The 65320-nt window shown below is 37.0% G+C and overlaps 1 protein-coding gene across 1 annotated transcript; it reads left to right on the top strand.

Annotated features, from left to right (window-relative positions):
- The first annotated feature begins 5718 nt into the window (after positions 1-5718).
- FGF20 (fibroblast growth factor 20) lies at positions 5719-10158 on the top strand. The gene is given in 5 exon segments (XM_074865071.1): positions 5719-5744; positions 5746-5797; positions 5800-6235; positions 8494-8597; positions 9913-10158. Coding segments are annotated over 5 exon segments (864 nt in total).
- The last annotated feature ends 55162 nt before the right edge of the window (positions 10159-65320 follow it).

Here is a 65320-nt window from a genome sequence, read left to right as displayed (position 1 = left end):
TACTGCCAAGGCTTTGTTAAACGTGATCCTAGTTATCCTTATTAGAATGAAGATTGCTGCGACTTCATTGACCCTGTCAAGCCTAGTAATGTCCCAACCTGTTTCCAAAGCCTTGAAAACTCTTGGCGCATACCCTATATACAGCTGAAACTTAAATCATAGAATCATAGAATGGTTTGGGTTAGAAAGGACTTTAAAGATCATCTAGTTCCAACCCCTCTGCCGTGGGTAGGGACACCTTCCACTAGATTGATGAAGGTTGTTTCTGATAAACTGAAATTAAACGTGTTGTCTCTGATACTAACATTTGGCATATTAAATTTTTGATTTTAAAATTTATTGAAAGCTGACAGCCTGGGGGACTATTCCATAATTTTTTGAACTGTGCAGTAAAGTGTCCATAGGTCGCACTTAGTCCCATGAGGAAGAGTTTTTAGAAATGAAATGTGAAATGGAGCTAAATAACTTACCAACAGAGAATAATGCTGTCCTTTACTGTTCTTAGACTGATCTAGGTAACCTTCATTCTGTTTGGTTGCCTACTGCATTGTTGCATTGGGACCCAGTTTAAATACTTCATTCCCTAAATACCGTAGGCTGGCAACTTGTGCCTTCCCCAGGTCCATCTGACCTCTCCCTCCAATACCTCTCTCTACACCTCAGGTCCCCAGAACTATTTCAAGCATATTTGCTGTTCCTTTCAGAATGACCCCAGACTACAGTATCTCTTACCCTTTTATACTCTTGTGTTATGAAGCCTTGTCATGAGGAAACCACAGACACTTGCCACATCAGCAGCCTCTCCTCTGATAAATATTCTTGGCTGCAGGCAGCCTCCTCAGCATAACCAAGCACTAGTTTAATACCAGTTGCTAAAGATGAGCATGTTCTTTTGTCCTTACCTGGTGCTGAGGGGGCATAGGCCATGTCAGGGATTTCATGTTAGGGCATTCTCCATGGTACAACTCACGTTGCCACCTACGTTACCTTGAAACTTCATAAACTGCACACAAACGTTTCAAGTCACAGCAGACCTTATGGCATTTTTTGCAATGGTCAGGTGCAGCCTCAGTCTTTTTCTTTGTATATAGGTTCTTCCCAATTTTCGGTCAGTTTGGGTTTTTTTTTCCTAAATCTTTGATGGCTTTGTATATTATTATGAAACAAGATTTCAGAAAATACAGAGACTGTAACTCATTTTAATAGGTTTAAGACACTCTCATGCATTTTCAATGTCTAAGAAACATTTCAGTGGTTATGATATTGTGTCAAGGGAGGACTGTGGCCATGTTTATCAACCATCAATCTGACAGATCATACTAGTGTATGAGTTACCTCAGAGCTATGCCTGGAAAGGCAGGTGTCTGGAATGAATGATAGAGTTACTGCATTTCTTTCAATATTTTAGAATACCATAAGCCAATTCATCCTTCAAGTAATTCCCTTGACTTCATTATTCCCATCTGTTAAAAACCGTCATTTTTGTTCATTTTTTTTTGATGTCTACTGCTTTATGTGTAACTATATGTATATGTAAGTATGTGTAAGTATGTTATATGTACATTTCCCAAGCGAAAGTCTTGTCTCCAAATCTGAGGTACACCTCTGTACTAAATGCCAATATAAAGGCCAATATTTAGATGTCAGATGCTTAGCATGACTGAAACTCAAGTATTTCTCCTGCATTACATGACTGAGCATCCAGTCTGGAAAATTTTGTAAAACATGGCTCTTGGATCTTTTCAGTTCCAGCTGCCTCATTAGGAGACATCATTCACCAACACAATTACCTTTTTAAAATAGTCTAGTTTTTCCATTTGATTGGAAAAGAAACCGCTTTTGGTCAATGTACTGTCCCAAAGTAAACCTGTTTGCTGGATGACTCATCAGTCACCTATACTGTAGACATGAAGCATGAGTTATCTCCCTGTTCACATTGTTTCCCTGAAATTGGTTAGCCACATTTTAATGACTTTTCAATAACACCTTTAGGCTAATCTTTTTTTTTACTTCAAAAAATCCAATTGACACCTGTAACTACTTACACCTGGGTATGTTAGTCAGAACTTCCCTGATGAGGTGTTTGCTTAGGAACAAGAGCGCAATTTATTTGTGCAGCAAGTCAAAAACCGTAAGCTGTCTGCACATTGTGTGTGTGCAGATTTGGAAACCATATAATTAAGTAAATCAAGGTGTTTTTTATCCAATGATCCACTTACAGAACTAATATAAAACCTGCTAAATGAGACATTTGAATGTTGATATATGTGGAAGAGGTCCATTCTCACTGTATGTAACTGGATGTGAATGTGTGCTCACTACTTAGCTTCTCTGTCTCATTCTGTTTATACAGGAGTTATTCACGTGTATCCACAAAAAGATGGACAATAAAATCATGAATCTTAAAAAGCCCTATGAATTTCTGTCTTCATTTAAAGAAATAAAAGAAACATAGAACTTCCTTTCCATAGGAAAATAATTTTTTCAGCATTACTTTTCCCTCATCTGAGTTTTTGTAAACAGGTAGATATATTTATATATACATGTATATATACATGCATACATACCTGTATCAATTCAGAAGAAAAAGTTCTGAATGCTTTTAAAGTCTGCATGTATTGGATTTAAAAGGCTTTAGATCATCAGATTGTGATCTGATTTGTACATGCAGCCTTGAAAATGATTCTGTTCTCTTCTTCCTAGTAAATCCTGCACAAGAATACATCGTATTTTACTCAGACATGCAGTGCTCTGAATGGCTGTCGCTGTAACTTCTGTATGTTCTGCTTGTCTTGCTGAAAGCAGCCAACCATGTGTTCTTGTCCAAATCTAGGAAGAATCTGGAACTGACTATGATACACAGGTATCCCCAGCTGGACATATTCCTTTATGTTCTACTCAGTAGTTTTTGTTCCACCCTGTGTTTGCTTTCTCATGTATTCATGAACACCCCCCTTCATTCTCCTAGCCAATATTTTATTATATCATTAAAATTTTATAGCTGGCACAGCACTGTTGTAAGGGAGTTCTAAAATTAGTAAAGGTGCAATAAATTTCAGGACCTAAAGTTTTACATCTAAAAGCTTTATTTTAACCAACCTGATAGATAGATAGATAGATAGATAGATAGATAGATAGATAGATAGATCGGTCTCTGTATGTATATATATATATAGAGAGAGAGAGACTATCTATGAGATATTTCGGTCCATTGCTTTCTCTCCTGCCTTGGTAGTCACTGGGTTTTGCCTATGACAATGTGCTATTAGGAAATATACAGAAATTATATTGTCTATAGAAGCCTTAACTGCTTGCTATGGAAATAAAAACTTGACCACATATGTATTTGTTCAATGACACCGAAAGTGCGGTCTCTAGGAAGTATACGTCGAGTTGATTAGATTGTACTGTATACTTTAAGTTGAATTATGTACTCTTGTAAAAACACTCTTCAAAATTATTTAACTTCCCATGGTATAGTCTCAGAAGGTGCAAAAAAAAACCTTTAGTGTTATCTTTTCCTGTCACATGACTAGTGCAAACACCAAAAAAATTCTTATCTTTTTGTTTCTTTTCTGGTACTTTATAAAACAGCATAACCGGTTTAGTGCCCAGACATTAAAGACTCCACTCGGAAAAGATCGACGTTATATATTCCACTCTACTTTAAATGTTTCCATTATATACCAGGAAAGATTTAGCCATAAGGGTCTTCCAGTGTGCGATGGCTGAGGATTTTTTTTTTTTAAAAAAAGACTTCCTTACTGGGGACAGTAGTGCCATCTAACCAGAAGAAGCCTCTGCTGTTTGTAGGACTCAGAGAGCACTGCTTGGGCCTGGCAACATTATCTGTACTGAAGCATGTTTAGGCTTAGAAGAATATGCCTCCTCCATTTAGCTGTACCATCCTAGTGCATGCCCTGCAACTTAGCAGCTGTGATGAACAGTTTGATCTTAACCTGCCAGTCATGTCAATAAAAATACTTGATGAGTGTTTCAAACGTTTTAGGTATATTTGAGTAATCAGTGTACAGGCTACTTGAGAAATAGGTGCCATATAGATTATTCAACTTTGATCTATTTCTTTGATTTAGCACTGCAATTAAGTAGATTTGGTTCAAAGAGAAAGCTCATTGGTTGATGTTTTACACTGATGTGATAATGTTTACACAGATGTGCTTTGAAATCTCAATTATGGTGGATTTTTGGGTCCCACCACATGACAGGCTCCTGTTATCTGAAAGGTAAAATAATATAACATCTATCTGTAACTGCCTTCAGAGCAGGTCTGCCTGTACTCTCTTCTGAGGTGATTTATCTGATCATTGTATTTAGCATTAGTTTTTTCAGTTTTAAATCCCTCCACAGTAAATCACTTGCTTTAAAGCAGCCTTTTTATAATTCAGGTGCATACAGGGGCAGTACTTAGGACTGCAATGATGAAAAGGTATAGCATTACCTGCTTTAAAGCACCTGCCAATTAATTAGCCCTATACTCTCCATAGCAAATAAAGCTAAGCAGTCAAATCCATTTGATCTCTCAGATTTAGACTGTGACTGAAAAGACCACGGAGCAAGACGGGGGAACTAATCTTTCACGATTCTCTGCAACTTTTTTGTTTAAATGAAACCTTAAACCACCAAGCGATTCTCTCGAACTTTTGAAAGAACTGACTATGAAAGATCTTTGCGTTTAATACCGTGTTTTAACATCGGCAAGGAACTGCATTGCGTATCTTGAACTCTAAGATGGGTCATGTAGTTTGAGCCCTAAAATTCTTTAGATGTTACAGAAAAAGCAGCAAAAAAGACAAAAGCCAAGCTCTTAGTTTTAATATACCGCTGTTTTACCATCGCTAATAATGAACGTGTGTTCCACCACTACGTTTGCATGCATGAACCATTCTACTCTGGGCATGAAAAAAAGGCCTATGCTCATCTGGAACAGGACAGTGAAGTCCTAAATTGATTCAAAACACTGTAGAAAGATGGGAGAGGTCTTTCAGTAGATGGTATTGTTGCTAATTTGTGATGCTTACAGACTTTGGTTACGGGCCCAATGCAAAACTCCAAAGAAGATGGATTAGATGAGGCACCTCTCAATCTTTCTTTCTTCTTCTCTGCAGGTTTTGAAAATATTTATCCCAAACCACGGGCCTGCCCATTTATGTTTTCAAGGTGGTGTGTCGATACCCAAATGCTATAGATCAGTTTCATGTCACATTAATGATAAATTAAATGTGAGGGAGAATTTGCAGAGGGGAAAACACCTCCCTGACTATGCCAATTTCTTTAGAAATTCCCCTCCTTGTAGCTGAAGTGATAAAAGGAAAGGGTAATGCATGTACATTTTATTAGCGTTTTAGAAACAGGGAGTAAAACTGTCAGATCTTTGGTTTTTCTCTTTCATGTGTGTCTGGGCAGGTCTAACCCTCAGGTAACGCCCTTTCTCCTTCTTGCCTCCTGCCTCCCCTTGCACCTGTCCACCTAGTGCCCCGGCAGCTCCCGCCCGGCCCCGCTGCCCGCTGCCCGCTGCCCGCCGCCCGCTGCCCGCTCCGGGGCTGCCCCCCCCGCGCGGCCGTGGGTGCGTGTCTGCGCGCGGGAGGTGCGCCAGAGCTCCCTCCCCGCCGTCAGCTCAGATCAGAGGAAGGTGCGAGGAGAGGGGGAGCCGGTTTACAATTTCAAACGCAGCCTCCCCGCGGAGGGCTTCATTAGCATATGTCAGGGGGACCGCCGTATATATATATACACACGCGGGGCGTATAAACACCACCCCGCCGCCTGGCTCTCACCGGCTCGGCTCGGCTCGGCTCAGCACGTCTCGGCCCTGCCGGCTCCCCATGCTTGGGGCCCCGCCGCGCCCCGCCACATGCCCGCCGGCAGAGGCCGGCAGCCGCTCTCCGCCGCCGCGCCCTAGCCCGCTCGCCCCGCGCCCCCATGGCTCCGCTGGCCGAGGTGGGGGGCTTCCTGGGCGGCCTGGACGGCCTGGGGCAGCCGGTGGGCGCCCACTTCCTGCTGCCGCCCGCCGGGGAGCGCCCGGCGCTGCTCGGGGACCGCCGGGAGCGGGCGGCCCGCGGCGGCGGCGCGGCGGCGGCAGCGGCGGCGGCAGCGGCGGACCTGGCGCACTTGCAGGGCATCCTGCGGCGACGGCAGCTGTACTGCCGCACCGGCTTCCACCTGCAGATCCTGCCCGACGGCAGCGTGCGCGGCACCCGCCAGGACCACAGCCTCTTCGGTAGGCGGCTGCGGCACGGCCCCCGGCCGCGCTCTGCGCTCCCACGCGTGGGTGCGTGCGCGTGTAACGGGCACGGGTGTAGCTCGGCGCACGCGTGTGTACCGGGCCGTGAGCGGCCGGGCGGCGGGAGGGAGGTGGGGTGCCGGTGCTGCTGGGGCAGGCGGGTGAGCTCGGTCCTGGCCTCACCCGTCGCCGTTAAACCGCGGGGGCCGCTGCGGGGCGAGGTAGCGAGCGAGGGCGGTGCAGCCGGTGGGAGCCGGGAGGTCACGCGTGTGCGCCTCGCTCAGCTGGGCGGGAGGTCTGCGGGCTGGCCCGCAGGCTTCGCGGGAAGGGCCGAAAGTCAGACCGCTCCTTTTTGTCTTCACTGTCTGTGTGGGAACTTCTCGGGTCCTCGTAGAACAGTACAGCTCCCGGACTCGGGCAGGCTGACCCGTGGGCTGCGTTAGGCTGCTTTGTTTTACAGGGCAGAAAGTTGAAGCGGGGGGGGGCCTAAAATGCCTCTTTGCTCAAATACTTAAAATGCTTCCCGGTCAACTTTTTCTGTCAATAAACCAAAAGGAGGTGAAGACAATCCCCAAATGTAAACGTTTCCTGTGATATAAGAGTAAATCCGAAATAGTAGTTGTAGGAACTGGACATCTGAACAAACCTGCCATTGTCAACTACATGTGAGTTTTTGTGTGCGTTGATTTAGCAGTCGTAAAAAGGTGATTAAAGAGTTTCCTATCATCCTCCCCATAGCCAAAACAATCTGCTGGAATGGCTCTTAATTGCTTTTATAACACATGGATGCTTTCAGAAGTAAAAGAGCAGTAGTCAGTTCTCAGAAGGAAGATTTCCTACAGCATGTAAACATGAAATAAATCTTTGCTTTAAAAGAAAAAAAAGTTAGCCCCACATCAAACATTTACTGGGCTTTTTAGAAATGTTCTTCCTTTACCACTACTCTCGGCAGGTTTGTCTGATGTGGTTGCTTTGTGGGTTGAATCACCTGCTTATTATAGTTTTGAAAAAGGGTGGCTTTGAAAATGATACCAGAAAGACAAAATACCTCCACCTCTTTCTATGGGACTTTGTGCTTTAGGAACTGGAAAACTAGGATGATTTACATGCAACAGAGTTTTTAATGCTCACTCTTTGTGAAGGATTTATTTTCTTTGCTGCTTGGTAATATAAATAAGAAACCTGCCAAAGCTCAATTAAAATTCAAAACATTTTAAATTATTGTATAGTCCAGACAGTCCATCTGTCTGAGAGTGAAAAATGGTCCTGAATGAAAAAGAGTAATCATAAATACAGCAAGTAGGCAAAAAGTCACAATCAAAATCAAATGCACTATTTAAAACCACTTATCTTAGATTCAGTTTTTTAATGTTTTGTGGTTTTGCTGCTGCACAGCAAAATCTTAACGTATGATTCTAGAACAACTTCTTTTTGAGGCTTTGTTTACATTGTTAACAACTTCCAAAAAGCCAGTTCACACATTCCCTTTCTTTCATGTTTTGTATGTACTGTAATCTGTGCATATCAATTGGTTAAACATGTTGGCATACCCTTGCCAAATTCGGGCTTCAAATAGTGCCTCATGTCCCGAATACTTTATATTATTAATATATATTACATTTTGGGGCAAATGTAATATAAATAATGCTATAATCCAAACATTAGCAAATAAGCAGCATATTTCATGCACATAAAAAGCCAGCACTGAAGTCAGCAAGTTGTGTCAAGAGGTGTGGGCCCATATGCTAGATAAGATGTCTGGCAAATACTTTCTATTTTCCCATGGGTAGATTCTGTTATATAAAATTCCCATCTGTACTTTGATTTCCATTCAAATAATCTAATAATGGATGTGGTTTTTTGAGATAATGCTACAGAGAAAGTAAAGTATATTTTCAGATAATTCAAACCTATCTTCCAATGTTTGAGTAGGCAGTTTAGCAAATAGTGTATAATCATTCTAGATTCCAACTGCAGAGTACCGAAGGCTTTAGACTCAGTGCTGAATAAAATCCTTTCATACTCAACATTAAAAAAAAGTTTCTTAAATGGTATAGGATTCTTCTTTCTAGATGAGGCTTCTCAGACTGCTTTCCTATGAATGTGGTATATATTTCCATATAGTATTCGAAATTTCAGAGAAACTAGGCCACATGTATTATAATATGTACATTTTCTACTTGCTTTCAGCCGCATTGTGGATGCTATGTATTGTATACTTACAAGTTGAATTAAAGCAATCTCTTTTTTTCCAGGTATCCTTGAATTCATCAGTGTGGCAGTGGGACTGGTCAGTATTAGAGGCGTGGACAGTGGCCTTTACCTAGGAATGAATGAGAAGGGAGAACTCTATGGCTCTGTAAGTACCACTTTCATATCAGCTCATACATGCTGAGGTTTTGATTCACTTCTTAGCACTATGCAAGCCCCTTGAGTAGCTAGCTGACGTCATCTTAGCTTTCAAAACACTAACATCTTTTCCTGTTGAAATGTGTAATATATTTGTAAAGCATACAGTATAGCCTTGGATACTAAAGATTTGATGGGAAAAGTTTCTCTGTCCTAGATGAAGAGAACAGAAAAGAAATATTCCTCTTAAATTATAAACTGAAATCATTGTAAATAAATAGCTGAATTAAACCAGCTATTCAAGCATTTAAGTTGCCTGCTATCTAATTTTCTTTTTATCAATACTGCAAATTTATCATAGTGTGTACTCTATCATCAAAAACATTGAATGCAACTGGAAAAAAGTTAAAAGGATAGTTATGGAACAAATAAACAACAATTAATATAGTACCCTGACTTACTTTATGTGTAGCGTAATGCTCCTTTACAAATCAACAGGTGGTACTTCCAGGTACCACCTTTTTAACATAAAAGCATTCTTTTAAATGATGGGAAAAAGGATAATACCGTATGTCACAGATAGGTATCACTGTTACTTGAAAAATCTGAATGGTGCAAGAGTACTGGCAGTAGTTGTAGATCCTGACTGGAATATTTGTGTTTAAGAATGAAAATAAGCTTGTACTCATTACACTTGATTTGTATCTATTGAATAACTTCAGCATATGACCGTAAAAATAGAATCTTTGTTTTTTCCAATACTGTCAGGGTAATAACAGTCTTAGACTCTTCTCCTTTCAAATCTTAAGACATCTTCAGATAAAATATTCTGTCCCTCAGTTCTTTTGGTCATTGTTAGTCCTGTTTAAAATGTGAGAAGTGATGCACACCACAAAGAACACATGAAAATATATTCCTGATGTGTTACATTGCACCTGAGTCTCTCCACTAAATCTCATTTCTGGAACTGTAGATACCCCAAGACAGAGATCTATATAATATAGTTCCTGTAGGTCAGGTGAATTTTAGTTAAATCATAAATAAGTAATGCCTTCTTAGAGAGAGAGAGTTATCAATTTCATGTTTAAATCCAAAATTGTACATGTACAGGTCCATTTTTCAGAAGAATAAAGATTAAAGTAGGCTCCCAAACTCAGTGTCAGCTCCACATACTCTTCCTGGGTTTGATTTGTTGACAGTTATATGAACAGTAAGCCTGCACAAAGCCTAAAACATTTCATTTATTTTTATCATATTTTTTTTCACGTGTGTTCAGATATATAGCAACAACTTGACTTATTTTTCTTCACTGTTTCTTTCTGTAGGAGAAACTAACTTCTGAATGCATCTTCAGGGAACAGTTTGAGGAAAACTGGTACAACACTTACTCATCCAACGTGTACAAACATGGAGATTCGGGGCGGCGATACTTCGTAGCACTTAACAAAGATGGTACTCCCAGAGATGGGGCAAGGTCCAAAAGACACCAGAAATTCACACATTTCTTGCCCCGGCCTGTGGATCCTGAAAGAGTTCCAGAACTGTACAAAGATGTGTTAGGATACAGCTGAGGAAGGAGATGACTTTGGAAAAGCCCCATACTGGAGCTGTTGCCACTGCTTTCATGGCAATACCAGCATGAGGAACCCGCAGAGGTCTAGGATGCTGGATTGGAAGAATCTACGTTGTGATAGGCAGGCCTCTGTTTTCTAACCTTTGGATTTAGGAGACAAAGCCTTAAAGCTGAGAGTCGGCCAGCCTCCTTCAAACTCGTTGAACTGTTTGGTAGCCAGTAACCAGAGGGAAGTTGGAGTGTGACTTTTTCAAAAATAACAAACTCTTGGCAATTTTGTCTGGATTACCTATGGTACATAAATTAGCAAAGAACTACCTACATCATGTGGATGAGACAAGAGCTAGAAGAAATATAAATAAATGGACTGTAAAACAGTAATAAATCCTGAGAACTGTATGTGAAGTTTTAGTGGCTCAACTTTAGTGATGGACCTTAGATGTCGATGCATCATAGTCAGAGCTGGAACTTTTCTTCAGGATGGACCTATTTATACATCTCCAGATAGCATATATTTATTTTATATATTTATTTATTAAAGAGTTTATTTTTTACTGGGATATGAAGAGAATACAAGCCCCTAACCCCAATGAGAAAACATTTCCAGTGCCAATATTTACTCTGAGTAGTGTCATGATACAGAAATGACATTACATTGCAATGCATCCAAAACCTGAACATTCATATTTCATTGCTTATCAGTTACAGATAAGGTTATATTTTATGCACATACCATTGCCTTGTAACTATCCTTATTTTGGAGAGAATGTTTATTTTTTTTTTTTTGCCTATGAGAGTGCCTTACAGATCTGTATTGAATTCAAATGCACATTTAAAAAGGGAATTAAAAATAATTTCACTTTATTTGGTTTACTGTCATTTTTAAATTGAGAGCCTCTTAGCACACTGTGTGTAACGTTTCAAACCTGCAACAATTGTGAAGAGTATATTGCAGTTACCTTGAAAGAAAAAGTACTATTAGCTCTTGAAATCTTGATTCAAATCACAACATGCTTGATGCTTTTTTTGTCAAATAGTTCCTATTGTCTTTGCTAACACACAAATAACTATTCTCTGTATTATTTAAAATTTTCATGTAGGATTCTCATCTCTATATAAGATATTTTAATTATATTCAATATGTTTAAGGGGAAATAGTACCAGAGTAAGAAGTTTCTGACAACTCTGAATGAAAATCTTCAGCAAGAGAAGGTTGTTTCTCCACTGAGTAGAGAGGAGCCTAAGGAGACTACTTTATTATCTTAAAATTTCTCCTTTAGGGAACAATTTTAATGTCACGTCCTGCTCAGATGAGTCACTTGTCTCCCTCATCTGAGCGGAACGTGACACTCAGTATAAGTTTTTGTGTGAAGACTGTCAGGACAAAGATGACCTTGTCTCTATGCTAGTTACAGCTTTAGAATAGGTAGATTGCACTAATTTACACTAATTTAATTCAGGACTGTCAGTTATGAAGCACAAACTCATCTGCATATTGACTAATGTGGAAGTCTCTGCCCTCTGTAAGAGTACTAAGTGTTAATGGCAGACTCTATATGATCTAGACTTAAACCTGCTGAATCTTGCTGTCAGATGGTTGCCACCTCCACGGGAAAGGTCAGTCCAGGAAAAGGAGTGCAGGAAAGGCAGTCCAGGAGAGGGCAGCAATATGTATACTGTACCAGAGATGGTCTCGTGTTTCAGGTGCCAGTGCTCCCAGTGGGCTCCAGGTCAAGATAACTCATTTGAGTTTAGTTTTGTGGAAGCATATACGGTTCAAGTACTGCACGTGCATCATTTATATCAAATCAAGGTATTAACGAAAAGCATTTTCCAGTATATAACACACTTGCTAGAGTCATTACTGTACCAGAACTTCTTCCAATCTATAATGAGAAGTGGATGAGCATAGGTTACTGATGGATTGTGGACAAAATAATTTTACTTTCTGCCAAATAGGAATTGAATTTAGATACACAAAAAGGTGTTTCAGCACTTTGTGGCTAGCAATATGTAACTTACTAAGGTTAAAGGCTCCATTAAACTTTTCTGAAAAACAGGCAGTGGAAGATCTACACTGCACTGAATACAGTTTAGTAAAATAATGTTGCAATGCACTTTAACATAGCATAAAATAATGATTTTATGGGTGATACTGAGTCCTATTAGTAATAGATCAATAACTGAAGACAGAAGTATATGCTTTAAAAGGAAAAATTTTATGCATGTTAAAAAGTAATTTATTCCATGTAAGTTGTGTACAAAACAGTTTCTGCTGCTCAGGACATTATTCACATGCAGTTCTGGCAACCATGCTCAGTGTTTAAATCATACCATTCAAAGGGTTATCTCTCTTTGGATTAGCAGTTCACTGTTAATCCAACTACTCAAAAGAACTTTGAAGATGGCAAGGGCTGTAATAATCCTTGTTATTATTGTTATGCATCCTTTTTCACAGATACAATACAGTCCAGAACAGTAACTGAGAATAGCTTTAAGTTGTGAATAATCAGCTGAAACTTCTGGATCCAAACGCCTAGCCAACATATAGATGAAGAAGAAGAGTGATATATGCTCGTCATTTTCTTGCCCCATTCCCATTTTAGATATATGACAATAATCCTTGAACAGAATGTAATGGAGCAGGTATGGTGGTGATGAATGACTACAACACCTCCAGAGCACTGGAAAGCTGTCATAGCCTCCTTGTTTAGTTCTGATGTATTGTTGTTGAAGAAAGATACTGCATTTTCCCATTTCATTTTGCTTGCTTTGCTTGTTAATTTGCTCTCTGTTACATTCTGTTCAGTATGATCTTCAGATGCAGTTAATGTTTTTCTAGTTTGAAAATGGCTGATGCAAAAGCAGCACCTTGGAACAGCTATTTTCATATGTCATTAGACCGATAACTTTAGTTGTCAGGTTTTGGTCTTTTTGTGTGGTTTTTACTCCCACTTCAGAAAGCCCAACTGGATAGAGAGGGAGAGGTTGATTCTGATTAACCAGAAGAATTAATGATCTAGTTTACCAGTCATTACATTTTGCATAACCCTATCAGTCTGAAATCTGTGGTCTGCACTAATATAATGAAGAGGGTAATCTGAATGAGTTGACATTGTTCAAGGTTCAGAGAAAATCTCTGAATATGGAGGAAATGTAACATCTTGAAATAAATCCCTGCATGATTGGCTGCCCTATTTCTGCCTTTCCTTTTTTCCAGGGAAGGAGAATGATTCAAGGTAGTTATGCAGTGTGTATAGCAGGTGCAGCTTCACTGTTTGCTTCCTACTGGTTCTCCTAGTAGCTGTAAAACTTGGCCCTTTGATCTCAGAGCTGGCTGAAGTTTGAGTGCTCCATGCCAGTTCTGTATTTCTTCACATATTTTGTTTTCTGCTGCTCCCTTTTCCAAGTTGTGTCGGAAATAATATACTTGCCATACTGGAGATTTTCTGAAATCCAGGAGTAACCTTGACTTCTGAGCGTAGTTGAAGTGAAATTGTTGCTTTTGTTAATCCTTGTGCTCTTGGTCAGAATGCAGAAGTAGAATTTTTAAGTCTTCTGTGGAAGTCTTCTAGCTGTAATAGTTACAGGATATAGGACAACCCAAGTGCCTCTGGAAATGGGATTTTTTATTAGATTAGCTGATATAATCAGAAAAAGCGGACAGCTAGTCTAAAAGGCACACAGTCCTTTCATTGGTATGAACCATTCATGTTTGCATGGAGCAGTTTGGTCCTGTCTGTATGTTCCTGTTTTCTGTCGTAAGCTTATCGATGTTATCTTTCATGCTCCGATGTGACATCCAGCTTCACTGATTCCATCTGAAAGTTCAAATCACTGATATGGCCATGCACTCTGGTAGCATGCCAGGGTTATGCAGAATTTACTTTCTGACATGTGAGAGTCATTTAAGAAGTACATTTTCATAATGACGTTAATTTCCAGCTATTTTCATTTCTTGATGTGGGTTTTTAACTCTTTTTTTTTTTTTTTCATAGCCATCCAATCTTGCTTCAGTAACTTTGTGAAGTTTTACTTAAACATAGGTCTTTACCACCAGCTATATAAACTATGGGTGTGATTTTTTTTTTTTCCAGTTTATGTAATCATGCTAGTACCACCATACCATGGCTCTAGTTATACCATTACAAACCATTAAGTTTGCCTTACTCCTTTTTCTGTACAGCAAAGAACTAAATAGAGGTAAGGCAGTTTTATATGCCATAAATGCATCTTCACTATTGCCTTAATGTACTGGACTGAACCTGTGTCATGAATACTGAGATCACTGTGGTAAGATGCTTAAGTTTTGCTCATCTTGCTCCTCTATACTGCATGGAGATACTGTTAGTAAGGAGGCCTTTTGGAAATCTCCGCATTTGCTCCTTTTGCTTTTCGTGTGAGAAAAACTATGACTTCACTGCTGTTAAATTCTCTGTAATTATTTTTTGGGGTTTTTTAGTAGTGCAGCCATTTGAAGACTGAAGTTATATGAACATAACAATGGCTGCATGAGATCAGACAGTACCGCATCCCCACTGCATGGGGAAGAGAGTAAGAATAAGATAGGCATATATTCTGGACATTCATGTAGAACCCTGACTAGGATTAGGACCTGAAGTCAGTTCTCCTCTGGGTCATTTCCTTTTATGAGGCAGAAAAGTGAAGTAAACATTTCACAACATTGAAGAACACAATGGTGGAATTCTGCACTTCCCAGCTGTCTGCAGCAATCTACATTCTATCAGACATTTCTCTTAAAGCAGTTTCCTTTGCAGTAGTACATTCTGCTGTTGTGATGAAATCCTTGCTGTTAGTGTACTTGGTGTCAGTGTACATCTGTATGTATATGTGCTTGTCTCAGTACAAGGTAATAAATATATTGCTAGAAAGAGAACATTCTGAAGTTGTTATATACCATCAAAATGTTAATCAGGGAAGTTTTGTTTATGGCATTAGTTTTAACTAAGATTTTGATACAAAGTTTTGCAGCACATTTGACAATGCTGTATGGGTTCTTAACAGTCAGAGATTCATGGGCAGAAAATCAGAAAGGTGTAAAAGCTGCTCAGGTGGAACATACTTAACCATGACATCTTTATGAATAAGTTGTGTTCAAATAGGAAGAGAAAAAAACAAACAGGGAAGAGGTCAAACAGTTACTTCTATTGCCAGTTGGAGAGATATTAAGTTTCAAACAGAAATTGGTTGGCAGCTTGCCAAAATAACTATTTCATCTGCAACATGATCAGACACTAGAACCATTCTGGAAGGTCAGGAAAAAGAGAAAATACTGAATTAAAGCAGCAGTGACAGTAGCTCTCTGTATTTCAAACATACCCAAAATGTTATTGGTATTGTTCTCTTATTATAGCAAATCTCTAGTAAGTGCAATTCATAGGGAAAGGAGTAAGAGTGTTAGAAAGGCAGTCTTTTGAAAGTGAGCTTAATAAAAATCTTTCTGTGATGAAGTCTTGGTTTATCAATTTTGTCTAATTGTAGGAAAATTGAATCATGCTTTGTTCACACTTAAAGTATCACAAACCACATAATATTACTTTCATGGATATCTTCAAGTCATGCGTGTTACCTGATTTATGAATAGAGCCCAAGTTAAGTCACATTTGTCTTCCAAATGTGTTCTTTTATATATACATATCTCCACTAGCATATATTTATGAAAGATGCTTTTCAAATTAGTTACTAGTGTTTCGTTTGTTCCTGGCAATAACAGTCTCAGTGGATGACTGTTTCAGGGAACATATTTGTCTATTATTCATGCAACTATGCTTACACCTAAGAGTTTTTAGCGGTTGATCCCTATTGTGCTGAAGCTTCTGGGTAGGAGCATGAAGTTATATTAGCTACCAAGTCATCAATATCCTGATAATGCTAATTCTGTGTCTCCTATTTTGCTGGAGTCAGAAAATATAATTTCCTTTTCTAGTAGAGGTATGGATGGAAGCCAGCTGGCTGGATCTTGGCATGAACATGATGGAGGTAAAATGATAGGAAGGGGAATATTCTCAGGATGTTTTGCAAACTCCGAGATGATTTTCACAATTAGTAAATCTTCCTCACTAGAGAGCCTGCTGATCAGGTTTTGAACTCCAGCCAGAAACTATTTTTCTTTTAAGCTGGGCAAAAAATGTGTCTTCATCTCTTAGATTTAGCACCACCTTGGCCATCTACTCTTTCTGAAAAGAAGCATAAACCAATGACAGCATGGAAAGTGAAAGCTGCATTCTGTTTTTTGTTCTGCCTTTTACTCTATCTATTCAACCTTGGGACTATCTATTAAAGTCTTTCTATTTCAATTCCACTACCTATAAGGGGACAATATCTCTAATTAATCATGAAGCTAAACAAAAGCAGAAAAACCTTATAAAACATATAACTGTGTAAATTTGTCAAGAAATTTAACCTGCTGCAGAATGGGCCTATTAAAATGGTCTATACCTCTGGTAACTTTTAACATGAAAATAGGAATGCATACTTGTAGCCTACTATATTCCAGATATGATTTAGAGTGGGGTTTGATTTTTAAAATGTCAGATGGTAGCTTTTCCTGTTCAGGAAATCCCTTGTGATGGTTCTACAAAGCTATGCTGTGTTGCTGGCCCTCCAGTCAAACTTTCAGAACCGTAGTTCTTAACAGATAGATCAGAGGCTTTCTTTTTTTTTTTTTTTTTTTTTTACAAAAAACACTTTAGCTACCCTCTATGATTTAGTTAGGGATATGGATACCTGTTTTTTTCTTACTGATCTTTTTCCAGCTAACCCAAAAAATTGGATATTTTTGCTACAGTCTTATTCTTCTTTGAATAAACAGTCAGTAGATTTTTGCTGTGAGAAGATTGCTTTGTCCAAACATTCCTTAGTGAGCTACAATCCAGTACTTAACAGTCACCAAATGCTCTTAATTCTATGCTATTATCTTTATGTATAAACAAGAAATTGCTGAACACTAAACCCTAAACCTTGTGTGGCATAGTACCTAGTCACTCACACTTTCTCTTTTAGGTCATGGTGCCATGGTTATCTATTCCAAAATCATAAAGTCTCCTGAGGTGAGTTTTGTGCTTTGTGATTGCTGAACGCTGTAAGGTGCAGTATGAAATTGTCTCATGAGACTAGAAATGTCTCATGGCTGCATTCAAGTACCATTGCAAGTACCACATTGCATTTGATTTATTACTAAAAATTGGGTCCAAGATACCTGCATTTGTGTAGTGGTTGTGGTTTTGTGGCTTATAACCTCAGATAACTCCTCAAGTTTACCATAATGAGGAGGTAAATTCTTTTATCTAGGAATGTGTCTGCTAATCTTAACAACGTAAAGGGTTCTCCATTCTGATGATGGTGCTCGGCAAACAACTGAGGTAAAGAATGTATGTATGTTTCTGTAGGTTTTCTTCATGGCATATACACCTTGAAAAGCTCAGTTAATCTAATTCTAGGTTATTGGCCAAGTTTGCTTTAAGCCATTCTATCTGCTCTGTTGACAGTGTTTCATATGGTGAGTCTGTATTTTCTTGATGCTTTTACCCCCTCTCACCTTCTTTAGGGCAGCTCTTCAATGCTCCTTCAAGCACTGTTGCGAGAGAGCAAAAATAAGGTACCTCTCATAACCAGATATTGCGTATATTTTCTTTTGATATATTGTTCTTATTGCTTTGGGGAATTAGGCAGTGTGTTCAGGGTCAAAACCCAAGCCTATCTTGGCTGTGCAGTGTGCTAGTCCTTTTTACTTTTACATATTTAGGCAGGCCCTTGACAGTGTTTAAATGAAAAGGTGACAGATGATAAATGACACATAGCTCTCTCATATGTTTTTGTATTAAAAAAAGAGGTACTATTGTTTCAAAACAGCAAAACTTTTATCTCGTGAAGAAACTTCAATAGTTCTATGAAAGATTTGGTTGCTTAAAAAGTTGGTGAGTGTGCCCATAGGTTTTCATATGATTCTTTTATGATGCTGGCCAGCAATGATGAAATTAGCATGTTTTGATCTATATACAAGTTGTTCATAAAGAACTTGAAAGGAGTCGTTAGGAAAATCCAAGTGCTGAAACATTTAAGATATACTTTCTGGTCTCACTTTTGTGTGATTGTCAGCCAGGGACTATCATGATCAAGGTAGCTTGCCAATTGCCTGCCATAGATACAATATTTATTGCTGCAGTGGGGATTTCCTATCAGAGATCTGAAGACAGACTTTTATACATTGTTTCTCCTAGGTAACCTATTCAAATCAGCAGAAGAGATCTGATAGTAAAGGAAAAATAATCAAAAGATATATATTTTTGATCTTTGGGCTTATTTGAACTTCATTTTTTTGTTCAGGTTTTCCTTCACATAGCTGAAAAAAAGAGAAGAAAATTGGCTGGTGTTCTGATTTTCTATATAAGATTCATAACTGTGTAATGATATTAAAATTAATGTATTTTGCTACTGTCTTATGAAGTATAACATTTACTTTTCATGCTACCAGAAAGTAGATATATACAGTTTAGCAGGAAATTAATCTCTTTTAAGTCTGTTGAATAAATATGGTAATATAACTGGCTAACATTTCTGCTTCTCTTTTCCTAAGACAGAATTAGACAGCAGTCCAAAGCACTGAGAATAGGATGATGGGGTTAACATATTATGATCAATTCCCAGTCCCATGTCCCTGACTATTTGCACAAACTATGGTCTCCCTGCGGTTGATTGCTGCCAAAACTTTGTCAGTCATCAATTCTTGTTTTATATACCTAGCCTCCTATTTTCCCTTCACAAGGCACATTCAGATTCATGAGGAAATCTTCCTAATTATCCTCACATTTTTAGAAACTACAGCCTGAACTCCTTGATCAACTGGTATCTCCTATTTCATTGGAGAGAGCTGGACTTTTCTGATGAAGGCTATGCCATAGATGCTTGTATTGTTTAGTGTTTATGGTCAGAGGCAACTCTGGATTTTGAACAGCTGCCCCTGCTCCCATGGAAAGCATTGCCTTGCCTTCCGAGACATGCCAAGTCCGTCACCCAGCGTGGCTACCTTAGCCTGCAGCACTAACACCGGTGTGTTTCTGTGCAAAGAGATGCAGCTGAGACTGATGAAGGAGCAAGGCTAGGAAGTGCAGATGAGTGCCTGAGTACCAGCAGTGCACTGAGGGACGTGAGTAGCAGCAAAGGTGTGGGTGCAGGGAGGGGAGGCAACGGCAGTCTGAGATCAAACTGCTTTGCTAGCATTTAGCCCTTGGTTATATAGCTGGGAAGTAGGATCAGAAACTCTCTGGTCTGACACAAATCTCATTGGCTGTCTATCCTTAAAAGGCAGATGAGCCTTTTTCTTTTAAAAACATTCAGTAGAATTACACACCACTTTCTATTTTCTCTGAACTATGGCACCTGAGGCTTCTTGTGGTACCGGTTTTCATATCCCTAAGCATTCTGTATTTTATTTGCCAGCTAAATAGTCAAACAAGAGTGATTACTGGCGAACATAGTGTTTTTCTCATGCTTCACAAACTGTATGGGGAGCATTAATTTATTTGATAAGGAATGCTGATCAAACTATAATTTTATAGTAACATTTTTTTTGTCACCAATGACTGATGATACAAAAATCTAAAGGCTTTGAACTATCTATTTTGTCCTGGTCTGACACATTCACTTATAGATAAAATGTACTATTAGTTACATGCTCATATTCACCTCTGTAGATTTTCATGTCTACAAACTTAAAATTTCCTAAATCCCTTTGATGGCTCTGTAGCACAATAATGTTTTTCTAGTATTTGAAAAAAAGATTATGTTCCAAGAAATTATTTTTAAAATTTGAAACATTGATATATTAGAAAACATGAATGTGAGACTATTATGTTTCAAATCTGAGTTAATATCTGATTGTGTCCAATGAGAAGACAAATTTTGCCAGAATGTATTTCAACATGAAGGTGTGATAGGACATATACTGCAGAGGCATTAGTGAGTGCTTCAGCTTCACTAGGAACTCTTAACCTATGATGCATAATAACAAACTCATAAAAAGTGATCTGCAATATCTTTTTACTATAATCATCATCATCATCCTGGATTTCATTTTTAAAGACCTCAGTTTAGAAGTTACATTTCTGCTTGCTAGATTAAAGCTATCATGGAAAAAACCCCCAATTCCTAGCCATGTAGATGGGGAAAAAACAGGAAAAGATTGGAAAACAATATTTTTCTCATATATTATCATTGCTAAGATAAGTATTTTCTTCTTTTGCCTGTGTTCTTTCCTTCTGTTTTTAGTAGACCTATGTAATCTCATCACATTATGTGTAGTCTTCCTGCTCCCAAGGGCCCAATGATAATGTCAATTTGCTGCTTTCCAATTTCCTGGAACTGAGTAACTTGCTGATAAAAAGTGAAGCAGAAAAATAAATTAAGAGAATCCTATATTCTTAATGAATTTTGAAAAGAAAAGGAGGGGGCAAATAATCAGGCACTTTAAAATATAGCAAAACCCAAGACAGGGCACCAAAGAGACATTTCTATCAGAGACACAAACTTGTGGCCAAATCTGTGATATACTTATGCTGGTGTACAACACTGGGAATTAAAAAAAAAAAGGAAAAGATGCTAATTTCACACAGATGGGAAAATCCGTTCAGCTCTGATAGGGTGCAAAAATAATAACTAGCCTAAAGTGGGGCTTTGCAACACATCCGCTGTAACACCCTCAGAACTCCACCTTTCATACAAATGCTTTCCTAGCCTTCAGGGTAAATGCCAGTAAAGGACATGGCATTTTGATAGCATGCCTTTCCAGAAGAATAGGTGGAATTTTAAAGAACCAGAGATTCTTGAAAGGCTTGTCACATCAGACATTATTTGAAAAATAGAAATCCCTCAAGGAATATTGTGAGACAAAACCAGTCCATTTTAGCACACTGCCCGAGACTTCCGTACATTGAAGGACAGGACAACAATAAGGAGGGTGCTGTCTCTTATCAGGCACCTGCAGTACTAGTTCTGTAACCTTGAAAAGTACAATCAAAAGAACAGTCCATCAGTAACCTTGTTGGCAGCATGTATATTGTAAAGAGGGAGAAATGTAAAACCCATTTTTTAACTGGGAATTATTTTTTCCCAGTAAAAGTTCTGCTGTTATCAGAACAGCTGATGATAAAGAAATGCTGAAGAAGAACTAGTGTAGTTCTTTACTAGAATTTTCCTCCAGCAAGACTGAAACCCTATCAATTTATAAAAAAGTATAAAAGTATAGATCTGCATGGATGGAATGACTCAAAATGCTGAAAACAGTTTGTAGGTGGAAATTGGGTTTGTATGTTTCAGTGGCAGAATTCATTCCCAGAAAAAAAAACCCCAACAAAACAAATGTCATGTGGAGCATGTGGCACTTGAGAACAAAGAGAAGCATATACATAGCATGAATAATTTTGATTAGTTAATTTCCCTGTGAACAGTTAGTACCAGGTCAGACCAGAGAGTCTGTCAGTCAATCTCAGTGTCCTATCTAAAGGCCAATGCCAGGTGTGAAGGGCAGAAGATAGGACCAGGACAAGCACATAGGGATATTTCCCCAGCACAATTCTTTCAGCCTGCAACTCCTTGCAGCTCAGGGATTTCCTGAATCAGAGGTAATGCCTTTGTGTTTAAATGTTTGTGTTTACATGCTTTGTCTCCCACAAATTTGTCTAAACTTCTCTGAGCTCATGTAGACTTTTAACACCTAAAACTACCTGTGCCAATGAGTTCCACAATGTAATTACCCATTCAGTGAGGAAATCTTTCTTCCCTTCTCTCTTTCTTTCTCTCTTCTTTTGTCTCTCTTTTTCCCTCTCTATTTGACTCATACCTCATATGGATGCCTTTGAACATCCTTACTGCCAGTTTCTAATTTCTTGTTCTTTTTGTCATTGATGATGGAACTGCCTACTAAATTCAAGATACATGTATATCATGGGTATGCAGTAGTATTGGGGTGTTTTATGTTTTGTGTGCTAAGAAGGAATTAATGTAAAATAGGCCCTATCATTTTCCTTGGCTGTTTTTTCTGGACTGCTCCTGAGAACTGAGCTGAAATCCATTTTCATAGAGCCATCTATTCTAACATTAGTATCTTTTTTTCTGAGCCTTAATAGCTTGTTCAGAGTCCAGTACTGTGTAAGATAGTTTTTTCCATGTGTTATTTTTAGACTGAATTTCATATGTCATTTCAATTACCTGGTCACTAGGTAAAAAAACCCACCCTTCTGCACCTCTTTGCAAATTGCTTTTATATTTAATAATTTTTTTCCATACAAAACAATGTTACTCAGTTGACTATAATGGAGGTCTGGCTTTCATCGTATCAGGATAATACCTTTTTCATGAATTCAAAATAAAACAATGTGTTTAAGAGAGGCTTTTTGGGTCTTCTTCAGTACTATGAATTGTCATGTATGAAGCTTTCAAGGTCTAAGGAATGCATCATAGCATGCTGGGAATAAGTTATAAATTATAAGTGGTAGTCTAGGGCAGAGGTCTTGTGCTTTTTATTAGTGCAAGATCTATTCACTGAATTTCAAGACAAGATTCTTCTTCAGAACCAAGTTACCATTGGACAGTTCTGCAAGCTCATTCCAGGACTGACTGCATTTGTAAACTTAAAATTGTAAATATAGAAGACTATACAGCTTAACTAGATATTTTGAACATATTTGATTTACTTTACTACCAGTCATACCAAATACTTTAATGTAATCTTCCTTAGATTTGGTGTCCCTTAATGCAGAAGTTCTTTTTTCTATTTTAATATTTCTTCTTCCTCCTCGATAAATATATCAAAGGAGGAAAGGATCATAAAGGAATTAGGAAAGAAAAAAAGTCCTCAGATATGCTTTCAGTTCTAGAAAAATAAGATTTTCAGAAAAGTAAGATAGCAAATCTTTCTACTATGGAGCATCACAAATCAGATTTTACTGTAGGAAATGAGCAACATAGGTATCTATGATACAAAAGGAATAATCCTCTAATGATTCTTGGCATGGTAAGAGCTCTTTCTATGGGGGACAACATATTAAAGTAGTTCCAAACTTTTATCTGGAACTGACTTGATTCTCAGCTGGCCTAAGGATCAAAAGGATATAAAGATTGTTTAAAACTATCATTTCTCTCAACACATTGATTTCTGCAACACAAATTTCTTGTCTAGATCCCAGGAGTTAAAGGTGACAGTAAATAATATCTTATTTATTAAAAGTTGTAACTTTTTGGCAAGAAGAATATCTTGATTCAGTTATCAACACTTAACATTTAATTTTAAGATACACTTCCAGATGTTAGATTCGAACATTCCAAAATGTAAAAGTAAATTTGTCTCTAGAAAAGTTTATCACCTAACATAAAATCAACTGCTTTTCCTGGTGAATATGAAATACTTATGCCTAAAAGAATAAAACATTTGTTTTGAATGTTACAGTGCCATCTAATGAGATAACTGTAAATTACATGAAAACATTTATTGGTTTTGTCATCTGTTTTTGGAAGTAGATGGTATAATACAGGATACAACTTCAATATTAAAAGCATTTATAATAATGGGAAAATAGGACCTTTATTAATGAATATAATTATAATTAACTGGTGATATGGCAAGCAGCTGGAAAAAAGCTCATCTTGCACATCATATTTAAGTAGAACTGTGAACTAAATGAGTACAGTGAATAAGGTTTTCTCTGAAGACATGAAGAAAAAAATAAATTAATTACCTTTCATTTCACACATCATAAGACATTTCTTTTCTGGACGTCAGACAATCCTAAACACAGTGTTTACAATGCCAGAAGTTGTTTTCACCAACCAGTGCACATAAGGACCTAAATGAGTTTTGGGAACGAAGGTACAGGGAGTATAAGCACCTGGGCTCTGTTCACAGATATGCAGTGTAGTTCTTGAATGAACTTGATAAGTCACTAAGGGAAAATCCTGCCCTACATCTGTCTGCATAAAAGTATTCAGACACAGCAGTGCTTCTATATGGATGCTGAGGCAGGATGAGGGGATCCCCTGAGGGCTCATAGTGCTTCATTTTCTGGGACTGTTGGCGGCCAGCTGGGATTCAGCCCTGTTTGGATTTCCCCTGTACTGGTGATTCTGGGGGTCTTACAGAGCTCTGAAGTAGCTTGGTGACAGTTCTGGGTGTAGGGCTGAGTGTCTCAGCAAGAAAAGATGGTGCACGAGTCTGCTCTGCACTGTGCTGTGGACTTACTGTGGATGTGTGCTTGGCATGAAGAGAGCCTGTGCCTCTGGGCTACTTTTCAGGTCTATCAGGAGTAGCTGAAGGTCTGAGCACAGGTATTTTGTGTAACCACACAAGTGGCAAATGGGCTTTCAGTCTGAGTTTTATTTCTAATTATGCACTCAGGTGAAAAAACCCTACTCTCAGTCCACTTCCTACTATGGCAATGCTAATCTGAAGTAACCCTATTAGTTGTCATGCTTGTGTAACAAACTCCATCATGAAGAACACCTATAGATGTTAAAACACTTCACTAAAGACAAACAAACAACATTGCTGATATGTCTATTAATTCACTACAGTGTATTTTAGTGGAGAGTGTAGCGATTTATATTTATTTTACAGTCTCTGTTGATATTATGCTAACATGGCCAAATGCTAGTTGGCTATGTTGTAATAATAAAGACTTTGATTTTTCACCAGTGTTGTTGGAGTCATCCTGCAACCAAAACTTGACATGAACAAAAGGGGAAAAGGCACATACACTAACAAGTAGTATAGTCTCACCAATCACCAAGTCAGAGATCTGGCTTTTCAGTGAATGAGAGCATCTTGTTGATTTTATGGAACACAAGGATCTTCACACAGGGAAGATCAAAGGGCTGTGTTACGTTTCAGTACATAACTTTATGGGACAGATGGAATCCACTCAGAAAGACCCATGACACGCAGGGCCAGATTATCAAAAGTTTCAGACACTAAAACCTATTAGTGTGTTCAAACTTTTATTCCAGCACTGTCATCACTTTTTAGCTCTGTTTAAAGCATCAATCTACAATTTAACTACTGCAAAAGTTCAAATGGAGGTTAAAAGGATGGGCTAAAGGAGGTGGCAAGTCAAAAGAAAATTTATTTTGCCTTTTCTTTGTTTCCACACAGATATTGTTGAACTTTTGGATGCGATTTTGTTTTCCAAGGGAGAAATGAATATTCTTCTGAAGCATACCAAAACACGAAACATCTTTGGTCAGGTAATAAACATTAAAACTGCACATGTCCTTGTCCCTGAGATCTTGGAGCATGATAAACACTTTTTGCTTTATCACTGTTGAAAACATTTCAGGAGTTTCTATCAAATAAGCCAAATACACTCAGGAAGAAAGTAGCGGTGAACTCACAGTCTCAATAGCAGTCTCCCCAGATTTCTTAAACTCCCACATTTGCCCATGTTTTGCTTGATAGTAGTTTGTCTTCTAGTGCCCTGGTAAACTCATTCCTTTTGGGGGGAATCTAACTAGGATTCCTGCTTTGAATCCCAGTGTGCCAGGCTCTCCGCTCTGGAGTTATTCTTGAGTGGGTTTTAACTCTGAATGTTTAGTTCCTTGACCACACTGGCAGGTCTTATAAGTAGATGATTTTGCTTTGATACCCTTTCAAAGGAGTAAGATCTTGTATTGTAGCTCCTTTAGGTAATATAACCTAAGGGGACCCTTTTCCAGATTCCCCAACATTGTGCACACTCTGATTTTATGGAGAAGAGGCACAAGGTTGAAGTTGGCTAAGAATGATTTTGCAAAGTGTCTAAAAATCCTCCCCATTTTATTGTAACTAGCACAAGAATATACAAATCTAGATTATGTAATAACAACACATGGGTGTCCAGATGCAGTTTCCTTATCAGTTTTGAAAACTCTTAAAGTCCTATTTAGAGATCCTAATGAATCCCATCATCCTTTACCCTTCATTCATATGGCTTCTTTTCTGGAACAGTCAGCCTTTCTCAAATTGCTATTAAGAAACTCTCTGTATTTAAAACTTTGTGTGAATTGCTTCCTGAGCCATATCAAGTGATGACAATTGATCGTCAGGCTATTCATTGCTTAATTTATTCCCCTCTGGGGTTCAGGCTTGAAAAAGACCTTAAATGATAGCCAGCTCTTCAGCTAACTGAAGTGTCATATGAATGAATAAAAGTTTAAGAGCTCTTGCTGAATAGTTATGTAGATTTTTTTTTCCTCATATGGAGGCAAAGATGAAAAAAAATGCAAATAAGCCTCACATTCAAACCAAGTGGAGTTCCTGGTATTAGATGGGATCACCTATTCTGCTAATCTTTCCAACAAAATCACAACTCCTGCTGCTGCTTCATTGGTGTGATCATATCCTGGTATAGGTGAGATGTGGGGAAAATGCGTAGTTTGCACAGCTATAGCTGTACTGAATTGAGTCCACCCTTTCTACCTTGACCCTGCTTTCTGTTGTAAGAAGCAGAACTATCTCCCATATGTAATATCTCATGTTATTCCGGTATACAATTATGGGTTTTGAATGTATTTAGCACTTTCCAAGCAATAGTGGAAGACACTAGAAGATATTTTCTATGTGGAATGGTGAAGGAAGTAGAAAGCAACATCAACTTAAAATTACATATTAGTTGCCAGTTGCACAAGTTTTCACAGGCAAACTGCTTTTATCTGCAATGGCAATTAGCCTGTGTAGATTATGCTAAAAGTGACTGAGGACCTAATAATGTAACCCTCATTTTTAGTACTAATTATGAAAGAAGAAAAACTGTCAAATATTCTTCTTTTTGAAGGACTGAAGAATGATAGAGTGTAAGAACTGCTGCAACATGGGCCCCTGTTCATGTGATTGTGACATTACACATAAACCCTCTGCACTTCACCATGAAGACTCAGTGATATGGACTGCAAAAGCAGACCCAGTAGATACCTGGGCTCAGCTTTGGCTCGATGGCGTTTAATCACATCATTGCAGCCTCTGAAAAGCAGGGAGAAAGATTAGATCACTCGTTTTTTAGCAGCGTATGCCTGGTCAGATATAACAATGTGATGGCACAAACATTTTGGTAGGCGCAGAAAACAGTTCCACACAGCCTGTATAATTTTTTCTCATAATTTTGTAGTCATAAATAATCATTCCAGTATTATTAAAAATCAGTCAGGCTAAATAGCCTTTTAATACAAATAAAATAGTAATTTGATACATTTTGACAAGAAGGCAGAATGTAGTCTATTTTAAAACTGTTCTTTAGCATCTCTTTTCTCTTTTGATTGCATCATTCTGTTAAGATCCTCTCCTACTTTAAGTAAGGAATTTCAGAAGGAAAAGGAAAGGGTTAAAAACTGCACTATCAAGCAGGTGTGTCGGTTAGCAAAGGCTTTAGCTTACTTCTTGGCCCTCACGCAGTGCAGGTGTTGAACATCAGCATTTTCATCCTGTTTGATATCTAGGCTTTTGTGTTTGTCATCTGGGGACTTTTACACTAAATCTGTAGGAAAAAACCCCTTGCTTTGTTGTTTTGGCTGAATAGGATAAAACAGGATTTATTTCATACTGGTCTTAAGTTTAAAAAGACTAGCACAGCTATGTCTGTCAATCTACGAGGTGGAGGGTTTTTTTAACTTGATAGTTTATATTACTGTAGATCTTCCCCTACAAAACAACAGCCACTAAGAAGTAAAGAACAGCAAGCTGACAATTAATGAAATCTGAAATTGCTGATAAATAATCAGAAAACCAAACAAAATGTATGCATTTAATGCCTACAATACATGCCTGAACTGAAAAATTATGTGTAAAATTGGCTGAAAAATCTGATAGATGTGCTGGCAAAATGGAGAATACTTCTGCTTTATGATATTGATTTTTAATTGAATTGTGTATGTGGTATTAAAGAATAAACAGTGCAAGATATAAAAAGCTCATGTAACTTTAAACTCCTCTACATATGCAAAAGACATTTTAGATATAATTATGCAGATTTAAATAATCTTGTTTCTTTGGAACAGCAGAGGTTATATGCCTTCAGTGTCAACAGAATATGCACAGTAATTTCTTTGTCCCATCTAAGTAACTCTTAAGACATACAAAAGCCTACGACTGCCTCTTTCTGCTCTGTCTTCTATAAAGCAATGAACAAAGTATAATGAAGGCCTTCTGAAGAATTATAAAACTTATGTAGACACTGGTTTAGTCCCTTTCTATTGAGAGTGTGAAACTAATTTTGAACAGCTGGTCTTTCATATGATTGTTGTTCATGACTTTATTTTTCCTGGAGATCATGCAGGGTAGAAACTTAAAGACATATTTACTTTCCCTCAGGGTCTCGCCTGAAATTGCTTGAACTAGTCTGATAATTAGAATTGTTGAAAAGAAAATACAATCCCTTCCATTTGTTCCCAAACCCATTTCTGCAAAAATTTTCTTATTTGTATTGCAATTGTTGGCTTGGTGGTGGAAAGGGTTTTCAGGAGAGCATCCTGGTATTCCTGGGTGACACAGCAGTATGAAAAGCGAGGAACTGGTTCACTTTGTCTCACTTTTGAGTAAAGATGTCATTCTGCCTCTGATAACTAGGGAATCCTCTTTTTCAGAGTGATTTCCAGATAGCTGATTAACTTGGAGCTTAGACATACACCAACAGTTTTTCAAAGTGTTAAATAGTAATTACGCTATCCTATATTTTATCAGCAAGAAGAGAATAGTGATATTTTGCTGCCAGGTATTCTGTTCTTAAGCATGCAAGTACATTCCCCTTCTTGAATACTCAAGTAATGCTTGTAATAATATAGTACAAGGTTTAGGACCTATTCCACACAACTGGTTTTGACTTCTTTTTAACTCATCAAATGGTGTTTCAAATGAATTCAAAGATAACATTCCAAAAGTACTGCTGTGTTTGACAATAATAGACCAGAAATTCGTGGCATCGGTGTGTTTTTAAGCTGCTACTGCAAAACATGGGAAGATACTCTTATGGAAGGTCATGTTCTATAATTCCCCCTCTGTGTCACTGAGCTGAATTGAAAACACTGTCATATATCTTACCGGAAATCTATAAAGTAATACATTTACTACTTGAAAACTATGGTCTTGACAAATTATCACACCAAAAGTTACTGTGTATATGGAAGATTTTATCAGCTGTGTCATAAGCTCAAAGCACTTAGATGGGTTAAACTTGACTTTCTGTCATTTTATTGTGATGTTTATTACATTATCTTATCGTGCCAATACTTGACTTGGATGTGGAAAGAGAGGGAATTTTATTTATGATTCATTTTGCCGTTTAAATCTTTTTAGCAGTTACTGTAATTCTGTTTTAATGACACACTTCACAGCTTAAGTGAAGATGCATTTTATCATCAAGTCAATGACACTGAAGGGATCACTCTTTAAAACAGAGAAGTTACCTTGATACATCAGAGCCTGCCTAGAACCCATCCAGATGTCACTGATACTTCATTATTCATTCTGGTAATGCTAACCAGCTGCTAGTTTAATGTCTGCCATTGGAGTCCATTTGAGAGTCCTCCTGCTCCTCAGATAATCAGGCAAGTTTAACAATTGTTCTATATTAGCAAACTGTTTTATTGCCCTCTGAAACCTAAACTGAAAGTTGCAAATATTGTGCTTTGAATCACTTTCATGTCAGAACATGACTGACACAGAATGACTTAATTAACTTTCAGTAAAGTGCATTAGAAAAAATTTAAGACTGAGCTCGGGTGCCAAAAGGGGAATACTGTTTTACCTTATTGTTAGTGGCCCTTGTTTCTGTGCTGATAGACATCAATATTTTAATTTCTATCAGACTATTAATTATTTTCAAGAGTATTTTGGTCAAAAATGTTCTAAAAATGTTCTGTTTAAATGCTTTTGGTCATGAACATTTAGGAATATTTTCTGAACTGATGAAGTTGAGAAACAACTAAGAAGAAAGATATTCCAGATTTAAAGACTGGAGAAAATTCAGTATTTGAAAATAATAGAAAACTCAGTATTGGAAATTAGCAGAAAGTAAAACTCGTGTCATTTCTAAAGTGGTCTGAGGGCTACTAATGCAACCCACAGCTTATCCATGTAGGAAAGCAATAAATAGATGTATTAAAGTACAACAATAATAATTTTTAAACATTATTTCTTCAAACAGAAATATTATGCATCATTTTAATAAAAAACAAATCTCAAAGAATGGGAAATGTTCCATCTAGGAAGGTCTCAGAGGTATTCAAATGCATGGTTATCATACCCTAATCCTCAGATTCTACTTTCTTCCTTCCTACTTCCCCCAGCAACATGCTGAAATCAGTCAGAAGCTCTAAAACTACTTTATTCACAATCCATACAAATTTATATCATTAGTGATGAGGAAAAAAAAAAGGCAAATTAATTTTTTTAGTTACTGTGCTTAAAAATTAAAGTGGCTGCTGCAGTTTGTTCTCAGAATGTCAGCAAAACATATATCTTTTCAAAAACAGGGAATATAACACTGTTTGTACAGGTACTCAGGATGATGTATAAACCAGTTGTGAATATCTGCAGATGAGACCCTCTCACCCTCTACCCATCCCTCCTGCCATAAAAACCTTTGCATATACATTTTGTACATCCCCACATCTTCAGTTTTTTGTGTTATCTGGTAGATAGTAATCTAGCATGAGGTTTTTGATATGAAATCTGAGGTGGATTAATCTGTTTTTGATAAGTATTGTATTGCAGCTAAGCTAATAAAGGTACACTTGATGTGACCAAGTGTTTTTCCACATTATAGATTGCCTAGAAGTAAGATCAACTCAGAACATGAAATTCAAGCAAAAAGTTTCTGTTTAACAGAGCTAATAGTGAAAACATACTGTGAAAAGTGTTTGCCTTTATATGGGTGTAGCTTTGCTTCAGACTGCATTTCTCTAAATGGGAAACCTCAGTTTTCTGGCTTGGCAAAAGACACTATTCTTTTTCTGACAGCTGCCATGATGCTATACAAATCAATGAGATATTATTTACGACTACAGGTCATACAAGAGGAGTTAATTAATTAAAAGAAGGAAAGAAATGGAGAAGTAGAGGAAAGCTACAGAGTAACTAAAGGACTAATGAAAACAACAAATGGGTTTTGTTTAAAAATCCCCCCCCCAACAAATTATTTTGATCCAGCTTGCTAAAGGAAGAATGTAATCTGGTGTTCCCAAAACCAATGATGAGAAACTGGGATGGAGAATGAATATTCTGCCTTCCTGACAAAATACTGGTTTCATGGTCATTGATATAAAATCTGTAACCTACTAGATTATCTGACTAAACCAAGTTTTACTTGGTTCAGGTGCAGAAATATAATTCAATTTTGTCAAATTAGCCAGAGCATACAATACTTTATGGCTTTAAGTACTTAACATTAAGGCTTTATGTACTTACATTGCAGCAACATAGCAAATACCTGACTTGGCTTACAGTCAGAAGCACACAGGCATGTGATACCTGGTCCATCATAAAGTCTCTCAGGAGAAATACACCCATCACACTGTTGAAGGAATCAGCCTGAGAGAACAAACTTAAATGCTTCAGCCTTCTGTGTCACTAGGTAGCAACATTTCTGATACAGTTGAGGGAGTCCTAAACCTGGATTCACGTTTGCATTGAACTCCAGGGTTAAAACAGCTGCTGGGTTGTCTGAATCAATAGGTGCCTCAGCAAGAAGGGAAGCTAACTGGTTTATTTTTAGGATGGAGAGTTAATCCCCTATGTACAGAAGTAGTAGTGTGTCAGTCATGCTACTGAAACAAGAAAGCTAGCAAAGGTGATGAGAATTATGTCTAGTTTTAGACTTCATTCGAGAATACTTGTCTCTTCTGATTTTCAACATGAATAAAGCTTAACCTTATATTCAGAAGGAAACCAGTTTTGGTTGATTATGAAGAATGTAGTGAAATAATGTTTTAATTAAATTTTTGCAGAGTGAGGTGCAACATGAATGTTTTCTTGACATCAGTCAAATAACTGTGGTTGGATTTTCAGCATGTGTTTATATTGTATCTTGGCCCAAGAGCTACTTCAGTGCCAGTAATCAAGTAATGCAGATGGATTGAAAAAAAGTTTGCCTCGGAATTCCCTGTGTATATTCTGATATTCATGATAAAGATGACACTGGCAAAGTATTTCAAAGCCAAGAGAAAGCTCAGAAACTCTCTCTGGTTTCCATTGGACTGAGAAGATCAAAGTGAAAATGGTAAGAAAACATGGAATCTAATGAGGATCTGATAGAATTTCAGCTATCTAAGAATTCTGGTGAGTAGCAGGTTTCCCAGAGACTTATGGTCTGCTGTGTTTTCCAATTCCTTCATCAAATATCATGGAGAAGAGAAGCACATACAGCATGTGATTACAGTATGAATGAAGCAGTGATAGGTGACTTCAGCTATACATGAGTGTTCTGAACCTATTTTTTTATGGAATGATGTTTTTTTGTCTTTTTAACCGCAGAACTAAGCAGGTTTTGCTTATAATGCTAACATTAATTTTAATAATTTAAAAAAATGATTTTCATTTGCTATCCCTATGAAAAACTCATAAGTGCTTCTTTATTCTAACATGACATAGGAGGCCTGAAATTTTAAAAGGCAGAAAAAAAGGACAGACAAGAATGAACATTTCCCGCTCAAGCTTATTTCATCCTCTTGTGCATATGTATTATGATATAACCTTTAATTACACAATCACATACAGTTTCCCTCCCAGGAGACCTCTGGCTTATAGTGTGAATAACAGTTATCCAAAATTTCTTTTTATCCTGTTCACTATGTAGTTTAGCCTCAGGCCTTATTTATGTTACATCATCCAGAATCTTGACTGACTGCAGAATTATTCATTTCTTTTCCTGGGAATTTCTCTGGTTCTCTTATCACACCAGCTAATTGCTTCATGGTTGCTCCTAAACCTATCTTTATTATCCCTTTGAAAGTGTGTTATTAGTGCCCCGTTTTTGCAGCTATGGAACTCAGGTGCAAAGAGATTAAGGCCAAATTTACTGTGTCCTTTTTTGGGTGCCAAAGCTGAGATCTGAAGAATGATTTTTTTAAAGAATACCTCATTTTTGAAAGCAATTTGTACACAATTGCAGTGCTCACTAACTTTATTTGCAATCTCTCACAAATATTAGATTTCTCCATTGAGTGTGTAGCTGCGTTATAAAACTTGAGTGGATTCAACTTCATCAATGCTTTCTTTTGCTGAAATCTCACCTCTTTTAGTTCACACTTTCTAATAATGTCTAAAAGAAATTTGTTTTTCCTCAGGTTCCTCCTCTGTATGTGTCTTTCCCAGCACATTGGCTCCTCTGCCTCTTTCTGAACACCAGATCTTTGTGTTTTCTATAGCCCCTTCTATAGCCCCTGTATTTTTCTAACTCTGCAACTCCTTCCTTGATTTTCTCTTTCTGTAAATACTCTGAAACTTGCAACCTGCCTCCCCACACTTGTCACTCTTCTACATTCAAGATAGTTTCCTCTTTTGCACTGTGTGGGAGCCAGCTGAAAGGTACTCGAGGATAGGAGAAACCAACATTTTGCTTTCAGCTCCAGGGTCCTGTGTCATGTAATTTACCAATTAGCTGGAGCAATCATAAAGATGTCCTGTTTCATCCTTGCATCTCTGGGCAACAGTATGATCAGTACAGGTGGAATCATGGAACCTTGACTGAACATGTGCAAACAGAAGTCTTTGAAAGGCTTATAATTCAGCTGCTGTAAAGTGGATTTTTCAGAGACAGAAAATAATTCATCTTGCATCAGGGATACTGCCTAAACAATTTTTAGATTTCTGCTCTTGAAGATACAAGCATGGAGCTTCTCAGTGCAAGAATTTTTAAGACTAAGTGTCAAAATCTCATTCTCAGAAAGGGCTGTGCTTTTGTAGCTGAAATCTTCTTCAGTTAATCTTGAGAAAGACAAATGAAAGACTGACAAGAGATATAAAGTAGCTTCAAATCCAACCCTAACAGTGAGCAATACTTCAGATGACAGTTTTATGACACTAGTAGACTATAAAAATAATTCTTGTTTTTTTCTATTACATATGCTCAGTCCTGATCACAGCAACCAGTACATTTTAACCAGTCATGGAGCTTTGCAAAGATTTCAAGAATCTTTTTTAGTATAAAGTGAAAAATGTTTCTAAGGATAGCTTTCACGGAAATAATTTCTTAGATCCATAGTACAATAATCTCAAACAAGTAATAATTTCATTATTATTATCATTGCAATGAACTTCTCATTTTCTCATCCCATTGTTCTGATCATTATAAATTTGTCTCTTCTGTGTGGCTTTGGCATTCAAAATCAAATTTGGCATCAGAATGGGTTTTTCCCCTCTGTGCTATTGTTTTTGTCTCTGGTGTTCTTGTCTTTTTCTTTCCCTCCCCTCCTGTCTCTAGATCTTGGAAAGATGCTTAGTACTTTCCCACTAAAAGTAAATTATATTTTAATTAATATTTACGATTAGGTGAGGTGATAAGTAGAAGAATGAGTCAGAAACTGAACTTCCAGAAATCTGTCCATTAACAGACATATAGATGTCCTGATGAGCAGAAGCCAAATAAAATCAAAGGATTTGCATAATCATTTTCCTAGTAATATCAAGTAGCTTTAAAAATGTTCATTTCTGGTGTTTGGCCACTTTTGACCTTCCTTCAATATACAGTAGTGTTATTATATGCTTATCATATGGTTATAAGAAATGGCTAAATAATAGTTCACCAATCAGACTTTCTCTGAAAGTATTTATTCACACTGATTTAATGGTGCTAATAATGTAATGCATTATATTTTGGAGTAATAAGTATACATTTGCAAGGTACTTTCTACTACTCTTCCTGGTTTTGGTTGCACAAAAGGAGGTCATATTCAACACAAATCAAAAATAATATTTAGGTGAAGATAATCTTCCAGCAAGAAATGAACTAGCTAAAAATGCAGCAAAATATAAATACTTGGAAAGAAATTGAGAACAACATGATAACAAATCCATTGTTTTGAGACAGATGATAAAATTTTTTTATATTACCGGGGAATGAAAAAAACAAATTGTATTAGATGGAGAAATTAAGCAATGCTCATTAATAGGCATTGTTTGAAGCATTTTGGTATCATCAGTTAACTTTTGACACAGGTGGAGAAGTATGCTTAGATGAGGGTGGAAGTAACACTTCCAAACAAGTAGAGGCACAAAGGAATTTGAGATGATATCCCTAATGAAAGACAGAGCTGCAGCACTGTGAGAAAATTAAAGCTTGGGCCAAGAATCAAAGAGAAGCTCAAAATGCTTCAGAAGGCTTTTTATAGTCTAGGATCAAGGAGGTTTCAGCTTTTAGTGTGCAAAGGGCTAATAATGATCTGCTAATCTATGTGCAGCATTTATATTGTTTTCCTTGTCATTTCCAACAGTCTATCAAAGCCTCCAAGTAAGGGTTTGCATGTTGGAAATCAGATGTGGCTATGGGTCCAGTGTATATAACACCAAATTGGCTTATGTGATGTTCAGGAGGATGTGGAATGCTTTTAGGACTGTCTAAAGGTTAAAGACCTTAAATGCTGCTACTCCAGTCGCATTCTGGGAACAGAGAGTAGACAGAGAGCAGAACAGAAGCACCTGGAGCGTATTTGCCCTACAATGAGACTCCAGAAAGCAGCTAAATAGACCCCAGATAGAATTTGCTTTTGACTTTGTCCTAAACTTTTAAATAAACTTCCAAAATAGCGAAGATGGCAGAATTCAGGGAACTTTGAAATGTACTTTGAAATAAAATGTTTTTACTTGTGCATATCTGAATAATGTGTTATAATAAAAGTTTCTGGTTCTTATATCTTTTAAATCTTTTTATATATTTCAATCCCATAGATAGTCTTTATGTCCTTAAATACGCAAATTTCTCTAAAGCAGGTTGAAGTTTTGACCCAAATGAAACTGTTATTTTCCTGTTTATTTCTGTGGCACAGGACTCTGCCTCTAGTTTTAAGTTTTTATAGTAATCCTCAAAGGTAAGCAAACAACTTTCAATCAATAATCAGTTTCTGCTTATAAATTTCCTACAGCTAGATACTAAAAGTAGTCAATGTACTTGCAATTATGTTGATTTGCATAGCTTGTTGATTTCTTTACCAAATATTTTGAAAGTGCATAACATCTAATATCTCAAAACAATCAGATATTTAACTTATACTGTAACACACACATATGCACACACACACATACAGTATCTGTGAGATATCTGATATGTATATATGGGAAGTAATTTGTGTAGGTATAATTTATGCTACTAATATCAGCCCCAGTTCTGCAATTCAGTAACGTACTTTTGCTTCCTCACAGAGGTATGACAGTTTTCAAGAGTGGAAACCATCCATCTGCAATCCTTGTAAAAAAGCGGAATTGTGTATTTAACTTTTAATTATAATATTTGCTATGTATGCACAGTTAAAAGCATCTGGTGAACAAGCACAGAGAAGTCTCACATTACTATAAACACAGAATTGGTTGTGAATTTCAAAGCTCATAATCATACTTTCAAACTTGTTTTTCAAGGATGAACTGTGCAGTTCTGAGTTCAAGTAAAGCTAAATGCCTAAATATCACCTTCTGTTATTGTTATCACCTTAATTTACATCATCGGTGTTATTACGAAGCTCAGTGAATTTCTAAAAAATCTGCTGGTAGAGTGTAAGCACTCAAATATCTGAAGGAAAATATAGAGGAAAAACTATGAGAAGGGGGAAACAGTAATTTGGATTATGAGTCTGTGGGATACATGTAGCACCCAATACAGTATGTTTTCAGTGTTAGTTTTTCAGTCCACATAGAGTAAGCATCCATGTTCTTGTATTGTCAATTCTGAAGGCAGAGGCCTAAGTTATTTAACTTCACATTGTTAATTTCTAACTAATGGTTTTTGTGGTTGATCACTTCAGATTATTCTTGGCAGTCATTTTGCTATACATGCAAAAAAACCCTTAGGATTTATTTGTGGCACTTCAATGAATTTTACATATCCACATAAAATGATAACATCAAAAAATTAAAATACCATCCAATTTGTTCATCAGCCTGCTTTTCTATGTAAATGACTGCAAATATAATATAGGTATGCATTTGTGGGTAAATACAATTGAGTGTATTGAAAGACTAAAATCTCTCAAACAGAAAAATAAATTCACAGAACAAATTTGACACTGGAATAGAGGTGTAAAAGACCCATGAATTTTCATGAAAACATGTTACCAGGCAGAAGAGGGAGAGTTTACATTAATTCCCCACCTATAGAAAAAAAGAAAGTGTGATCTATATTGTTCATAGACATTAAAGAAATCATATTGGAGGGGGGGAGGAGAGACAGAGTTGGGGAGGGTGGGACAGAGGTAGGAAGAGAATGAGAAAGTGAGAGAGGCTGCGAAGATCTTGCTTTCTTAAGAATTTATGAGTTATGATATATTAACTTAGACTTCAAAAAATCTGTTTGGGAGGGAGTAAGGACTGGATTCTCTACTGTTTAAAAGGGCATGAATTTTTTTTTGACCATGAAATGATATATGTTCTCTCCATGTGGCTTCTCTGCTTTCATATTAATGGTTGTGCTCACATTTATTTCAATTCAGTTTAAATGTCAATCAATCATGAAACACAAATTCACTGGAAACATTCAAACAGATATATGAATTTCTAATGCCTTTCACACTTGTCAAGTCATTCCATGTTAACCTGGCTTATCAATTATTTACTTTCAGATTTTACAGCCATATTTAGAGACAGACTCATCAGGTAGAACTCATCAGGTGAAATGTAGCCTCTGCTTAGGTCTGTTGGAGATTACAACTGACTTCAAAGCAGGAATTTACCCATATAGTTCACATTCACATTCTGGAATGTCACGTTTACTGGATGAAATACCATGTGTATTGTCATTGATTTTCTATTCAAATCACAAATGGTATGGTATGTTCTCTTAGCCAAAGAATTCTTATCCAAGTAAGATCACATAAGCTGCTTCTGCTGCTGCACCATTAGAAGAGAGATTAAGCCCAAAATTTTTATATTAGAAAAAATTAATATACTATGGTATTTTTTGTAATCAAAGTAATAATTTGTTTTACTAGCCAAGCTACTTTCTAAATTTTGTTTCTGTAGACCACACATGTAACAAGGCACCTAAACAATTTCACATGTTTTGTGATACATCAGTTGGCACAGTGAAAGCCCCCATCTTCAATTCATTAATTAAACTGTTATCTAAGAATTTTATGAATATTGATATTTGGGCAGTGTGATACAGAGACTCTAGTGTGATAATAAACTGGGACCAATTTCTTGTTAGCTTGATGGAGCAATGTGATAGTAGACAACCACCTCTTACAAAACAGAACCTGTTAAAGTGTGGACTATGCTTAGGTCCCAGCTGGACACAGGACCAGAAGCATAGATACCAAAGGAATAAAATTTCCAAAAGACTCTCTGGAGAGAGAAGAAAAGCATGCTGTCATTGCTGACGAGAACAAATGAACATAAAATGATATTGCCTAAAGAGTACTTGAAATTGCTGAGGATCTCCCATTTCCTAGGGTCTGCAAAAATTTGGGGAAAGACAGACAGATTTAAAGATCTGATTGTCCTAAAATGTGTTTTCTATTAAATGCTTTCCAAAGATTGTTTATTACACGTATTGCTTAAGGCATTAAAAAAAAGTTAATGCCACATAGTGAGAAATATGGGAAATTTCATCACATAAATAATGAGTCAAGGTAAGGGCAAGGCAGACATGAGTCATGGTCACTTTAGTGATTGTTTACTCCTTTTGAAGCAATAAAAAGGGTCCCCTAAGTCCCTTTGAATCCTAGAAAAGGAGAAAAACAGAATTTCAGACTTGATTTATAACTAAAAGTTAAACCTGCTGTATTCATGTGCAAAGCATCTCCTGTATTAAGATAATCAATTATCCTAATAATCACAGTGCTGAAGAAATCAAGAGAAGAAAGTGCTACCATGTTATGTTCTATTAATAAAAGCAAGAATATGTGCTCAGTTTGCTAAAGAAAAGACAAGTGGTTCATTCAGCACTGTGCTAGCACTTTACTTCTGGGGTAAGGAAGAGGTCAACTAATTGTCCTACTTTTTGTCACCCAGCATGTTTTTGGTGCAAAACAAAGTTAGGTAATAGTCTTGCATACAGCAATCTTTTGTAGAACTAGGCATATAAAGGAATGAGAAGTCTTCTTCACATGCTAAAAGTGTGTGCTACATGAGCAGGGAATGCCAATTTTTAATTGATAGTAAATGAAGTATTTAGTTTGAAGGAAGTGGTATACGGGGCCTTGAAGCAAAAAAGCACATGCGGCTTGGACTTGGTACTGAAACTCATCAGGGTCCAAGGGTATTCTAAAATGCAACTGTTGTGGCAGAGGCACAGAACTGCTGCAAGAAACCTTAACCTTGATATGCAGAATATGCCCCTCATTATAAAATAACTTAAATACTATAAAACACAGTATTGTATACATTTATTTAATGTTCAGGAAAAAAAACAGAAAAAATTTGCACTTTACTCTTTGATTGAGTTGGATAAGCACAGATAGCTTCCCCAATTATTTCTTCTTATACCCGTATAATAATTTCCAATTTGCATCTGGTACTTATTTCCCATCTCTCCATGCAGCAACATTATTGACAGTCAGCATTCATGCAGGAGAAAGAGACTCTGACCTTAAAATATTTTTTTTTTTAATCCCTTGAGCTATGTTCCCTGTTTAATGTCTCTTTCTTTAAACACATTCAATAGCCCAGTAATCAAAACTATATATCAATTCCTTCCATAATAACAGAGTTAATTTAGAACTACTAATAGGACTAGGTTCTGATGTTTTTAGTACGTAAAAATGAAATAAATTTAAGGTGAAGTCATAGCTTCAAGAACTGAGAAACAGAAAATACCGGGTAAAAGCAAAGAAGTGCTTGTTCACTGACATGCCTAATATTCAACTGCTTCTTCCCTCCTATTGCCCAAATGAATAATGTCATGAAAGGAAAACCACACAGGAATCATATTTTGCGAGGATACCCTCGTAACACTTATTAAGTAAGTATTGATGAGCTTTAATTTATTTCTTAAAAATGTACCTGTTTAAGGGGCACCTACTTATTTTTTAATAATCCTGAGAACAGGCATATTTATGCCAAAAATAGGGGATTAATATAATAATTTCTTGCTTGCAAAACACATTTTCCAAAAAGATTGCATTGTTAGACGTCAAGAGATGTAGTGCAAGATTTACTAGCATGGTTTCTTATGATGACTGCTTTTTTAATATGTATTTTACAAGATTTTGGTTAAATGAGTAAGAAATGATTCACCAAAGATGTGTTTTGTACTGACGACATGATAATAGTATGTGTTTGTTATACTGCAATAGAACTCAGTCTCAACTAGGGTTATACTGTGCTCTTCTCTCCAAAGTATTCCAATATAAAAATTGATAACTGTCTATAGTAGACAGGTCAAATTATTTTCTTATCTCAATTTCACTACTGTTTCATCTACTGTTTTTCATATCGATTATTCAGGTTTATAGAAACTGCATGTTCTACTGTATGCTCTGAAAGAGTACTACTGTCTTAAAGATGTTTAATAAATATATTGTCCCTTTGAGCCTCAGAGGCTAGATTTTTAGGGGCCAGATGCACTGTGCTCCAAATTTATCTCTGTAAAAAATTCCCTCCTTATTCTTGCCCCAGTATGGTCTATCCGGTATCATCAAGAGTATGTATCAGTTTTCGGGCAGACTTTGCCATCTTGCTGAAAAAGGAATGGTGCCATATCCATAAATGTACTTGGGAATATAACTGCCTTTGGAAACAGTAGGAACTAAATGCTGTAATAACTTTTTAGTATCTTTGGTACCTTTACCTGTTAAAGTATATTTATATGTTATATTTACCTTAATGAGATTATTGATCTTGTTTTCTGTGGATTTGTTTTGATTAAAAACACAGTACAGCAAATGGGAATGTTCTTTTTGACACAATAAGGAATCTGCTTCTGTAGAAAGATGTTTATACGTTTTTTAATAATATAGTAACAATGAATACTGCAAATAGCAGTGCAAATCGCAGAATGTAAGATTTCCTGAGCTGGTCAACTGGTAGGGCTCTGTGGGCAAGTATGGCAAACATCGCGGTTGTGTTCCCCTCTACTTCTGACAATCAAAAAAATCCATTTTCAAGTTAAATGACTTGAATTATTACATTAATTTTGCCATCTTTTTTTTTCTGAAGGAAGGGTAATCAAGATTGTTTCTAGTGTCATAATGAAATCTTCAGAGAAACTCAGCTTGTGAAAACCCAGGCAAGACTTGGAAATGTTTTCTACCTAAAACTTTTCCATTGAAACAGATGAACTGGTAAGCCCCATAATTGAAATAACTTCTTGCCCTCTAGAGAGAGGGTGATTCCTACAGGTCAAAACAGAGGTTACTGGTAGGTCAGCTGAGATAGCCATTACTGCAGTTATCTGCACAGTGTTTAGGCTTTAAGTAAACCAGAGATGTTATAATGTGGAACTGCTGGTTCTTGGTCGAGTTTTGTAAGGTCATTAAGAAAAAGACAGCTTATTAAGCCTGAAATCATTGAGGAAAAACATTAGACCCTGCCTCTAAACAGACATTGTGTCAGTTTAAGTAAAACTGGTTTTGATACTAGTTATAGTATAACAAACCTGTTTTGTATATCTATTATATTTCACTTGATATTTTCATTAGCATACTATATTCAAGCCAGAGATGATTTTCATGTATGACACTAATTCATTAAAAGCACAAATATTTGCATTATGATGAGAATAAATTGGCCACTAAAACCAAAGGTCGATTGGTTGACTAGAACTTCTATATATGTTGTACAGTCTAGTGTGAATGCTCTTGAAAACCAAAGCTAACACTTTCTTTTCATATATTTTAAAAACTGAAAATATATTCATTCAATTAGTATTTTTGGCACTCCTTCAGTAAAATTATTTGCATATAGTGCTATAAAGGGAATTGAAAATTGGAGAAAATTGTGGATTTTTGGTTTTGTTTTCAGGCTTAGCTGTGAACAACAGGCAATAAATACAATTATATGTAACAGCTACAGTTGTGAATTGTCTTCTACTAGAAAATAATCTGTTGTAAGTTCTGAAAACTTAGTACATTTTTTTAATGTGAAAAGTAGTCACCCCTTAACTTCAGATGAGATAGATACACTACCTGCTTTCTGAATGTCATGAAAGCAAACACAAATATTCTCCCAGACAGAAGCTGCTGTATACTCTAAACAGTGCCTGACCTGGACATTTGGGGAATCAGAGCTCCAGGATAAATGGCAGCATGCCCCAGCATGTAAGTAAAGATTCAGCCTGGAAGAAGAATGTGGATCTGTATGTTTATTCTGAAGTTTAGCTTACCTCAGTGCTCAATACTTTCCCAACCCAGACAGATTATCATGTGTTTTGGCTAACAAAGACTCTTTGCAGTTTTCCAAAGCTGTTTTTTCTGTTTTGATGAGTTATCAGAACTATTTTATACAGCGACTGTCAGCTTCAGTTAGCTTGAGCTGATTGCTTGTTTGTTATATGTCACAGGAACTGTTGTCAAGAAAATACAAAATAACAACCATCAAAAATCAATAATACTATCAGGACCCTTGAAACACCACCTTTGGTTCCAAACTATTTTAAGGTTAAGCTGTATCTTGTTTAAGGAACCTGCTGTTCCTCAATGGGGAATGGCTTTCCAACTATTAACTGCTCTCTTTTTCCTTCATCAGATAAACTGATCTGAAACACAACTCTTTTCTTTCTACTCTCAAGAGTTTCTGCACAGCACATGGCCATTTCTTACGTTAAAAGAATAGAAACTGGATGACTTGTTTTCCTTTACAACCATTCACAGTATAGACCCAAGGGGAAAGGAGGTAAAATATCTGCAAAATTAATGTAAAAATCACACAAAAAAATCCTAATCCAAAAGTGTGAGAATAAAAAGATGAAAGATCTCTTAGTTAATTTCTATTATTTCTATCTTTATCTCAGAAGTCACAGGAAATGGTTCAGGAAAACCACAGTTTTATGCTTAGGAAAAGCTACCATACACTTGCTCATTAAAATGTCATGTCTCTCTCTTTCCCCCTTTCCTCCTCTCTTCCCTTTCCTCATTCTGCCAGTTACATCCTTGACATTGGAGTAAACTTTCCTCACTGAGAACTAACATCTCTGCTGAAGTAGGTAAAAATATATCTCTTAATCAAGGTTAATAAAAATGTGATTCTCGAGAAACTGCTGGGATGAATTATTTTCAGTAATGCCAGTGCTTTGAGTTGAATATTAGTATTACAGTTAGAAACTGATTGTGATTCTCCTTCATTAACACCACCGTGACTTCACTGATACACACATATCACATTTAATTTCTATTTCATGAGGTCACTTTTCCAGTAAATTGTCTCTTGTATTCAAATCAGTATTTTCTATGAACATAGAAAAAATGCAAAGGATACATACTAAGGAGTGCATATTTTAGGTAGTACAAAATTAAGAACTCTGGTTTTAAAGGGTTTCTCAGAAGATATAATAATGTCTAGACCAAGGTAACTTTGTCAAGCTTCTTAGATTTCACCCCACTTAAAAACAGAAAACAAACCAAAACAGATTTATCCAAAGCCTAAAACTTTCTGTACCTTATGTTTATACAGAGTAATTCACAAGCTCTAACTGGACTCTCCCAGAACAGTATCTGGTTTTGTACTACACTATTACAACTACAGCACAACTATAATATCACAATGGAAAAGTAATAAAAATACTCTGTTATAATATTGTAAATCTATGTTTATTTCTCGTGGATTAAATTATGACTGTTCTTTGGTGTGAGCAGCAAATATGTGTTAAAAACAGAGGGTTACACTTCTGCCTCCCTGCTCCCCAAAATGGCAACAATGCATCTTAAAAGGTGTGTGTTAGTACTATTAGGTCTGATTTAGCAAAGTGCTCTGCATATATGTATCACATTACTGGAACAGAAGGGTCTCATTTGGGTATCCAAACACTCAGTCACATGGAATTAGGGAATACCTGAAACATATATGTTCCTTAACCTACACTATTCATTTCCTCTCTCTGTAAAATGAGGTTATTCTGTTCCTCAGGCTCCTAAGATATTGTATAATGAAGATCTGAAACATCAGGAAAAATTTTTAGGTTCTCAGGTGGAATATTCTGTACATTTGCAAACCATTATTAAATAAATTATTAGGGAAGCCACTATAGTATTACTTTTAAAAGATAAGAACCAGTAATATATTCACAAGAGTAACATAAATTCTATAAATGTACTTTGATGGGATTGCTTTGATTGATCATTTTTCTGAAGTTAAAAGAGACACCAAACAAAGAGTCTTTGGTTAAATTTCTCTCTAGCATAATTGCCCTGAAATTAGTGGTTTGTTTATAGATGCAGGGGCAGATTCTGTGTTGATGCAAACACTGTACAAATCTTTTGAAGTCACTGGGCCTGTTTGGATGCAAGTTAGCACGGAGCTTGAACTATATGTGGTTTTATGCATAGGGTTATCAGTGATGACAATCAGACACTGCTTATGAACTGTGAAAATGCTACACCTGCAGGACGTATAGAGAATTGCAGCACTTTTTTATAATGTAACGACAGTTAATGAAAAATCTCTAAGCAACTTCTAGAACTTCTGTTGAGTTAATGATAACTTTGTAATAATTGAGCTCTTTGTTGGTATATTGTTTGATCTATTCCTTTAATAAAAAGTATTAACTGCAGCCATGAAACTATTCTCCAAAAGAAAAAGAATGTTTGAGGAAACTGCTCAGTCTTTGGTAAAAGGAAACTGGGCCGAATATACAGCATGAGATAGACACAGTGCAAATGATGCTTGTTTGAAGAGAGACAAAGTATTATTCTGTTTTATTGTTCTGTTAAACACAGTGTTTACTAAGTTTACACAGTTTCCACACTTTTTAAAACTGAATCGCATGCCACTGATTTATCGTCATTTGCTGTCCTTTGGAAACTACAGAATAAAATGAAATATCTTTGACATCCCTTCAGTATTAATTTTCCAAAACTAAGTAGAAAGATGTAATGAGATCATATCCCACTGTAAAATTAGAAAAAATAATTAATGTCTGTATAAATATTCATACCTGTACAAATGAAGCAGTAAGTTGGTTCTCTCACCAGAATGAAAATTCCTTGAAGGCTGCCTTTGTGTCAAGTCTGGGCAGATGGATCACTAAGATAAATAAATAGGAATATATATGATTAACAGAGTAAAAAGTCTATGTTAAGTGAAAAAGTTCTTCTATTATACTCTAACAAAGAAAGAAGTCTAGCTGGATGACACAAAGGGAAGTTTCAATACCGACTCCCCCGTGGTTTGGCTGTAGAAGCAATCTCCACACTGAGGACCGAGTGGCAATGTGCGTGTATCCTCTGGCCTGGGCTGTCCTGCTTCTCTTCTGAGGATATCATCCTATGATTTGCAATTTTGTACAATGAAAATTTCCTCTGCGTTTAGATTTAGATGTGAAGAAACACATCTCCAGCCTCTCTGTTTTGTCAGGGCCCTGTCTCCAGCTCCCCACAGCCCTCCCCTGCCCAGCCATGGACCCTGCCAAGTCGAGCCCACCAGTGGGCCAACATCCTGGCCTGTCCTTGGCCCGTCCCCATCTGAGGTGCCCGATGCCTGGGGCTGGGACTACCCCCGGCTGCCCTGCTACTGACTGGGGCAGCAGGATGGGCCTGGTCTGTGAGGCCCTGCTCAGCCAGCCAGGTACCATGATGGGCCCCAGCTCCCTGTCCCTGAGGCAGGCCCAGTGGCAACACAGCTGGCTCCAGCTCCTCCATAACCTAAAGAAGGGGAGCTGTGCGCTGGTATGAAGCTCACTCACCTTTCTTTCACATTACTGGCACTGGTGTGGCCTCCAGCTCCCCAGCCAGCTGCCTCCGTGGCTGGGCAAGGGCAAAGAGCACATTCACTGTGTGAGCAGTTAAAGCCTTAGCTCGCCAAACAGTTTCTAATTTGCAATTATTAGAGAGACTGTAGTCATTTAAGTGTGTGAAAATTACATGTAAATACCAGTAGAATAACAGAGTAGCATGAATATTTTTACAAAGGAAATTAATGTAAACCTTGTGACTTGGGTCACGATGTATAAATGGCATTCCTTCTGAATGGGAATAATAGTTATTACCTGTCTTTTGTTCGGTTGTATAAGCCCTAGTCATTTCCTAGTGAAATGAAAGATCAGCCCAGGAAATGGAAACATCAGAATTGACCCTCACCTTTTTCTGCGAAAGCTGCGATGGATTTTGGTAAGTGAAATATGGAGACAGATTTTTTTAAAATTATACATACAAATTTTCAAACCAAAGAAAATAGAGGGGAAGCTAAATGTTATACATAAAAATCAGTACTTTGAACAGAACTAGGCAGGGAACGTTAGCAAAAAAGTCCACGAGGTTTAGGAACAGGTAAAATGCACAATAAATTGGAATGATTTCAGCTCTGAGTGTAGACAATTAGCTTTGGAGCCTCTTGTATGTTTATGTTCATGAATGTTTCTCTGGGATCAAAGTTGTAATGTGAGTTCTGTAGAAATACCATTAGCTGATAAAAGAAAAGGCAGCTTTTTATTACAGCATTAACATTGCCTTTTTTTTTTGGTACTTTCGACCATATGCCAATATCCATTGCCAAGGCATGAAATGTCAGGCTCACAAGGATACAGCATTATTTTCCACTTCCTTTTACGCAGCATTTTTATCAGAGGTCAGAATAAGTTAATTAAACTATGCTCAGTCAAGAACAGTGCTTGTGAAGCAGTATTTTTGTAGCTACTCCCACGATCCCACTCCTTCATTGTAAATACTACTTTATAAACCTCAACCTGCAAACTGAAGCTGATAGAGATCAGAATGATCAGAATACATCCTGTGTGGCAGGCAATAATCAATATGAATGTACCACCATATGGGCTACTATGAAGAAATTTAACTTCATCCTAGCCAGATCCAGTACACTCCTCAGCCAAGTCTCATGGGAAAATTTGATCATAGAAGGACTCAGTTTTCTACATAAATAATGTCTTGCATAATTAAAAATCTGCTAAAGCACCACTAAATACTTCTCATGAGCATGTTCTTTGGAAAGAGAGGAAAAATAATTGGAGAATTATTTCTAATCCATGGCTGCTTTTGTATTTGTAATGTGGGGATTGAGAATGAAAGGTGGAATTTGAAGTAACAGGTGATTGTCCCTTAATTGGATACTCTTGTATCTACAGAGATCAAAAATTATGTGCCAGACAGTAATTTTATATTTTGGTTTAGTGACAGAACCATTGATTCAAATGAAGGTTAATCTCTGAGATGCCGGAAAAAGAATTGTCTGTTATTCCAAATCTGAAGTATTTGATAATTTGTAAACCAGAGAATTCTCCAAGTAGATTTCAATACATATTCATGGGCATGGTGAGGAAATTTTCTCTGCACAAGATATTCTATAAGTATCCACTCTTTTGTATTCTTGTTAAACAGCTGTTACTGGTCACTTTTAGAGAGGAAAGTGGATTAGATAGTTCCTCTGGTTTGATCTAGTGTGGCCATATCTTCTGAAAGCAGAAACACCTTCAAATGAATTGGAGATGACACTGCTATCTTCTGTTCTGTATGAATCTGTTACTATTTATTGTTATTCAATGAATTGTGCAAACTTGGAGAAGGTTAATGGAAAAATGAGAAAACATTAAAGCACATTGACACCACAAAATGAAACATGATGCAAAGATCTCCAGGTAAGCAGAAATATACTGCAGAAACCTGGCTAAAAATACTTATCTGTGTGGCAATAGTATGTGTAAAAACATCACCAAAAACCAGAGAATGAGAAAGCCTCCTACAGCGTGGGGGGAAAGTTAGTTTCCAATAACAATAATACAGTAGATTGTAAACTGTAATCTTAAAGTTTATATATTAACTCTTTAATGCTGTCTTGCATCTACAAACTTATTGCACAAAAAATTCAGTATGTGAGCTTAAGCTGAAAAATCCCCGAATCAGTATAGTGGGTTACTCTAGTTGGTTTCTCTGGTAGACTTTCCTGAGCTTAGAAAAATAAAGCAAAGCTTCTTTCTTTATATTATTACTACAGTAATAAAAATGATGCTATTTTTGGAGCATTTGTCAATGAAGGTTATTTTTACACATTTGTATTTTGCAAGAAGGCTTAACATTTTCTTTATGACAAGTGTTAAATTACATAGTAGAGGTATGCTATCTGTTTGGCTACCTTTTACCTACACCCATTTGACCTTTAACTCTCCAGGTATTTCTCTGAAAAAAAACTCCAGTAGGGGATGGATATGCACAGTTACTGAGGTTGTTATTGTGAAGCCAAACAGAGCCCAAGGAAACTCAAGGATTTAAGAGAACTTCCACCTGACAGGGCCTCACAGAGATCAAAGAAGGATGGTTAGCCAGTTAGAAAATACAGCAGCTTAACCTAAAGCCCTGGTGGTGCAAAACTGTTGAGATGTGCAAAAATTACCTGCCAATATTTGAAATGGAGGCAAATTACAAGTTGATAGGGTTACAGAAAAACTTGTTAACCTCAGAACTCTTCCACTGACAATTGTAAATCTTCAATAGATTTACATATATTTCTCTTCAAAGGAAAGCAGCCTGCAAGGTGGTCTGAAATACTAAAGCTTAGCCAAATAATAAGCATTTCAGTAGTATTTCCCTTTCTTGTAAGTACCTTCTCATAGAAAAGTGATTGCTCATGCAAGTTGAAGAAGAAAATAAGGTGAATGGTTAGTCTGGAAGATTGTACATTATTTAAAAGACTGGTTTGTTAGTAAAATGAATAAAAGAAAGTAAACAGTCAGCATATGTTGTGTCTTCTCTGTATTAAGTATGCGAATGTAGCTTTTCCTATGAAGACTTTCTCCTATAGTTCAAGGTACAAAGATTGATGCATACAGCTCTGAATGCTCCTGAGCCTTTTAGCCTAGAAGGCCAAAGTGTGTCGTCTGAAGATTGCAAAGTACAGAATGATGTTCATGTGGACCTGCCGGAGATGAATGGAACATGCTTTTGCCCAGGGGTCTAACCAGAAATATGCTCAAATTACAGATTTAGCACAAATGATCAGAGATAAAGCTAGAAAACGTGGTCAGGATACAGATAGCCAGAAGCCAACCTTTCTCTCCTTTTTACTTCTTTCTTGGGCTGAAATGTGTAATTTTTGTTCTGTAAACTGAAGTCACACTAATATTTATCTTTCCTGATCTTTTTATAAATGAAAGCTTCTAAGGATGTAAGAATAGTCTAATGGAAGTGGCATTCCTGCAGAGCGTACACAATCAAGTTCCAATGTCCCTGTTTTCTCTGGTTTTAACTTTATAGACAAAAATCACAAATATTGCAGGCTAAAGTTGTCACTGTTTTTCCAGAGGGGTTATTCATGGAATTGTATTCCTACTATGACAGATGTTCCAACTTCTATAAAAATTAGGGTTTATGGTTCTTAATAAATATAAATAAATATTTTAAAAAATATTTCCCTCAGTAGAAAGAAACAATAGTTGAAAAAACTCATACTTTGGTTTTAAAACTATGCATATTTTCCAGTGAAAGTTAATATTCTGAAGTACCCAGCCTTGACCTTTAAGTATTTGATAACCATCCTGTTAAACGTCATTGAATGCCATGTTAGGCTATAAGGATGAGTCACAAAAGGATGTTACTAGGAGAAGTACTTGCAAAGCAGAAAAGATTGAGTTAAAAATCATGGAGAATAGTTGTAACAGTAAGGCTATTAAAATTTTGACTGTATAAATACTGAATTGAAATGACTGATAACATAAACACAGTTTCAGAGTACTTAAAATCTCCATCACCTCAAACTGAGTTTTAGTGTGAAGGGTGAAAAAAAAATCACAGGCCATAATAGAAAGGTGTTTGGGTGCTGTGTGTAATGGAACAAATTCTATGGCTGACTTGCTGCCTGATTCCTGGCATATTGTGAGTTATAAAGAGAATCCATTTAATCTGTTTGCATTTCTTGTTACCTATCTGCTTTTACAAAGAAATACAAACCTGTGTCATGCAGTTGCCTGGACTGTCACAGGAGTAACTTTCTCAGTGTATTTGACTACTGGAAAGAAATAGCTGAATGTTTGCACATTTTGCACACATCCTTTAATTGCTGATGAGCACTAGAATTGGGAGGACTTGCAGCAGTTAGTAGGCCACAATAAATTTCTGTGAGAAATCAGTAAGCTTAAAAATTATGTTACTAAACCCAGAAAATTAGTCCACTATGTGCCCTAATTCTGGTTCTTTTGCTAAAGAATGTTCTTGAAGACTGCTAATTGTCCTTGTAAAACTGTCTTTCAGCAATGATTTAGTGGCAAATATGCAGATGCTTGCACAAGAACTAATTCAAGTACAGATTTAGTATGTATTATATATTTCTCATCTCATTCCAGTTGTATTTGATTTCATATTGAAAGCTGATATTTGTGTCTACCAGAGCAAAGTTAGTCACTTGTTGGTAATTCAAATCTTTGCAGAATAAGAGCTAAACTATTTTGGGGCTGCGCATTGCAAACAGCAGTTTCTCTGACTGTGAGTTAAATTTAAAGCAACGTCTTCATCTTCCCTCCAAAACATTAATGAAAATAAATAATAACTAATGTGCAATGCTGATAAATATTTTCAACATGTCAGGAGATAAAAAGCAAGATGAAAAATCTGTTTCAAAATTTATCTTTGTTTTACAAGTGCAGTGTTGAATCTATTTTGGAGAATTCAGTTGTTGAAAGACAAGAGTAATGCAAAATATTAATGAAAAGTAAAGAGATACCCACCTTCAGTCTCTGTAATAATAAACTGTGGTAATTTCCTGAACTTTACATCAGATTCTTTTTGTGTGTATGGAGCACTCTTTAAATTTATTGGAATAATTAATGGGTTTGATGAATAGATCTTTCTTTTAAACATTGCAGGCAACAGTGCCTTACTTATTTAAATATGTTACAAGAAACCTAGGACACCACAAGAGCAGTTCTTGTAACCATCACTGATTGATATACAAGCAGTTTTAAAAACATTTTGTTATATTGCCTTATTATTTATTCTGAAATGCATTATCTAAGCAAGTAGAGAAAGACGATGGTTTTATTTGCATTTCTTTGAAGACTGAGGATATAAGTCCATTGTAATGGTAACTTTTCACTAAAAACACACTGAAGAATCCCCAAATGTCAATGTATTATCTACCAGTCTTCCAAACAGAATGTTTCTATCTCTTCCTTATTGCTAGCTACATGTTCCCACCTCATTCTTTACAGCAGTTTCAAAAATGCACAACTTCGAAGTTTGCTGCCTGTATTAATACCAATAAATTTATTGGAGCCATATAGAGTGAGGAGCCATAGGATGGAGTTAGTTCAGTTTGCTGATCTGACAGAAAGCCAAATCTTCCTTTTTCAGTTGTTTAGTTTTCTGTCAGATCGGTCAGTTGAGCTGAGACACCCTGAAGCCACACAGTCATTAACACGAAGGAATGGGCTAGAACACCCAAGTGGAGGCAGAAATGAGGACCAGAGATGCCCCTTTTGGTGGCCATTAGATTGGATTTCACCTAGTCTGTAATCACATTCTGTGACAGCCAAAATTACATGAAAAAAGATTGCTTCTCACATACCTCACACCACAGACTTGATTTGTTCAGCAGTCTTTTGAGCACAGATGTATATTTGCTGCATCTAATCAGCAGAAGACAAAATTTATCTTTCTACACCTTATTCACTAGATTTGTGGTGAATATAGTGTACTCCAGAGGTGACAGTCTAACCAGTTTGATTTTCACCTTGCAGATATATAACAGTCAAATACAAAGAGGAAAGACACTTCTGGCATTAGGAGCTGTTTCATCCATTCAGATGGCAGATTACAAAAGAAACACTATCAGGTAGGATTACAGAAAAGCCTGTGCTTACTGGAAGTTTCCTCCTAAATTCTATTAGCAGATGATTGGCTTTTTGTGAAGCTGGAAGAGAGTTTTTCTTCCACCTACCATTCCCATGTGTGACTGTGGCTAATATTGCCAGCTCTATATTTCCAACGTTTTAATAAAATGTACTAAATTCATGATTTGAAATACGTAATGTGGGAACGAATTAGAAGGGATAGTTAATGTTAGTATTATATGAGTTAAAAGATCAGTCCACTAGCTGATATAGCAAATCTTCTGAGCACTTGTAGGTCAGACATCAAAAGTCAGGAAACAATAAGCAGTTTGCAAGCTGGGGCGAAACAGCAGCCAAGGAGGAAAAATACACTGTAATTTGCATGGGTAATCAATTTTTGGGAAAAGAACAGGGAGAGGATGGAAAAAATATATCCTTCAAGCAAAAACCTCGTGCCTGTAACTACATAACAGTAGGGTAACACAAGAAGGTTCTTCACCGAGACTATATGTTGTTGGAATGTACCACAGAGGACTCCTTAGCAGGGCTTGAGTAACTACTGCCTTTCTAAGCACTTTTATCAATATAGCAGGTGCAAGAACCATTTATTGCTTCACAGAACTGTGGAAGTTTTATAAGTTGTATCTATATTTGCTGGTAAATCAAGTTAATTGTCATAAATTCAGAAAGCATCTTTCAAAGGTGCATTCATGGTAACCACATTTTTTAGCCTCTCTAGCTTGTCAGGATGAACATATATCAAATATTAAATGCTGCTACAGTAAGTTCTGGGCTTAATTAGCTAATGACCTGTACCTACCCTTCTGTTTTTCATGTGATTGAGGTCAAGATGAGTACACTGCTCTTCTGAACCGATAGCTTTACACATCGTGCATTGTACCATCTTCTGGTACAAAATGGGCAAAGCCATGATGAGCAGGACCTTATGATCAGCCTGCAGCTAAGAAATGCATGTAATAACCTTTAAGAACATCTCACCATATTCTCCCAATAAAGAAAAAGCTTAATATTATATTCAGAATATATTCACTAAACATGATTTATTTCACCCTATTTAGTATTTAGGAGCCCAACTGATATCTTATATTTAACCAGAACTTATATCACAAGTGCTTTTGCATGCTATGCCCTTTAATTCAGAGCATACACACCTCCATGGGTGGAGCTCAGTAGGGTGTAAATGAGATAAAGAGCTTTAAGCCACTTTCATGCTGTAAATTTTTCCTAGATTCTGGCAAAATGGCATTGGCCTGAATACTTACAGAATATCTGCAGTGCTTTATACTGGGTCTGCCTCTCATTTGTGTGCTTTGTGTTCAGTCAGCCTTTGTTCCTGCAGCATGGAGGCTGTTCCTAGACTTTTGAAAGTTGTGTTTCAGGTTGGCACAGCCATGCCATAGTGATGCTTGTGCAATGAGACCTGTGGTCAGGCAGGACTTTGAGGTGAGTGTGCATAGATCTTTGCTTTATAGTGAGTTCTTGGTTTTAAAAGTCTCTTGAATTTTCTTTAGAGGATCTAGTTTTTATTAAAATGAGAACAAGAACAGCTGATTCTTTCAGCAGAAAGGGACAGCCAGATAGAATAGAAATAAAGGTGGCTTATCCTTAACTCTCCTCCTGCATTTTTGACAGGTGATGGGGTTTTCTTCAGCTGGTTTTGTGGCCTTTTCAGTTTCATCAAATGCTATGCAACACTTTTTGCTGCCCAGCAGGTACCCTTGATCTAGTAAGGCCTGTTTGTTGTCTGCTTCTCTTGTGCTATGTCTATATGAACAAGCAGCAAAGCAAAACATAAATAGATCTGGAAAGAAAACCAATTGATTCTGAGGACCCAGAACTCATGCACTGCATGTTTTGGAGGTTTTATTTCAGACTAGCTCTAGTCTAGTCCCCTGGTCTGCATCCCAGTTAGTAGCTGGAGCACCCTGACCCAGGTTTATGTTGGCATTAACAAGATGCACATCTCCTGGTTTAGTTTCATCTGAAGGGAGCCATTTTGTGTAGTCTGAGACAGCTCTGTGGTGCAAATCAAAGCATGTTAGCTGAGGAATATTAGGAGATATATACTGTAGGTGCATTCCTAATCCAAACAAAAATGCTAATGTACACTCACTATCAGTTTTTTTGTGAGTTATATGCTCTTGCCTCCTTGATCTAACTCTCATTTATTCACCTACTACACCTGTGCTTTGACATTTTCTCTCCCTTGAGAATGAAGAAAGTTGCTCCTCAGATAGAGAACTCTCTATCTCTTTCTAGAGGATTCTGCCTAACTTGTGAAATCTTCCTGTAGAGAGTTGAACATATAAAAAAATCAGATAATGTGTTTCACAGGGAATTTATTCCACAGCCAATTGATTGACCTTTGTAATTATTTTTTTTTTTAATTAACTTAGTGTGAGTTAGAGGTGATGACGCAGCCCCTTCCTGTAATGGGATAGATTAAAAAATATATAAAATAGGTAAAAATAAGTCTGAAGAGCTTTTCTCTAGAAATTCAGGGGGATCAAGCCAAGGGAAACTCACAGGGTGGGGATTTCTCAGTAGCAACCAGAATAAATAAAAGCAACTGAATAGTGTTTTGGAAATGTCTGGAAATAACCTGGGGGTTGTTGAAATAAACAAAGTGTGGGGGTAGCTCAAGCAAAATAAACCCATTCTATTTACTGTTACAACTATGTTTGTAAAGAGACTAAGAGACTAGATCTGGTTTAGACACTTAATGCCATTTAAAAATATTTTGAAATCTTTATGTTGTATCTCAAGATCTTAAACACAAAGTTACAATTTTTCTTAGCCTGCACAGGGAAAGTTTCATTCAGTGAAAAATCTTCCATAAAAAACCCCAAACCCTTAAGCCAGTCTGGAGAGAAGCTCATTGTATTGCCTTATACGTTTTGTTCTGGGCACCTGAGCAGGGAACAATGCACCACTTTTCAGTAGAACAAAAGATTCCTTCATTGCCCAAACTCTGGGAAAGATGACAGCTGCAAAATCGGAGCCTCAGAGGACAGGTAGCTTGCATGAGTCCTAATAGGAAATGGACTATTCATGCAGACTTTAATGTCTAACCCTATCTACTTCAAACCGAAGTAAGATTAGCCTCCTTTAAAAATGTGTACATGTTTAATGGTAATCCTAGATGATTATGGTTGTGAGAGATCAGATGCAAAAGTAGAGAAAACAATGTGTCATGCATTGGTGCATATGAGAAAACTTTTCAAGTTTTAATATACTAAAAATGCAAAGAGAATTATCTCTGAATTTATGCTTTTTTTGCCTCAAATTATCTCAAGCAAATTCTATTAAACAAAATATATTAACAGGATGTCAGCACAGTTTAATTCCTTAGTTATAGACCTTATATAATTTAAAAATAAGACTTAGAATAAATGTTGTTAATTGGCTGAAGTTTACATTTATGATCTCATGTTAAATGGATGCCAGTAATTATCTTTTTTTTTTTTTGGTCAGAAACGTATTATTAGGTTATAACTGCATTTCAGGCTTCCTGACAGTTATAATGGAAGAAGGTGACATAAAGGGATGGTGAATGACAACTAGGCACTAAATTGCAGTATTAGGAGAGTTCAAAGGTGGGGGGTTGACTTTTCCACCTGCCATTCACCACGGATGTAGGCAGATTTGCCATTATTTTGCTCTCCCTATGTCCACACATCATACAAACTTTATGGTAACTATAACGATGGTGTAAAAAATACTGAGGGCTATCCCTGCTCAGCTATATAATTTTTTCCAAGAGTTTTCAATTGTAATTTGAAGCTGAAGTTTGAAACTGTAGGAAGGTTTTTCAGGAAAATGCATAACAACTGAGTATGACAGATGCTGTAAATTCTAAAAATTTCTGTTAAAGCAGTGGTTTTACGGTAGATTTACACAGATTTAACTATGATTAGGATGTGCTTCCTCATTAAAACTTTTTCTTTCACTGGCTAAACCCAAAGAGATTTAGAAATCTGATTCACAAATTTGCATTCCTTTTTATCACATTTTCTGTGGTAGATGACTATAATATTCACAATATCCTTGCCAAACAATTGGAAAAAAAGAAGTTGAGATGAACTGTCACACCTTCTCAGTTCCTGCCTGCTGATGTGGGCATATTTTTATCCACACCGTTTCACTTTAGACTGGAATTGTTGCAAAGGGAGTTGTTTTCATGTGTATGAAACCCGTGGAACATGGAAGAGCTATCAGTTTTGCAGCTGTCATCATGGAGCTGAGCTTCATGTGTATGAGCAGTGTGGCAACACCTTATGAAAGGGGATTAAACTGGAGGAGGGAATAGACAGAGGAGAAGAAATAAAATATTTCAACAGCCCCAAAGGAAAGCAAAAGTAAATCTGTACAATTTACATGAATTACAGCAGTGTTCTTCAAATTCAAAACATCTAAAACCATGTTGTTCCCACCTACTCTCACTCTGCTATAATTTCTGATGGAACAATGATGTTGATGTTATTGTGATGCAAAACTATGTGATTCTTTTATAGATTCCTTCAGCAATCCTTTTTGCTCAGTTATTTCTTCTAAGTTACAACAGTCCCATGTTGTCAATTCCTTAGAGTAGGGACTGTCATTCTTTTCTTTTTTTTTTTTTTTCTTTTCTTTTTCCTCCTGGTGAAAGATCTAATACATATTTGAATGTAAAAAATAATTGTAATAATCCTGTTGCATACTGTGTAAAGGTCTCTGTGTACTGAAGGACTTGTGTTGAATGATGAATTTTTAAATTTAGTGATGATTTTAACATTCAGTAATTCTGAGTACTTATATTTTATATGTATTTGTTTACATTACCTTATGAATCCTGTCTGTCTCTGCTGCCCATGGGAAATACCCTTGGATTACAATATCTGTAATAACACCATCCATCTGAATGATGGTAGGTACAGAATTCAAAACATTATCACCCAGAAATGGCCAAAAGAGCTGCAGCAGCAATGGCAGACATTCAGGAACAGGCCACCTGTGTTTGCAGATGCCTTCTGTGAGTCACAGGATATACACTATATGCTACCATGCCTTTATATTACCTGTGAAACTGAAACATCTCAAAATACTTTAGTCCATATAATAATGACTTTTTGAGGCCAGTGTTTCAGAGTTTCTGTTTGCCCACTGTTTTGTCATATATGGGCTGAACTGTGAATTTTGTAATTCTTAAAGATAATGTATATTATTAATTGTAAGTCCATCATACTCTGTTCTTAATTATGACTTTTCTAGTATTGTTTTTATACCTTTTCTGTCAGGCACCTGACAAATGAAATTGAGATTACCTTTACTATTTTAGAAGGAAATTGTGAAGTAGATTGTTAAGATTTAAGCAGTTTAAGACTGAGGTAGAAAGAGTGATAATGAAGGAACAGTATGATGGTAGGAAACATCAGCTTGAAGTCACCATTTTTTTTGGTGGAGGAGTAAGTAGAGTTGTAGTGAAGTAAAATAAATGTGAAAAAATGAATGCGGAATGGAAGGAAACAGAGTAGGGCAAGAGAAGATGAAAAGGTGCAGAGGGAGATTGAAGAGACTGTTAAAGAGGGAGAGACAACTAGTGGATAAAAGTCCAGTCCAAACTGCAGATATTTCTCGATTATCATGTAGTCCCAGTTAAGCTGCTCCTGTTCATGCTGTTACTCTCTTAAACAGCCTGAGTCTCAGTGGTCTGACCTTTTTTTTTTTTATTTTTACTGTGTGCTGTTTCCTCAGTTATGAGTGGCAGAGGAGTTTTATCTGCAGACACTTCAGCTTAAAAGGGGTGAGGTGTTGACAAGCTTCTCATTGTGTGTGGTCCTCTTGCTGTGGCATTCAGTTGGCTATTTGATCTGGCAGGGCATGATGGAAGAGTTGTCTGTTTTCTAGGTTGTGAAGGAGGTTGGGGTGTTCCCAGTGCTGGTAGACCTGGACCTTAAGGGAGATTACTAGTAAAGTCTGTATTTTATTGGTAGGCCTGTAGAAAGGATGTGGGAATGGCCAGATGGCTTTGCATGGTCACTCAGTTAATGTATTTAAAAAGTACTTGAATGTTATGTCTGTGGTTTTTGTTCCATACATTTATCAAAACACATTCTATAAAAATATGGAAAGGAGTGAAAGCTGACAGAAAGACCACAAGACTTTCTTCTTCTAGATATGTTTCCATAGCAACTTTACTCTGTGGTGCAGTGGTTCTTTAACCTCTCTTTGTTAGTTCACAAACTGTCTCATTAGAAGCTGTGAATCTTGTCCTAAGTATGAAATTATCTATACCTTCTCTCTGCAGACCCAGACAAGAAATACAGTTGTGATGCGAGAGAGAGAAGAATGTACTTTCATAAAACTTAATGTTTCATAGAACTGATCTGTAACTGGTAACTTTTCTTTTGTATGTATAAAACTGGTAACTTCTTTACAAAAAAGGATACCATAAAATACCTATGAGAAAACTGCAATATTTTATGGAAGTAAGAAGGAGTCTGAAAAAAGTAAGGCCTTTTTAGCTAGTTACAGCAATTTCTTAATTCTGCTATTTATTAATACAGCTTTAAATCTTATATCACTGCTTACCAATGATGCTTCATGTGCAGGGACAAAAAGGACAAGAAGCTCATTAGTACTTCTCTTATGATCTATGTTTGTAACCTAAACATATCTTCTCGGAGGGTGTCAAAAATGTCTGTCCCTACACTAATAGTAAGTGAACAGCATGAGAAGGCATCTTAACAATTGGTACTTGGTGAATGGTGTAGGTGGTGGACCTCTTAATGAAAAAAGTCAAAGACCATTCTTGGTCTCTAACAACAGTGTAAGTGAGCTTTTGACATAGAGATGGTTAATATGGAAGGCCAAGGCATCTATCTTCTTTAATAGAAGAGCTTATTTATCCACTCTCCATTTCTTTTAAGATCTGGAGTAAGTTTGAATGTGAATCCAGATTCCAAATTTCAAGTCAAACCAGATATCAGATGGTATTAAATACTCTACCATTTAACACCCCCCCCCCCCGAAATACTTTTGTTTGAATATTTAGCATTGATATAGCCTGTCTTACCAAGGATCCCAAAAATCTTTCTGAAACTGAAGCTCTGAAGTGGTTCTATTCGAGATCAGAGTGTTTCTCTGAAACCTCCATCAGTCTACACTCTTAAATCAGTAGTATTGTTTGCATATGAATTTGGACAAATTCAACCTCTGAATTGCTGGAAGCTAATGGGCTAGCTTTAATGGCTCAGAAAGAGAATTTCAAAGAGATCTCCTAGGGACAGTTCTTGACTGCCATGAAGATAATACAGGTTTTTTCCATGGAGTTCAGTGCTATCAAGATGTGATCTTGTAGGACTATAAATCTGACAAGGAGACAAGGCTGTAAGTGGGGTAGTTAATTTTCACTTGTTTTGACTTTATAAAATGTATTATGCATAGTATGGAAAATCTAGTATCCTGGGAACTTATTATCCAATAGACTAGGGAGATCACTGCTTGCCTTGAGAATAGAAGTGATAGCAAGTGAAAGCTACTGTCACGTCCTGTGAGTCAGTGGTTTTATCAGCGTGATTATTATCACTTCACTGGGGCAAGGAGGAGCCTTACTATCTCAGGAGAAGGCTCTCTTATCCCTCTAGGAATCCTGAGGGATGGAAGCAGGAGTGCCTGTCAGGGCAGGGTTGGAGCCAGTTGCTTAGGGGGTTGTGATCATCCTGTATTTTCAGATATGCACAGTATCTGTTGTGTGGTTGACATGGGGTCTCTCTCATGATAAATGTATTTCATATAATCAAATGTATTTTGTAGCAACAGTCCATTGGTTATTTCTATGTTACAAGCTTCTTAAAAAATTACATCTTTGCATAAGCCCTTTCAAATCAGGAATAAATGGTCTACTGCGAAAGCATGACTTCTTATAACCTTTCTAAGAGGAAGAATGAACCTTTCTCTTTCAGTCATAGATTCTTCTGCATTTCCATAACATGTAATTACATTATGGAGGAAAGAAAAGAGGAACACTGGTCCTGCATTATGTCCAATTTCACACTTAAGTACGTGGTCATCATCACATACAGCTTTTCTGTTGCGGCTTATACAATCAGGAATGTAAGGATTACACAGAGTATATCATGTACATTGTACTACTTCCTGACAGTCTAAGATATCACAGAGCACAGTAGTAGTGCCTCGTTCAGAATGACTGCTGACTTTCTTTTGTCAAACCTATGAAGATAAATCACATAAGCTTCTTAAAGTTGGAGTAATAATCTTTGGTGATTAAAACAGCTGATGAAAGCTTTAGAAGTTGGCTTGTTGCCATGTACTGATTTCCTGTCACGCTGGGTAATGTTGTTTGGCCAGTTACTGGCAGAGTTTCCTTCTCAGGACTTTGCTTTTGTGGATTCTTTGAAATAACAAGTCTCAACCCTTCAAATTTAATGAACCTATTAGATATGTTCAATCCCTCCTTAGTGCTGATAGTTCCATGCAATGTTAAATTTAGCTTTTAAGTGAAAAAAATGCCAATTTATTGCAACATTCTTAAAGACAAAGCAATTGTCTCCAAGTTTTAAAGCCAGAACTTTACAGTAAACCTGCATTTTTGCAATACTGTTCACTGTCTATGATGAAGCCCAACAGCATTATTAGTCTCATTCTTATTTCTACAGCATTATTTTCTGGCTTATACCTTGTAAGACAAAGAATAGAAATTAGTATTGATGTTAATGTTGCAGAGTTAACATTGGTGAGCGGTAAGAAAAGGCACACATATTCTTTGTGAATGGATTTAGTTGTATGATTTGCGCCATGGACTTAACTGTACATTATAGCAAACCTGGATATTTTACATCAATTTCAGAAAAATAAGGGAAAACTGAGATTTTTAAAATGAAACGTGAAAAAGAACATCTTTGGAGTGGTTCTTGTACTACTTAGTTTGATTTCTGTTCATTTTACCTTGTGCCCCTCATTCTAAATTGTCAAGTATTAAAATAATTTTATTTGACAAAAAATTAGTTGTCACAGTTATAAGGCTTTGAAAGCTTGGGGGAAAAAAAACCCCATGGGTCATTTCTGACTAGCATTTAGGATTTTAAAATATATTAATTAAACCTAGATTTCTGTTAAAATAATAGTCAATAGTTTTTGTGTTCAGGCTGCCTCTCTTGCAAGGAGAGTTAATGATATTGAGCTTTATATAAGGTATCAGTTTCAGCATGGTATCTTTAGATTACTACAGATAGGTTTCAGAGTTATCATATTAGATGAATGGAGCAATTCACACCTTTCCAAATTTTTTTTCATACTCTTTACAGACTCCAGTGAATGTGCATCTGTCTTCACTGTGTTCATTTTTATTTGTTTTTTGCTAGTCAAGGCAGATTTGGTAGATGCAGAACTGTTTGCTTTGTGGGCCGTAGTTTCCAACTTTCCTAATGTAACTAGTTTTCTGATGTTAGACTTATTTCTTGATTTTTTTTTTTTTCTTACTAGTTTATGTCCACATCTCACTCTTCTAAAGTCATATTCCTATTTTTAGAGTGTTCTTGTGCCAGAATGCCCCTATTATACCCTATTATATTATAAAGGTTTTTATCTGCTTGTATTAATATTTTTTCTACCTTGTCTGAGCCTTTAAATTCTCATATTCTTTTGGAATTGATCAAAACTTAATGTGTTTTTATTTCTCTCTATATCTACATATAGACATTAATTGAAAGCTTCAGTTCTGTAAATTGCACTTCAGCAAGACTGTTTCCTGTATTTGTACAAATTATTTTATAAGTAGTCTATCATAGACAATATTTGCAGTCCAAATTTGTACCTTATCGGATACACTTGTATGCATGAGAACATAAGAATGAAAAAAAAAAATTATCAACAGGGAAATGAATGATAAGCAGATTTTATAGTAAATGTCCTTCCTAAAGACTTTATTTTATTGCCTGTGGTAGTCAGCAAATCAGGACCAAAGGGTGTCACACAGGAATTGTTAGGAAGCTATAAATAAAAGCTCTTTCTTGCAGCGTGATATATACTCATACATTTTCAGATTTTGCTATCATGTCAGTAGAACTAACAGATTACAGATGGATATGTTTTCTGTTTTATGAACCAGTACAAGACACCTGAGGGAGAAAGATGTAATATTTTTCCATTGGGAACTCCTGAAATGAAATGTAATGTAGGTATGGCAATACAGGCCACTGAAAGGAACTCTGTTCTTCAATATTTGGACTTCAGCTCCAAGATGTATGAGGCTTCTTTTGTAGATTTGAAGCTAGAGATAAATGAATTTAATTTTAGAGAGAGGGAATTCAGTAGTCAATATAACACTCATCCTGTGATGTGATACAGTACTTATCATAGTATGACTCTATTTTAGCACAATTCCAAAGCTTTTGCATCTTATTTTTCTTCAGAAATGCAGTTAGAATTTTTAAAACAGACAGACCTTCCAGGTTATATTTGGAATTCTTCTGAGATGAGAATATTTATGCAATCAATGGGTAAATATGTATTATTCCTCAACTGAGCCATGATTCCTCAAGTGTGGTGTCAAAATTATACTCTCCTGCAGTGAAATTATAGTGATGCTCTTGTTTCACATTATGGAGTGCTACAGTGATAAACAGCTCTTCTAAGATATAATAAATATACTCTCTATCTGCCTTAATGTATTTTTGATGATATTTACATACTTTTAGAGAGTGTGACATCAGAGAAAGTGGTTTGACTCAGATGATCTTGAGTTTTGGATGGTTTTGTTCTGTTTGCACATGTAGCAGCTGCTTTCAGGGCCAGATTTTTTCTTGTCCTGGACTTTGCTACCATTTGTACTGAAGCAAAGGGAATGATAGTGCTAAAAAAATCCTGAATAATGCTGACACTCCTAAATTTAACTACAATTTGTTTAACTGGAATCTCCTATTGAAAATTTGAACTCCTCAGGCTCGTTTCTGTTACGTTGTGCTCTTTACTGATGAGGTAATCCAAGATGCTATTGTAGTAACACAGATAATTACTATACCCTACATAGCAAGACAAATACAACAGAATCAGAGGCTGGTTTTCCACCTGCAAAACCTAACAATAATTCCCCTGGTTTAGAAGGGAACCCAAGTGTTAGAGTAGTCTAAATGTTGAGTTGGGGTGTTGCATGGACGACAAGAGCTGGTACCTCGCCTTCCTATTAAGTGTGGAAAGAGAAGGGAGAGGTTAGTAGATGATCTACCTGTTCCATATGTATGTGAAGCCAACAGCAGTGACAGCATGCATTAAGGACAGGAGAATGAGGTCCGTTGTCATGAAATAAGATAACGAAAGAAGACATATAATTAATTTATCAAGTTGTATAGCTGAAATCCTGACAAAACTAGGGTGATATATGCTAATGAATTCAACTGGATTTTTTTCTTTAGGAGTATTTAGATGCCTGATAATTTCTTGATTTGTTTCTATATATTTCAAATGTAAGCATAAAATTTTTGGAATATTTTTTTAAACAAATAATTCAGATTGCACTTCTAGGAAAATCACTTGTTAAGTTTTAATAACTATAATCCAAGTAAGATTTCAAATATGGTTACTAAATGTGTTTCAATAAGCAATAGGACATGAATGTAAAAAGATAAGACATAACCGTATTGGGTTTGTGTGGCCAGGTTCTGGTAGTGGTGTGGTTATGGGGCTGGTTTTTCTGAGAAGCTGCTAGAAGCTTCCCCCATGCCTGATAGAGCCAATGTCAGCGGGCTCCAAGATGGACCTGCTGCTGGTGAAGGCCGAGCCCATCAGTGACGATGATAGTGCCTCTGTAACAGCGTATTTAAGAAGGGGGAAAAAAAATTTCTGAGCAACAGCAATTGCAGCTGGGAGAGAGGAGTGAGATTGTGTAAGAGAAACACCTCTGCAGACACCAAGGTCAGTGAAGAAGGAAGGGAAGGAGGTGCTCCAGGTACTAGAACAGAGATTCCCCTGCAGCCCCTGGTGAAGACCATGATGAGGCAGGCTGTGCCCTGCAGCCCATGGAGGTTAATGGTGGAGCAGATGCCCACCTGCAGCCTGTGGAGGGCCCCACACTGGAGCAGTGGGAGTGTGCCTGAAGGAGGCTGTGACCCTGTGGGAAGCCCATGCTGGAGCAGGCTCCTGGCAAGACCTGTGGACCTATGAAGAGAGGATCCCACACTGGAGCAGGTTTGCTGGCAGGACTTGTGACCCACGGGGGACCCATGCTGGAGCAGTTTGTGAAGAACTGCAGCCTGTGGGAAGGACTCATGCTGGAGAAGTTCATGGAGGACTGTCTCCCGTAGGAGGAACCCCATGCTGGAGCAGGGGAAGAGTGTGGGGAGTCCTCCCCCTGAGGAGGAAGGAGCAGCAGAAACAACAGGTGATGAGCTGACTGCAACTGCCATTCCCTGTCCCCCTATGCCACTGGTGGAGGGAGGTAGAGAAAATTGGAAGTAAAGTTAAGCCCAGGAAGAAGGGAGGGGTGAGGGGAAGGTGATTTAAGACTTAGTTTTTATTTCTCATTATCCTATTCTGGTTTGTTGGTAATAAATTAAGCTAATTTCCCCAAGTCAAGTCTGTTTTGCCTGTGATGGTAATTGCTGAGTGATATCCCTGTCCTTATCTCGACCTATGAGCCTTTCATTGTATTTTTCTCTCCCCTGTCCAGCTGAGGAGGGGTGTGATAGAGTAGCTTTGGTGGGCACCTGGCATCCAGTCAAGGTCGACCCACCACAGTAACTTAATTTTAGAGGTCAGCACTTAAGATTGACTTAATCTTGGTATTAAAATCCTACATGTACATCTGTATCTTAAGATATGGTTTCAGCTGGCACATTTCAGGCTGCCATTCAAATGAATTGTCCTGCTGTTCTCCCTACATTAAGCTGCACATGTCTGTCGCATACTTGTGACTAGAGGATGTCTGAAACCTATTTTTTTGGTTATTGCTGTTGCAAGGTTAATTTTCAGATGAATCAGCAAGATGACCTGACACATGTTGCCTTATTGCTATGTACTGTCACAAGGACACCAGCAGGAATATGC

This window comes from Strix uralensis, chromosome 4 (assembly GCF_047716275.1).
Source record: "Strix uralensis isolate ZFMK-TIS-50842 chromosome 4, bStrUra1, whole genome shotgun sequence".
NCBI classification, from domain to species: domain Eukaryota; kingdom Metazoa; phylum Chordata; class Aves; order Strigiformes; family Strigidae; genus Strix; species Strix uralensis.
Note: the sequence above shows the minus strand (reverse complement) of the source record. Positions and strands in the feature narration are given on the sequence as shown.